Source organism: Helianthus annuus, chromosome 16, assembly GCF_002127325.2.
Source record: "Helianthus annuus cultivar XRQ/B chromosome 16, HanXRQr2.0-SUNRISE, whole genome shotgun sequence".
Classification (NCBI taxonomy): domain Eukaryota; kingdom Viridiplantae; phylum Streptophyta; class Magnoliopsida; order Asterales; family Asteraceae; genus Helianthus; species Helianthus annuus.
This window is the reverse complement of record NC_035448.2, coordinates 148247078-148319166: the sequence shown is the minus strand read 5'-3', so window position 1 is coordinate 148319166 and position 72089 is coordinate 148247078. Positions and strand designations below refer to the sequence as shown.

Sequence of the window (72089 nt, the reverse complement as noted above, 5' to 3'; positions counted from 1 at the left end):
CTCGTCCATGCTTTGTTCCACCTCCACCTGTGACCTGTCAAACATATAACAATCCTCCATTGTGTTTTCCCCATAAACGACTGTGTCGCAAAGAGGTATACACGTGTCAATAATGTCTGCCATAAAGCATTCATCATCAACTGGAAGGCTCATAAGTCCGGAAAAAACATGCAACCTCAACCTCCGGTTTCCAAATGTCATGTCAACCGTTGCCGTTCTGCAATCAATTTGAGCATTTGCAGTTGCTAAGAACGGTCGACCCAAAATCACCGTAGGTTGTTTGGTTGGGTCCTTGGCCACATAATCAAGTACAAGAAAGTCCACCGGATAGTAAAAATCCTCGATTTTCACTATCACATCCGAAACAATTCCACGGGGTAGTTTAGGTGTCAAATCGGCTAACACCACGGTGGTGTTCGACGATTGAAGTGGACAAAACTCGTATTGGTCATATAAACTACCCGGTAGAATGCTTACACTAGCACCAAGATCTAGAAGTGCCCGGTTGATTTTGAAATCACCCACTTGAATTGAAATGATGGGCGCACCCGGATCTTGAAGCTTAGGTGGAAGTGCACCCGAAAGAATCGAACTCACGTTTTCGGTTAAATCTATTTTTTTTGGAAATTTGTGAGTGCGTTTTTGGGTACACAAATCTTTCAAGTACTTAGCATAAGATGGTACTTGTTTAATTGCATCCAAAAGAGGTAAATTGATTTTTACTTGTTTGAAAATTTCCAACAACTCTTCTTGTTGTGGACCTCTTTTGTTTACAACCTTTTTCGTCGGTCCCTTCAATGCTTCGGGATAAGGGGCGGTATTAACCTCCACACCCTTTTCCTTAGCCTTAGGGACGAGGATGGTCCCAACGGGTGGGTTGTTTTTCTTTTTCAAGTCATTTTTATTTTGACCCGTTTGAGCATCCTCACGCTCATCTTCACTCGCATCTTCCACCACCCCTTCAACAAATTGAGGTGGTGGTATTTCGACACCACTATCGACAACACGACCACTACGTAAGGTAATTTTATTAATTGGTACCTCACGTGTGTTCCTCGAGCTCGACCTTTGATGCTTAGGGTTCATGGTGGTGTCACTTGGAAGCTTCCCCATGCCTCCCTTTATTTGGGCCACTTCTTCCGCTAGTTGACCCACTTGTTTCGCCAATGCCTCATGTGCCTTGTCTCGGATCTCATTTGCCTTCTTTATCTCTTTGACATCACTGTGAGTCTCCTTTTGCATGTTTAGCAAAGCATCCATCTTAGCACTCAAGTCATCTCCACCGGTTTGGTTGTTTGACCCACTTCCATTACCGCCTTGGTTGTTGTAATTCTTTTGGTACCCACCTTGGTACCCTTGGTTGTAATTCCGTTGGTAGCCTCCTTGGTTGCCACCTTGGCGGTTTTGGTATGATGACCCACTTCCTCCTTGATTACCCGATTGGAAATTCGGGTTCATTTGATTTGAAGCATTGCCATACCGAAAGTTGGGGTGATTTCTCAAACCCGGATGGTAAGTGTTGGAGTTCATGTCATATTGTTTTCTATCTCCATACACTTGGTTGACTTCTTCGGTGTAACCACTCGAACCCATTGAACATTGCTCGGTCGCATGCCCAATATCCCCACACTCTTCACAAACCGCAAACTGAACCGCGTTCACCTCTTTCTTCTTTTTCAGTTGAGCTATTTCCCGTTCTAGGGTGGAAATCCGGTCCTTGGAATCAAGATCGGGAAGTGACCGGGAAACTGGATGTCTTTTTGCTCTATCGGCCGATTCTTTTTCTTTGGATCGTTTGCTCATCCTTTCCAAAAATTCCCAATCATCATCCTCGTGATTGCTCAAGAGTGTACCGTTACTTGTTGTCTCGAGACGATTCCAAGTTGCATCATCCAAACCCCGTACAAAGCATTTCACCAACTCCCATTTTTCTATTTGGTGATGTGGGCATCTCCTCATTAGCTCTTTGAATCGGGTAAATGCTTCATGTAAGGGCTCACTTGAAAGTTGACGAAATGACCGAATTTCATCTCTCGCATCGTCAGTCTTTGCCATAGAATAGTATTCGTCCAAAAATGCTTGTTGCATTTGTTCCCAAGTTCGAATACTATTGGCCGGAAGTGTAAGGAACCACTGTTTTGCCTTGTCTTTCAACGGAAATTGAAATAACCGAAGCTTCACTTCCTCTAGTGCGAAATTATGCCCTCCAATAGTATCACAAATGGAAGAAAACTCTGTTAAATGTGTGTACGGCTCATCATTGGATCTCCCATTAAAGTGAGGAAGTATGTTGATGTAATGTGGCTTACAATCAAACATCCTCCTTTCGCATACTATCGGAGAATTATTCTCGGTCACTCTCGGGCGGAAACGGTCATTTACTCCCCGTGGAGGTTGTTGACGACGTCGTGGCCCATTAACTTATTGATCGACCGGTCTTCGATTATCCCTTCTCTCACCTCTTTGATCCCCCCTTCGATTATCCCTCGGGTTACCACCTCCCACAAAACGAGGAATCCGGTTAGGGTTTGCATTGTTGTTGTTGTTATTGTTGTTGTAAAACCCATCATTCCGATTCCTTTGGTTATTGTTTTGTGGTTGGCGGTTGTTCCCATAACCATCATTTCTTCCACCTCCGTAACCGTATTCATCTTCCCCAACATAATTGGCGTTTTGATAACCAAATTCCTCATCGTCATACCTTCTAGCATTGTAGACGTTTCCCCTATTCACGTAGCCCCAATCTTCATCATCATTAGCCCGATCATCGTAATACCCCCTATCGTCCGAATTTTCCGTATGAATGCTTACGTGTTCTGGCGATTGATAACCGGGAACACTATACGGTTCATCATCGGGGATTGCATTCCTTAAATCGTCGATGTTGAAAAACGGGTCTTCATTTGCGGGATTGCCGCGATCACGGTTACCTCTACGATCGGAGTTGACATTCCGATCATCAAGGTTGATAGGTAACGATGCTTGTCGGTGAAGGGGTTGTTGTTGAGGTGTTCGTTGGGTGTTGTTGATGTTTTCGTTTCGGAAAGGTGGAGTAGGTGGTCTTGCGTTGGTGTTACCACCGGTTGTTCTTGGGGTATAGGTTGGGTGTTTTGAGCGGGATAAAAGGTTCCTCGGGATTGGAATTGATTTGGATGGAGGTTTTGGTTGGGGTTAAAGTCTTGGTTGGAGTTGTGGTTTGCCATTGAATCGGTTTCAATGGTCGGTGTGAGTGGTGGTGTTTGGTTGGTTTGATTAGAAGCAAGAGTTGCTTCTAACCGGCTTGCTAGGTTCCTTCTTGCAAGTCTTTCAATCTCCGGTTCGTAGACTAAAGGTGAAGTCCTCCCGGAATTTCGTGTACGCATGCACTACCTGTAACCTGCACAAGTAACACACCCCGCGTAACAAGGAAAAAGACAAGTACAAAAAGAAAGCTAAGCAAGTTAAACAGTTAATCACAAAAAAATTCAAACAATATCCAAACACAAAGCGCACGCACTCCCCGGCAACGGCGCCAAAATTTGATCGGAGTGTCGCGCTCCGGTCAAAGATAATATTTATATGCCCAAATTACCCTTAACAATGTGTTAATGGTAGTAAGGGGTCGATCCACGAAGAGTATGTGGTTTGTGTATGGATTTGACTGAATTATAAGAACTTGTCACAATTATGAAGCTTGCTAAGGTGTTTTTGTATTTTTGTTTAATAAAAAGATGTGAATTTGAACTACGGGAAATGAATTACTTAATTAACAACTACTACTTAATGATTGCAAGAAATTTTGATATGAGAACAATAATAATAAAAAGGAATCACACCCGGGTTCGGTAATTGCTAAACTAGGATTTCTACAAGTTTTAGTTTCAACTCAAATGCATTTGATTAACGGATTTAGTGTACCGTGACTTAGGTGCTACTAACTATCAACGCTCCGAAGAACGGACAAAAAGACACTTTGTAATCAACACAAGTAAACCCTAACAATGATAATGCACAATTACATATCACCGTTTCGTGAAGTCATAACTTTTAACATCGCTCGACAATTCACGAATTCGCAACAAATGTAACACTATTATCAAAAGTTTCAAAAATCAAATACAAATTGTCACTAAGTTAAAACAAGAACAATTCGAAACCCTAGAATTAACAACTACCTACACCGGGGTGAAACCGAGATGATTAGCCGCTCATGGTTGAAGAAGCTTGATCACCGGATGTTTGGAACGCGGAAGGATTCATCTTTGAAGCTTGCTTGGATGGAGAATTGATGGATGATTGGGGTTTGTGGGTGAAAATGGTGAGTGTGAATGAAGGATGGAGAACTAGGGTTTTATGGAGGAATTGGGGATTCGATGGTGTAGATGATGGATAGATGGAATGGTTGGTGAATGATAGTGTAAAAGGCTCCAAAAACAAGATTCAAACTCCTCCAAAAGTGTAACTCCCGTATTGATTGGTTAAAAACTTCTTTTAACTCATTCCTCCACCAAAAGAACCGAAATTTCGCGTTTTCAACATTCGAGAGCCGTCGGCGACGACCCTTTGGTCCGTCGGCGACGGTGTGTCTTGTGTCAGAAATGGCCTACGGCCAAACTCGCTGTCTACGGACAATTGATGCTATGGGAACTTTCACCAACCGTCGGCGACGGCCCTTCTGGGCGTCGGCGACGGTGCCCAGAGATTGTGATTTCTGTTTTTTCGCTTCCTTAACTCCCGGTTGACCCGTTTCGCGTTCCGGTGGTCCAGTTTTCACTCCAGTGACCCGTAAAGCTCCCAAAAAGCTCCTTAAACTCCAGTAGACCTGCAAAACACAAATCTAATCAAGAGTAGGCAATTCGAAACTAAAAGTTGTGTAAAAACATCAAATTAAACAATTACAAGCACCGGTTTTCAACCACGTATCAGCTGACCATATCCCGTTCATACTGCACATGGGCGGCTTCCAGATCGGCCTGGGCTTGAAGAGTAGCTTTGTTGAGAGCAACTTGGTGTTCTTGGGTCATAGCTTTGTATTTCTCCTCGTAATGATGAGATTTGGCAGCCACAATCATACCTTGGTCGGAGATTGTGATTTCTGCTTCCTTTAGTTTAGATTCAAGTGTCTTGTTGAGCTTGCAGGATTCTTGATATAAGTTAACCAAGCGCTCAAGACCCTACAAAGGTAAGACGATAGGTATTAATATTGATAAATCTTTGATAATAATGTAAATTGCAGGATATGATATGAGAATACTGACCTGGTTAAGAAAAGAAGTCATAAACCTGCTAGCTTCAATGAACCCGTGCTTCTCGTAAGGAAATGTGTCAGAAATGACAGGGGAATCAGGTTCTTTCCTTTTGCGGGAACTTGAACTCCGGGGTTTGGTAGCCGGTGAAGGTTTAGGAATGATGATGGCTTTGGAGATGCTGGGTTTGGATGTAGCTGTGGTCTTGGGGCTAGGTTCTTTCTTGACCTGGATCTGGTCAGAATAGCTGTCCAATTCGTCAAGATCAAAGACTTCAGGGATCTTAGCTGGTGCTGCATAAAGGGAAAAGTTTTACTCTTTATCTTATCATTATACTGTTGCGACTAATTATTTTGAAAGGAATTCTTACCAGACATCTCGGATGATGAGTATTGGTTGGAACTCGGGACGTGTGTGATGAAAGTCCTGTCTTTTTCAGGTAACTGGTAAACAGTATTGATTCTCTCTTCTGACTCAGCGGTAGGGGGAGCAACTTCCTTGAAGTTCACTGCATAAAGATAAAAAAGAAGAGTATTAATAGAAGATAACAATCAAATGGTCTATGAGGATATTTATGATCCTACCGGTGGTTAACCACTCCACCGGAAGGCTGGCACCCTCAGCAATGGAGTCTCGTTTGACAAAGAAAAATTTGCGCTGCCATCCGTCTTCGTTTTTAGTGGCCTTGAGAATCAAGGGTTTGCTGGATGTCGAGAAGAGCAAGAATCGGCTAGAGCCGTGGGATCGGAGGCGATAAGCAATAGGCAAATCCTCGATGCGAAGGTTGGAACAATGGAGATTTTTGATTTGGTTAAGTACAATTAGTACTCTCCAAACCATGGGCATGGTTTGGGCAAAAGAGATGCCGGTGGTTCGAAAGAATTGCATCATGAATTCAGGAAAAGGGTATCGAAGACCTAGTGAAAAGGGATATGCTGGAAAACAAACCCATTCAGTGGAAGAAACATCCGATCGGATTGACTGATCGAATGGTCTGAAGACCGTGTTATCAGGGAAAGCGCCGGAAGCTCTTAAAGCTGCAATGTCTGCGTTGTCAAAAGCACAGATCTCCTTTTTGGGATTTTTAAGGAGATTCTGCTGGGTGAAGGTCTCGGCATCCATTGCAAGTAAGGTGAAGTAAATTGACAGGAAGAAAATCAGAAATGGAGAAATTACCTGAGGGTTCTGTTGAAGATATCTGCTTTTCAAACAAGAAAAGAGAAGATATAGGGGCATTGTGGATCTCCATTGAGTAAAAAACGCGTTGGAAGTTACGATGTGATCTTGACCGTCGCTTCGTTTTAAATGCCTTGAGTTATGGGATAAGATTTTTGAAATATATCCGTTGGATTGGTATACCAACCGATATATTTGGGGACAATTGTTATGGCTCATTTTCTAAGCATACATATCCTGACCAATATCCTGCCTTTGTTTGTTTATTTGTGACCAGGATGCTGGAAGAGGATATTGCTAACATCTTGGGCGATATCCTGAGGTTTATTAATTAACCACGTGCAGGTTAAAGGCTGAGACTTGCTAACGGTCAAGAGGACTTCTTCTCCTCAGGACTCGGACGAGTTTGTTGAAGGAGAGACGTTGAGCCCGAAAGACCAGGTCTACAACGTTCGATGAAAGAATATTCGGTGGATCCCGGAAGTTTAGGATAGTTTGTTATTTTATCTTTACTATAAATAGATGGGGGCGGATCAGTTTAAGGCACACAATCTCCACTAACACTCTCTCATACTTTCACTTTCTAGCTCATTGCAAATAACACACTTGTATTCAAATTTCGTTGTAACACTTAGTCGATCCGCACCACATCCTGCACTGTATCCTGATATTTGAAGCAATAGAAGAACAAGGCAGCTGCGATTGTCAGCTCCCGAGGTTTTATGCCGGCGATCTAGATTGATCAAGGGCTTTCCTCGTACATCTCATGTCATTTACTTTACTTTTTTGCTCATTGTTTGATCACAGATACGACTCTATATCCTGAGCCGTATCCTGAAACTGTTTTTGCAAATAACTCAATTAACATATTTTTGAACACATTCCCTTAGCACACTACCTCACTTAACTAATTTGATCACTTAATTGCTTCGGTAATTTTTGACCAAAACAGGTAGCATCATGAAAATCCTCATTGTCGAGAGCATTATTGTTCACTGAAGATGATTCTTGATTGACAATAATTGGACGAATCAACGGTGAATCTGTTGCGATGTCACTCTCGAAAAACATCCTTGCCGCAACATTTTCTTCAACTGCTTCAACATTGATCGAATTGAAAAAATCATCGTACTCAAACATCCAAGGCTGACCAGGACATTTGACTGGCAATGTGTGCCTTTGTACTCTGACCTCAGACCATTCTTCGACCCTTTTAGTCTCTAGATTCCAGACTCTTAAGTTCGGGGTGGCATACCCAAGAAAGTATCCTTCAATTGCTTTTGCCCCAAACTTTCCATTAGGATCGATTATTGTGCACGGAGCTCCAAACGGTTCAAGATGTGACAAATCTGGTTTCCGTTTGTTAAGAAGCTCGAAGCAGGTCTTGTTGTGCCTTTTGACTGTAAGGACTCGGTTCAACGTGTAACATGCAGAGGCCACAACTTCAGTCCAGAAGGGAATCGAAAACTGTGACTCTACCAACATCGTCCTAGCAGTCTCGATCAATGTACGGTTCTTACGTTCAGCGACGCCATTCTGTTGAGGAGTGTAAGCCGCACTAAATTCGTGAAGAATACCTTTTGAAGTGCAAAACTTTGCCATGGCATGATTTTTAAATTCAGTACCATTGTCGCTACGTATCCGTCTAATCTTCAACTTATACAAATTCTCAATCTGAATGATCAAGTTTTTGATAATACCGAAAGTTTTGCTCTTGTGTGCCCTGAACACCACCCAAGAAAATCTTGAATAATCATTAGTTATCACGAGGAAATATTGATCATTCGGAATGCTTTTATGCTTGACAGGACCGAACAAATCCATGTGCAAACGTTCAAGCGGAACGACCACCGTGTTGATCTTCTTAGTCGGGTGTCGCTTCTTCGTTTGTTTTCCTTTCTGGCATGAAACACAGACGTCTTGAAGTTGGAAGTTTTTAAGAGGAACACCATTCACCAATTCATTTGACACCAAATGATTCATTTTACATAAGTGAATGTGACCCATTCGTCTGTGCCAAGAGATTGAGTCTTTTTCTGTGGCTTTGGAAACGAAACAAGTTGCTTGTGCAGACGTTGTAATAGCTTGGCTCATATCAAGGACATACAAATCATTTATCCTTGGAGTTGATAAGAGAATCCATTCTTTTGGAATCTTGAAGCCGGGTTTCAGCACATAACATCCATTTGCATCAAAGTGTACTGAAAACTTCTTATCACAGATTTGTGAAACGCTGAGAAGATTGTGATCAAGTTGTTGTACAAAGTTGATCTTATCAAAGCTTACAACCCCGTTGGATATCATTCCTTCACCAGTAATATATCCGCCTTTATCTCCAGCAAAAGCAACATAACCTCCTCTAATAGATTTAACATCGTAGAGAAGCTTCATGTCGCCTGTCATGTGCCTGGATGCCCCATTATCAACAATCCAATGACTACTGATAGTTCCTCCTGGAACATCCTGCACATGAACTCACATGATTAGTTAGAGATGGGGACCCAAGCCATTGTGGTCTTGGGTCTTCCATTTTCATCGACAACAATTACTTCCACTTTTTGATGGTTATGAAATTGTGATGGTCCCCCTGAATTTGTGGTCATTTTAGGTTTCCATGTCTGTTGAGTTTTACCAGTTTGATTGTTTGAAAATATAACTTCATGATTGTTTGAAGTTTTTGAAAACTTTGAACTTTCTGGTTTAACTGGAACAGATTGTTTTTGAACCACATCAGTTTTAAGTGCTTTCTCAATTACCTTGACTTGTTGGCGTTTCTGTTTCTTTTCCCTTTCTCGTACAAGGCGGGGATCTTGTTTTAAGGAATCAGATCGCTTTTGGTAATTTCGTTCATGGGGATCATCAACTTTGGCTTTTAACTTATGAAGATACGGACAATTTCGAATGATATGCCCAATTTCACCACATTCAAAACATGATCTTCGTTCAACAAACCCCGTAGTAACATGTGATTGTCTTGTCGATGATGAACTTTGTGATCCCAAGGTACTTGGTTTTGAACTGTTTGGTTCATTTCTTTTCAACACTTTTGCTTGCTTAACAAAATCTAAGTTAGATTTGTTTTCAAATGTTTCAATTTTGTCCGTTCCCTTTGATTTCACAAAGTTCACCTTCTTGTCCCTTTTCTGAGTTTGTTTCCTTTGACCTTAAGTCGGTAATTTACCTTTTGGTTTGGTATGATTTTGCTGCTTTTTCACTGTCGGTAATTTTTTTATTTCTATCTTATTTTCGATTGTACGATGTTGGATCTCGAGTCTTCGTTACCTGAAACCTGATTGAAAACCAAATTGACTAAATCTTCATAAACGGTCAAAATTTGCAAGTTTTGAAAGTTAAAAACTAAAATTGATAAATTTGTTAAACTTTCAAACTGTCGGACGGAAGTTGATTGAATAATGGTCACATGTGTGTCATTTGTTTATGTTAACTATATTCCAAGCAGTTGTTCTCATTACGCGTTTAGATTTCTTGCATGTGCAAATGCTAAAGGCAAGGAGAACATGTTCGATGATAAGCTTCGGAATGAAGACACTACGTGAAGGCACTCAAATGATAAAGATGAACGAGTTGCTGCTAACCAATCATCAACACCACAAGGATCTCAAGTATTGAAGATCAAAAGATTCACGAGCATAACTCAAGGTAGAGCTTATGATAAGGGGGAGTTTGTTAACACACTTCCTAAATAAAATGGGGAGTTTGTTGATACACTTTCTGCTTACAAGACGTGAAGACTTTGAAGATCCTCCGACATAGAAGACATGAAAGATGAACCTCATGAGTAGCGTCCAAGGGGGAGTTTGTTGGTACACGATATGTGGACGCGACTCAGTTCGGTTCGACTTAGATTCGGCTCAAGTTCAACGCCATGACATTCCTCCGTCGTGCGTTCCAAAGTTCGATACACGAAGCTCAAGAGCCGCGAACTTTGAGCACTAGGCCGGATTACCAGACTTGGGCTGAAACCAAGTAGACGAAACACAGCATGGGCCTCAACTGTTTTGGGCCAAAGCCCAAAGTCGGCGAAACACAGATGCTGTCGACGAAACAAGTCTGTTTCGTCGACCTTGATCTTGTTTCGTCGCATAAATCTATTTGTAGGTCCGGCTAGGGGAGGATCTAGTCGCCTAATCCTTAGTACAAACCAACCCGATTGTGCGGAATCCAACCGAGATAGCAAACCGAGATAGAGATCAGGAAACTAGAGATACAAGACACATATACCGATAATCGTTATAGGATGCTTATCTTAATGTGAACTAATTGAACAGCAAGAGCGTTTTGACATGACCGTACACTGATATGATTCTCTTACCCTCGAAACTCGCAAAAAGAATGTCTGTAAATATTTATTTAATGCTTTCAGTTTCTGCATCTTTGTATATATTTATTTACTGCTTTCTGTCTTTACATTTGAAATATTCAAAAATTCCAAAAAGATTTTAGGTGTGTTTTAATATAAACTTTATAAAAGCCAAAAAGATTTTATTTCTATCTTGTTTTCGATTGTACGATGTTGGATCTCGAGTCTTCGTTACCTGAAACCTGATTGAAAACCAAATTGACTAAATCTTCATAAACGGTCAAAATTTGCAAGTTTTGAAAGTTAAAAACTAAAATTGATAAATTTGTTAACTTTCAAACTGTCAGACGGAAGTTGATTGAATAATGGTTACATGTGTGTCATTTGTTTATGTTAACTATATTCCAAGCAGTTGTTCACATTACGCGTTTAGATTTCTTGCATGTGCAGATGCTAAAGGCAAGGAGAACATGTTCAATGATAAGCTTCGGAATGAAGACACTACGTGAAGGCACTCAAATGATAAAGATGATCGAGTTGCTGCTGACCAATCATCAACACCACAAGGATCTCAAGTATTGAAGATCAAAAGATTCACGAGCATAACTCAAGGGAGAGCTTATGATAAGGGGGAGTTTGTTAACACACTTCCTAAATAAAATGGGGAGTTTGTTGATACACTTTCTGCTTACAAGACGTGAAGACTTTCAAGATCCTCCGACATAGAAGACATGAAAGATGAACCTCATGAGTAGCATCCAAGGGGGAGTTTGTTGGTACACGATATGTGGACGCGACTCAGTTTGGTTCGGCTTAGGTTCGGCTCAAGTCCAACGTCACGACATTCCTCCGTCGTACGTTCCAAAGTTCGATACACGAAGTTGAGAGCCGAATCACAAGTCATCGAGCACTAGGCCGGATTACAAGATCTGGGCTGAAACCAAGTAGACGAAACAAATAGCTTGGGCCTCAACTGTTTTGGGCCAAAGCCCAAAGTCGGCGAAACACAGATGCTGTCGATGAAACAAGTCTGTTTCGTCGACCTTGATCTTGTTTCGTCGACTGCCCTTCTGTTTCGTCGATGATCATCTCATTTCGTCGAGCTCTACTTCTCTTTCATCAATGCTGGTGCTATAAATAGACCATATCAGACAGAAGAGAAAAAGAGAGAGGACACAAGTGTGAGAACCAGAGGGAACCGAGAGTTTAGTTGTATTTCTTATGATATATTTCTGTAACAAAACTCTATCGGTTTGAATATACAATCGTTAAACGGTAAAAAAAAATTTAAAAACACAAAAACAATAGAAAAACAAAAATGAGTTTCCTAGCGAGAAAAAGAGAAAATGATAGTACATCAGTGGTCTGTCTAAACCTCTTTAAACCTTAAATGAAAAATATGTTAAGCAGCTCTATATAAGATGTATCGGTAGGCTCACAATCATTTTAAAGTGTGCAGGGTGATATAAACTTAAATCGACTGAAGACCAGGTGGGAACCATTCATTGGCATATGGTCTTAGTACCGAAATTTCGTTTGAGAGGTTGCCGAGGTTCTGAGATATTCGGTCTTTATGTTGCTTATCATCTGGGTATCATGGTTGTATCTTTTACCGAAAAATAACGGGGACGCAAGTCTAGATCTTCCATGATACTATACATACGTGTACATACTGCATACGACCTCAATAAGTGATAAACAATCACATGTCCAAACAAATAAGTCTAAAAATATCACATTTATCCGGGAGTCAAGTTCGTCTCTCTGCTGTACGAAAGTACTGACCTGTTCACGGACTTGCTCCTGTGTCCTCATGCATATGAAAATCAAGTTCCTCATCAATAAGTGATTCTATCACATAGGGCTTGTTTTCAAATCTCAATAAGTGAGTTTCTCACATCATATACGGTCAAACAGATGATAATCGGTATACTCACCGGTAAGATGAACCCTCGTGCATACCTTGATACGGGAATGTGTCGTGATGTGGATGAACACCGGTCGGTAAGAATAAATCATACCTTAACGTATCCCCTCGCCATGATTACATCTGATAAGTTGAGTTTATGTGGACAGCAATACCGATAATCGTTTTAGGATGCTTATCTTAATGTGAACTAATTGAACAACAAGAGCGTTTTGACATGACCTTACACTGATATGATTCTCTTACCCTCGAAACTCGCAAAAAGAATGTCTGTAAATATTTATTTAATGCTTTCAGTTTCTGCATCTTTGTATATATTTATTTACTGCTTTCTGTCTTTACATTTGAAATATTCAAAAATTCCAAAAAGATTTTAGGTGTGTTTTAATATAAACTTTATAAAAGCCAAAAAGATTTTATTTCTATCTTGTTTTTGATTGTACGATGTTGGATCTCGAGTCTTCGTTACCTGAAACCTGATTGAAAACCAAATTGAATAAATCTTCATAAACGGTCAAAATTTGCAAGTTTTGAAAGTTAAAAACTAAAATTGATAAATTTGTTAAACTTTCAAACTGTCGGACGGAAGTTGATTGAATAATGGTCACATGTGTGTCATTTGTTTATGTTAACTATATTCCAAGCAGTTGTTCTCATTACGCGTTTAGATTTCTTGCATGTGCAGATGCTAAAGGCAAGGAGAACATGTTCGATGATAAGCTTCGGAATGAAGACACTACGTGAAGGCACTCAAATGATAAAGATGATCGAGTTGCTGCTGACCAATCATCAACACCATAAGGATCTCAAGTATTGAAGATCAAAAGATTCACGAGCATAACTCAAGGGAGAGCTTATGATAAGGGGGAGTTTGTTAACACACTTCCTAAATAAAATGGGGAGTTTGTTGATACACTTTCTTCTTACAAGACGTGAAGACTTTGAAGATCCTCCGACATAGAAGACATGAAAGATGAACCTCATGAGTAGCGTCCAAGGGGGAGTTTGTTGGTACACGATATGTGGGCGCGACTCAGTTCGGTTCGACTTAGGTTCGGCTCAAGTTCAACGCCATGACATTCCTCTGTCGTGCGTTCCAAAGTTCGATACACGAAGCTCAAGAGCCGCGAACTTTGAGCACTGGGCCGGATTACCAGACTTGGGCTGAAACCAAGTAGACGAAACACATCATGGGCCTCAACTGTTTTGGGCCAAAGCCCAAAGTCGGCGAAACACAGATGCTGTCGACGAAACAAGTCTGTTTCGTCGACCTTGATCTTGTTTCGTCGACTGCCCTTCTATTTCGTCGTCTGCTCATACATTTCGTCGAAGACCTGCTTCTGTTTCGCCGTACCTGATCCTATATAAACAAGACTCAAGACAGAAACAAGTCAGGAGACACAAGTGTGAGATCCAGAGAGAACCGAGAGTTTAGTTGTATTTCTTATGATATATTTCTGTAACAAAACTCTATCGGTTTCAATATACGATTGTTAAACGGTATATGTGTCTTGTATCTCGTGTTTCCTGATCTCTATCTCGGTTTGCTATCTCGGTTGGATTCCGCCCAATCGGGTTGGTTTGTACACAAGGATTAGGCGACTAGATCCTCCCCTAGCCGGACCTACACGGACTACTGGTATCTTGCTACGTTTGAGGGTTTTGATTTCTTGAGCCACGATCTCAACCGGTTCCTCAATGAAGCGTAGTTGATCGTCGATTGTGAGTTCCAAGGTGAGACTTTTAGTAGAGCCCGGTCCCTGACCTGGAATTCTAAAGGTTTCCTACGCCTATCAGCGTAGCTTTTCTGACGGTCACGAGCTGCCGCCATTCGTTGTCTAATCTAGGCAATCTTATCTGTGTTATCATGTTCGAGTTCTGGGCCGGTAATTTGGCTTTCGTCCACTTCCGCTCAACACAAAGGTGAACGACATTTACATTCGTACAATGCCCCAAGTGGTGCTGCCTAAATGCTAGTGTGGTAGCTGGCATTATAAGAAAACTTCTACCCAAGGTAAGTGTCGTTCTCAGCCGGTGTCAAACCGGTAACACATGCTCGCAGCATGTCTTCTATACTTTGGACAGTACGATCAGATTGACCACTCGTTTGTGGGTGCTAAGTGGTGCTCGTGAGCCGAAGGATTTGTGCTTGGCTTGCCACTAATCAGTTACGAAATGTAAGTCAAAACCAGAGACAATGGGAATCGGCGCCCCGTGCCTAGTAACTACTTCCTTCCGGTAGATGTTTGAAGGATTTGAAAACTTGTCGGTTTCTTTGACCGCGTACTGTTGCAAGCAAAAAATTCACCAATGCCTCGGACAGGATAAGATAGGATAGGAGCACCTCATAGCTTATCTTCCAATTGCTGGAATTGCGAATTCCTGAACATCTTTCTAATGCTAGGTGATACTCTTTCGAGTTTAAGTCGTGAGGGATTGCGTAAGTGATCGAGAAAAGCGGGCTTTGCGACGTCAAAAGTCACACGTTGAAAACTTAGCGTGAGGCAGTTTGTGTCGTAGAAGTTCCAGGGTAAGGCATAGGAGTCGTTCGGATTCCTACTGGTTCTCAGAGTAGGTTCAGACGTCGTCGAAGGAAACAAGCGTCGAATTTTGACAGGGTGGGATAATTTCGAATGTCGTGACTAGGTATTGGTCGTATCGAGTTTGAAGGACAGTGCTTGCGATACCTTGACCTCCGGGGTATCCTTGGCTCGTTGCTCCAACAAGTAACGTTCGTAGAGAGTAATTCGTCCAAACGGAGATTTGCGCAGAACAAAGTAGGGTAAGAATCATAGAATTCGTGAAGCATAACATGAGCAGTGAAAATATGCAAGAAGGGTAGTCGCAATCGATGCGTTCAACTTGAGGCAAAACATAAAGGATTTGGGGATCGACAGTAAGGGTTCATTTGCTGCCGATGAGATAGTTGGTCATACACAAGTTGTTTGCGGTTAGAATAAAGAACGTCGTTTGCCGATAAGAAGTGTTACGTCAATATGGGTGGCGCAACAAGAACTAACGATAGAGAAAGATGGTTGTCGTATGGGTCTGTGGGGTTAAGGTTTACTGAAACGTCTAACAAGATGTTCTGAACTGAGCCGTGTGCGAAAATGAGTTTATGATTTCCCAAACCGGTAAGTAACCAAATTTGTGTTAGAAGAATAATTATAAGCTAGATCATTATTATTATTTTTATTTATTTTACTAACATAAGTTATATGTGACGGTTACTGTCACTAATGTCCGTATATATACATATGTAATACACATTTGATGTTCATTAATTCATTCAATATATGAACATAATTTTCTGCGTTCTTCAAACCCTAATATCAGATTTCCAACATAGTGGTATCAGAGCCACATCGATCAAATCTGTTTAAATCAAATCAAAACACCGTATGAAGCATGGAATGGTAGAAAGCCAAATGTAGAACATCTTAAGGTGTTTGGAAGCCTAGCTTACGCTCATGTTCCTAAACAATATCGAGGTAAGTTAGATGAAAAGACCGAAAGAACAATATTCGTTGGTTATAGTGAACAAAGTAAAGGATATAAATTATACAACCCACTAACTAAGAAGATGATTATAAGTCGAGATGTGGTGTTTGATGAAAGCAAGCAATGGGTCATAAATACAGAAAATGCAGGGACTCCTTTCATAATATCTGATACATACGAACCTCAGATTCATGGAAATGAAATACCAGATATCATACAAGTCGAGCAATCATCGGATGGCTCTCCCGTAAACAATGAGCAATCACTGCAAGAAACAGAAACTCCATCTCAAGATATCAGTGATGAACAGCAAGTTGAAACTGGACATGAACCAGAATTTACCAGTCAACAGCAGAATAACACAGCTTCATCGACATCTAATCATCAACAGGAGAACCACTCATCTTCATCAGATTCTGAAAATGAAGTTATCCGAACTAAAACCTTACGTAATGTATATCGAGGGACGAGGAAACTCACTGAGGCAGAAGTTCAGCAAAAGTATAAAGAGAACCAAGTGGTCAACTTCGTTTTATATGCTAGTTCTGATCCCACAACATTTGAAGAAGCTAGTAAGGATTCGAAATGGCAAGAAGCAATGGACAGAGAGATAGAATCTATACAAAAGAATCAAACATGGGAACTTGTGGATCCACCAGGAAAACAAAAACCGATAGGTGTTAAGTGGATTTACAAGACAAAATATGACGAGAAGGGGAATGTAGACAAATACAAGGCCAGGTTGGTTGTAAAAGGGTATAAACAAAAATACGGGATAGATTATCAAGAAGTTTTTGCCCCCGTAATTAGATTTGAGACTGTTCGACTGGTATTGGCTCTAGCAGCTCAGCATGAGTGGCATCTACATCAAATGGACGTGAAAACGGCTTTCCTAAATGGCAATCTGGATGAACAGGTCTATATAGAACAACCTCAAGGCTACATCAAAAAAGGAGAAGAGAAAAAGGTATGTTTTCTCAAGCGAGCACTATATGGTTTAAAACAAGCTCCTAGGGCTTGGTACAGTCGAATAGATACATACTTCATCAAGAACATGTTTAAAAAATGTATCTATGAACACACTCTCTACATCAAGAACACAAAAGAAGGAAAGATTGTGATATGCTTGTATGTAGACGATTTGATAATAGCAAGTAACTCGATGAACTTGATCTCTGAGTTCAAAGATTCAATGAAAAGGGAATTTGAAATGACGGATATGGGCCGTTTGCACTATTTCCTTGGAATGGAAGTTACGTATGAGAATGGAAATATTACTTTATCACAAAAGAAGTACATGAAAAATCTGCTGGAGAAATATAACATGACACACTGCAACACAGTGTCAACTCCCATGGAGTATGGATTAAGATTGTCAAAAGAAGATCCAGCTGAATTTATAGATGAGAAAATATATCGTAGTTTGGTTGGAAGTTTGATGTATTTAACGAATACCAGACCAGACATTATGTTTGCTGTAAGCAAAGTAAGTAGATTTATGGAATGCCCTAAGAGAAGTCACTGGGAAGCAGCGAAGCGTATACTAAAATACATAAAAGGGACTCAAGAATTAGGAATCACATACTCGAAAGGAGGAAAGAAACACTTGATGGGGTATAGTGATAGTGACTATGCAGGAAATATAGATGATAGCAAAAGCACGTCAGGTTACATTTTTCATTTAGGATCAGGTCCCATATCCTGGCAGTCAAAGAAGCAAAAGGTAGTGGCATTATCATCAACTGAAGCCGAATACATGGCCCTATGCTTAACTGGATGTCAAGCCTTATGGATTAAAGGGGTTTTAGATGATCTACAAGGAAAAGAAGATTATACAATACCAATCTACTGTGATAACAAGTCAACTATATGTTTGGCCAAAGATCCAGTATATCACGGTAAAAGCAAACACATAAGAGTCAAGTATCATTTTATAAGAGATCTAATAAAGAAGAGGGAAGTAAGCGTACTATTCTGTGCTACAAAAGATCAGCTAGCAGACATTATGACGAAAGCTCTACAGCCAAAGGACTACACGAGATTAAGAGGACTATTACAAATGAATCTGAAATGATCAAGCTTACGGGAGGGTGTTAGAAGAATAATTATAAGCTAGATCATTATTATTATTTTTATTTATTTTACTAACATAAGTTATATGTGACGGTTACTGTCACTAATGTCCGTATATATACATATGTAATACACATTTGATGTTCATTAATTCATTCAATATATGAACATAATTTTCTGCGTTCTTCAAACCCTAATATCAGATTTCCAACAATTTGAATGGTCTGTCTAAGTCTTTGCGTTGTTGTATTTTGCCAAATCAAGTAGGATGCCTTTTTTATGAATCTTTTTGGTGTCTTCACCATTGCCAAGCTTTGAACAATTGTTGCCCCTAGCTAAGACTCTTGAATAACACAGAAACATAACCAAATTACACTGTTTGAAACAGCCACATTCGCTATTTATAGATGTTCTCACAACACTCGCCTTAACCTGGTTACCTCTAAACACGGAAAAAGGTTCAGCTTTATTGATCACACTAATGCCTCAAAAACAGGCGGAACACTACAATGGAAAAAAAATCACAAACAGAAAGCTAATAAACTAACATTTATTTAGGTTACTATTTGAATTATACTTGAATTGAATAGACAACATATAGTTGTGAAATAAATAAAAAAACTTTAAGGACACAAGTTAATAAATTTCTCATTATGTTGTGAAATAAATAAAAAAAACTGACACCTAATCAATTTATTGTTACACTTGGTGAATAAATTGACAGAAAAATCACTATGTAAACGCGTCCTTAACACAACCCATGAACTATACAAACATCTAACTGTGACCGAATGATACAGACATGTCTCTATAACATTAAAGTACTTGAATACAATTTATTTAGTAAAAGTACTGGCGATGATTGTATTTCCATAAAAGTAAATTAACTAATGACACTATAATCAACATGGATTGCTTAATGGTTCAAAAGATATAAGTTTCATAAAACTATGATCTTTTTTCAAATAGTTTTATATACTCGGAAGCAAAACAAGTAAAGGCGATTAGTAATATTATTCTAGAAGGCAACAATTTGCTCTTTCTAAGAATAATGATTTCTTAACTACACTGCAAGTTTGATCTTATAAAAAAATTCTACTGATCATATTAGCAAAGCATTGATTTGATCATATTAGGTTGTCGGGTAAGAGGCTCGCATGGCAATTCCACACAGTCCTTCTGCAACATCCGCATCACGCTGAATCTTTACATATCCATTATCACCCCACTCAGGGCCCCATGAATTCTTCACTAACCAATACTTTATGCCATCATGTGTTCCATACCCGACTACTGTGACATCATGCGTTAAATTTGTTCCACAATGTCCCGTTAAAACACCACTCGAGTAGTACCCGAATTCAAAACAAGTTGGATCTATGGAAACTGATACCGGCTGTTTGGACACGGCCATCAGCAGTGCTGTTTCATTGTTGGCTGGTACCATTTCGTAACCAGTGATAGTGGCTGCCTGGACTGCCTGATTAACAGTGTTGCAAATTTCATCTTTTGCATGGTAAGGGTAACCATTTCCGGTATTTATACCAGTTTTCACAATGTAATCAAAGGCGTTTTCTTTATATCCTCCTTGACAACCTCCACTTCCATTTCTGTTGCAATCTACAAGCTGTTGCTCAGATAGTGACAATAGTTTGCCTGTTGTAAGTTGAGTAATACCTTCTACAGCCGCGATTGCAGAAAAAGCCCAACAACTTCCTGTTAAATAGGAAACCGTTTCACGAATTAAATAGCAACTTCGCATAAGCTCGACCTTGACTCATTTAACTAACGTGAGCTCGAGCTCAAACTAAGATCGTTTTAATTTTCATCTTTTGCAAATTTTATATTATGTATGTATGGATGTATTATATAATTATATAATAATTCAATAAAACAAAATGAAAGTGTAACAAGATAAATATAAACTTTATTTTAAAAATTGATTTGTTGAATAAATATACTTTAATAACGTTAACTAACGAGGTTAAAAGCATTTTTAACTATTAAAATAAAATTACAGTAAAACGTAAAAAAAAAACAAAGAAAAAGTAAAATTTAAATATAAAGAAATAATGTACATATAAGTATATACTTGCTGCTCTAAAAAACCAATAAAAATTTAATCAGAGAAAAACAATTTTCAAGTAAGCCTTGGTCAATTCGCGAATCCGGCATTGGAACATTTAGTAAATTAAAAAAAAGTAATACCATATTTTTGTAAAAAAAAATTCGCTTTCGTAAATTAAACGGTCAGCTTGATCATATTTTAATTCCCATAACATTAATATTTGTTTCAAAAAATGTAGAATTAGGTTATTGAATATTGATTTACCACATGCTCCTTGACCCTTGACTTAGTAACAGCTCCTTTCTCCCTCCAGTCCATGCTATCTCGCGCTTCACTCACACTTTCATACTTAAACGACGTTGCTACATGTGATTTCAAATCAACTGGATCCTTGTGCCCACTAGCATAGGCTTTTAACTCATCCTTCGTTCGGTCTGCAAAATTGTTGATAGCCAGCTTGTAAGACCGATCTCCGAATGAGTTAAACGATTCAATGAACTCCACGTTTTTCTTAAAAATGTTGCTGCGCATTTCCTTCTCAGCATTATTTTTGTACACACGACCATATCGAGCCATCCATAGATCATGTTTTTGTGATATGTGTGCATCACTTGGAGTTCTTGATGTTATTTGACACAAACACATACCAAGAACTACAAGAGAAAGAATTAGTGTTCTTTCACGTGGCAAACCCATGGATTACTCTTGCTTTGAGTGATGGTACAATATATGTTTAGTTATACAAATGATGGGTGTGCATATATTAATCTTTGTGAGGTATTTATACAAATGAGGGGTCTGCATATATTAATCTATGTGAGGTAAGCTTCATATAAGAGGAAATGCGTAAATTTTGCCCCCATAATCTTGGTGATGATTGATAAAAATGAGTTGCCAGTAATCAGCCTAGTCATTTTAAAGAAAGAGTATGTGATATTTATAGCTTTGTTTTCGGCCTAGAATGTATACTTTTTGAATCTTAGTTAATATTTGGTGGACTCTATGATAGAGAATATGTTGATGATAATTAATTGAATTAGTTTCATCATATACGCTTATTACACTATTGTAGACTAGAGAATATGTTGATAGTATTTAAATGAAGTTGTTTCATTATATATACGCTTAATTATTGGAAAGATTTAGTGAAACGTGAAATTTAATTAACCTTGTACACAAATTGATTGTATATAATATGTTAATATTAGGGTTTAGGAGTGCTCCACTTTCCATCACTTACCACACCCAATCATTGTCCGCCATGTCATTGAGTTTGATTCCATCACTAGTGATGGATTTTAGTAGGGGCGCCCATCACTTTCCATCACTCACCACAATGGTCCCCCTCAACGTTAACTTCAAAGATTTTCACGTGTGGTCACTACTATTAGAACACTACTAGAAAACTGTCTCCTTTGTGACAGCCAAATTTGTAGCAAATTTGTAGGAAATTGGTCTTATTCACAGATTTGATACAAAAAAATTCGTGCAAAATAAAATTGTCGAAAATCACGTTAGCTACAAAACTATGACAAAATTTCCCACAAATTTTTGACAAATATATATCGTCACAAATGTTGCCACAAAATACCTACAAACCGTTTTTTAATGTTTTTCCTACAATTCTTCCACAATTATGCCTATTTTTGTATTTTATTTTATGATATTTACTTTTAAAATTAATAACACTAATGACAAATATTATCCATAATTTATTTTATTTTGTGACAAAATTCCTACAAAATTATAAAACTTTCTCTTAACATTTTGCTACAAATTTCCTACAAATAAAAAATATATTTTTTAATGTTACGACAAATTTCCTACAACTTAAAAAATAGTTTTTTTAAGTTTTGTGACAAAATTCCTACAAACTAAAAAAACAAAATTTAAAGGTTACGACAAAATTCCTACAAAAAAAAAACAAAGTTTAAAGCTTACGACAAAATTCCTACAAACCAAGAAAAACAAAATTTAAAGGTTACGACAAAATTCCTACAAACAAAAAAAAAAATTTACAGGTTACGACAAAATTTCTACAAATCAAGAAAAACAAAATTTAAAGGTTATGACAAAATTCCTACAAAAAAAATATATTTTTTGAAGTTTGCCACAAATTTCCTACAAGTCAGAAAAAAAATCCTGCATATGTTTGCTACAAATTTGTGACAAACTGTAACAAATTAAAGAAATTAAAAAAAAAAACCATTTTTTATGAAAAAAATGCAGCAAAAATTACTATTATAATTCCAAAAATAATTGCAGCAATATTCTAAAACATTCCAAAAATATTAAAGCAACATTCCGAGACATTCCAAACATTCCAAAACGCACAAAAATCCTAATGAAAAGCATTCAAAACGAATCCGTTCTTTAACATTACAAGACGAGAGTTTTACTTATTTCCGATGCTTTTTAGCTTTTCTTCCATAAGTTTTTGCCAAGCCGCTTGGTCGGCCCGTTCTTTCTCGCGCTCTTCTTGAAATTTTTCGAACCGGGATTCTATGTTTTTTCGAGCCTCCCGTTCTCTTTCTAATTCCTCTTGAACCTTTTGAAGCTAAAAGTTGTACAAAAAAATATAATTAATACATATTAACAAAAACATATAGTCAAAATTCACATATCATTTAACAATAATACGATATTCGAGTCGTGGTAAACCATCTAGTCATCTAGACCATTAAGTACACACGAATATGAAGTACAAATATGTTAAAATCGGCCAAAACATCTTTTGCCAAGAAACTGACATTTGAGAGTTTAGAGATTGAAAATTAAAAAATATTGACCCGCCAGTTTTATCATAGGTTTATTTCAAACAACTTGCCAAACGCTAGAAGCAAACCTAAAACACGACCCAAAAATAATTCACCATGAAAGAGTTGAGAATTCAAGATAAAATTATCTAGTTACACCTATTCAATTGCATAGCCAAAGTTTAATTAGCTGTTGGTCTTTCATACACACTACTTAAAAAACCCATCTATTTTTTCAAAAAACAAATGCATAGCATTAGACCAACAGAATAGTTTCCGGTTCTTTTCAGTTAGCACAACAGATTCAGATATATCAACACATTCAGAATGCAAAACACCAGGAATCTCAATAGTCCTTCTGAAAGTTTTATTATAGTTACAAAAGCATGCAAGTCATTTGGCATTCGAACACCAGATTACACTATTTTTTAGCTGATAATTTTATATATACCCTTAAAATGAATTTAAAAAGTAATGATCTCTATATCAAGGTTCTCTGCAAACTCATTCTTCCTAATATCTTAATTTTTTTTTACAATATCAAAATAACATGAGTAAATAATGATACCTCCTGCGAGTGTCGGGCATCATCTAACGACCCGCAAATTCTGGATGATTTTTTCCCGGTCACCAAATAATCAGGATCAGAAGATCCTATCCCAAACGTCTTGCGACCCTTGCGCTCAGGATGCAGACTCTTCCACAAAGCTAAATCATCGCATTCTATGTCCCCATACAAGTCTTCAAGTTGTCGGGCGTACGCGATCTAAAATTTTATAAAATGAATGTCTTCAGCTCGTAAAAGTGTCAGAATAATTATAAATAGAGTGAATTGCAAGTTTTGTCCTTTATTGTATATCAAGTTTTAGGCTGGGCCAGTCAATTTTAACTGTTAAGTGGAGGGCAAATTGGTCTTTTTTACTTATTTATTTAAAAACAAAAAAATTTAAAGATATAGGACACCAAATGAAATTTGGTATAAAGATAAAGGACAAAGGTCGTAATCTTATAAATAAATGATAAAAGAGAGCTTACATATGAACGTCTTGCCCGCTCGGTAACAAACTTTAACTGATCATAATCTTTTTCAGTGATCTCCCCATCTTTTAACATCTTTTTGCATTCCTTAGTGGCGTGGGTCTGTAAGAACACTTTCAGGTATCCAACTGATTTACCATTTTCTTTATCCTACATAAAAACGAGTAATGTAAATTGTAAGTGTTAAATGTAAAGGTAGTTAATAAAATTAGAACTATGATTAGCTGACCATGTTGATCAAATCGTATTGACCCGCCTGTATGAATGCATAAATCATTTTTGCGGTTTGATCTCCCAGCTTCCGACTTTTTTTGCCATTTTTCGGTGTTCCAGTGCTGTAATAATAACATTTGGGGTGAGCACGGTCCAATAACACGATTTGACCTGATGATAAACTGAACCGACTCGATACAAGCAATTTGGTAATAAACCATAACCAAGGACCAACTAAAATTTAAAAAAAAAAAAACCTCATAAACACCAACAGTTTCGACCCGCACCAATATCAACCATTTTGACTCGCAACCCAACCCGCTAATTTTGTCATCCAAAAATAAAGGGAAATCGTTAAGGCCATGTGAAGTTTCACGCATTCATAATGTAAAATGTACCAACGAGACGTGTCACTTTGTTACATTTTATTTCCTAATTCACGTAGGTATGTATGTGTGTGTGTATATATATGTGTGTATATATAGAAAATAAAATTTAGATTAAAAATTATTGAATTCCGTACCGCATACATCCTTTGCCATTTTTCAAGGGGAAACCCATCAGGTGGAAATTTTAATAGGGTAGCAATATCGTATCCTACACTTGGTACTTCATGCCATGCATCCTTAGCTTTTTGTTTAGATTTTTCTCTCAAATTTCTCATGATAACTCTAAATCGACTTTTGAGCACGTCGATAAATGTATCATATATGGCCTGCTCAGCTCGTGCATGCCATCTATACTTGGTCTGCAAAAAATTAAGGTAAAATTGCCATAATTAAAACAAATAATCAAATGAATTAATTTTTTTCTGTAGTAAATGGTATTAGTTTGCTACAAATTTTCGACAAGTATGACATTTTATTTTAAAATTATTTATTTTTATAAAAATGAATAATTACAAATGAATTAATTTTTTTTTGTAGGAAATCCGTAGCAACTAATGTCAATTTGCTACATGTTTCCGACTAATTTAAAAATGTTTTCTTTAAATTATTTACTTTTCAAAAATTAACAAATGAAAAATAGATTTAACTTTTTTTTGTCGAAAATATGTAGCAAACGGTATCAATTTGTTACAACTTTCTGACGAATCTAGAAATTTTATTTTTTTTAATTATTTATTTTGTTGTGGTTACAAATTATATAAACTTTTAGTTTAGTTTGTCTGAATTTTGTCGAACAACTAATAAATGTTGTGACGAAATTGCTACAAATGGTTTTTTTTGTGGAAATTTTGTTGGAAAATTGTAGAAAAGTTTTGGGTTTTTTTAGGTTTTCTTTTTTGTTAGTAAACCGTACAAAATTTGTAACAAAATTTGAGTTGTGGGAAATTTGTGGGAAACTTTTGTAGGAAAATATATAGTTTTCTAGTAGTGACATTCGGTCAAAACTGAATCTCCTACCAAAGAAGTTTCAAATTCAAATTAATTCTATTGTTGTAACTTACCAATTAATTGGTCAATATCCTAGCTTTAATTCTATTGTTGTAACTTACCAATTCATTGGTCAAGATTCTAGCTTGTTTAGTTCCTTAATTTTAGCTCATTAGTTCGTGTGTTATGTCAGGGAGTTGACAATTTACCTCAAATGTTTAAAATCTCAACTAACTATAGAACTTAAACATAAACTCAAACAAAATTAACTCAATTTAACTTATTATGTTCATATAACACATTCAAAATTATTTAATATATACTTGTTTTCATGAGAAACATGATAAGTATTTGACTAAGTATTTGACAGTTATTTAACATATACTTGTTTTCATGAGATACATGATAAGTATATATCGTTAAAACTGACATATATAAGATTCAATCTATAGTTATATAAAAAATAAATAAATAAACTAAATCATAGATCGTTGTTGTATATGCTTTTTCAGTTATTAGCAGTCCTATTTGAGATATTAACCTACAATAGAAACTCTATAAAATAATACACTTGGGACCACCAAAATTTATTAATTAAAAGAGTTATTAATTAATCGATAAATTAATAATTATTAATTTATATATTGAAAGCCTTATTGGAATTAATAAAGATGATATCGATGAAGAAGATGATCAAAGTTCTACAATGGAGCCCCTTCGCGAAACGAAGCTATTAAAGCGGCAATCACATTGAACAATTTCTTGTTGAGCTATGAGAAAACAACACCAGAAGTTCTTACCATGCTAAGGAAATTAGAGACGAGATTCAAGGGGAAATTGATTTCAACAAAAAACAAAATACAATTGAGTCATTTTTCAAGAAACCTTCATAAATCGTTCATGTAATATGCTATATATAAGGAATTATTAATTTATATTTTATATGGGGTCTAAAGAAATTATTAAAAATGTATTATCTTATAATTTTAGCGAATTATTAATTTAGCACCCTATCCCCGAGTCGGGACCGGCAAAAAATATTATCTTAGAGAGTTTATTAAATAATCGAGTATTAATTTATCGAGTTTCTACTGTATATCGAATCTGTTACTAAGCCAAAAAAAAGATGCAAATTGAGATGTTGGAGTTGAAATTTGTTACCACCAACGACGATCCCCCCTCTTCTTTTGCAAGTCAAAGCTTCCTTAGCCGCCAGCGGTTTGTGAGAATCAGCAAACGGTACCACACTTTTTGTTTGGGGACGTTTTATTTGCGAAGTTTCATTCTCCGTGTTAGCTAATCCAAAACCTGTTTTTCTTGTTGTGTTTGGGTCGTGTTTTGTCATGTCAGGAATTGACACCCTTAGTTGTAATAATTAATAAATGGGTCGTGTTTTATTTGAGAGTAAACTGCCATTTTGGTCCCTGTGGTTTGGGCAGTTTTGTCATTTTAGTCTAAATCTCAAACTTTTTAAATCTGGGTCCCTGGGTTTCACTTTTATTGCCATTTTAGTCCAAAATTCAAAAACCCTCATTTTTTACTGTTCCAACATGCCTATTTTGTCTTTTTGTGCAGGGGCATTTTAGTCATTCTGATTTTAATAAAACGTATTAATAATTAATAAACTAAATTAATATTAAGTTTATGTAATCCATTTTTGTTCATATCATCATCATCTTGCCAAAACCAGAGATTTCTCCGATGGAACACCAGCTGCCACATCACTCTCGTACCACCACCCCCACCCCCACCCCCACCACCACCTACGCCAAAACCAGATATTTCTCCGGCTCCATTTCGCCCAACCGATTCAGATCCGAATCACACCAATTCAATCAAACCTGATTCAATCAACAATGAGGTAACTTATGACACAAACCTGATTCAATCAACAATGAGGATTCACACGAATTCAATCAAACCAGCGTCATCATCTTCATCATCAGCACATCCTCATAACCGGCGTCGAAACCCTAACCCTAACCCCCAATTTTGCGTCGAAACCCTAACCCTAACCCTAACCCCCAACTTCCCCGGTGACGGCGGCGGAGGTGTTGGTGTCAAATCTGAGATATATGTTCCTGTCAAGTGCTGAAAGTTGAAACGAATGGCGGATTTGACAGTTTTTGTATCGGATGCGGTTGTCTTGATGCAAAATCATATGTTTCCGGTGTGTTTTCGAGTTTTTTGTGGTAGTTTTCACTCTGTGAGGACTCAAGAAATCACAAAGCATCTCCGATTGTAGCCCACACCGTAGATTTGAAAGGTGCCGTTGGGTGTGACGGGTCATTGCAGGTGGTTAGGTTGTGACGGGTGGTTGCAGGTGCCGCCGGTGGTGGGGATGGTGGTGGTGCGGTGGGGAAGGGGGTGGTGCAGTGGGGGTGCGGTGGGGATGGTGCTGGTGCAGTGGGGGTGGAGAAGATGATGGTCTGGGTGAACTCTGTCTAAAGAAGAAGTTGGTCTGAAAAAGAAGATGATGTATTTAATGTATTATAATAATTGTATAATAATTCCAAATGACCAAAATGCCTCTGCACAAAAAGACAAAAATAGGCATGTTGGAACAGTAAAAAATGAGGGTTTTTGAATTTTGGACTAAAATGGCAATAACAGTGAAACCACAGGGACCCAGATTTAAAAAGTTTGAGATTTGGACGAAAATGACAAAACTGCCCAAACCATAGGGACCAAAATGACAGTTTACTCTTTTAAATAAGTTAAAACTTCTGTGACCAAAGTTCAAAATATAAGTTTTGTGGTACGTTATAAATTATCTATCATTATCTATATATTAAAAAAACAAACCTAATGAATAGTGATAGATCCATTAGGTTGTGGGGAGTGAGGCGCTGGTTGGGGCGGGGGATGTCCTTCAACGTCAGCTGCTCCACTCTGGGTTGGCGTTGCCCCTTTGGCGTGGGGCGGGTGGGCGCGGGGGTGGGGGGTGACTTGGTTGACTTCGGTTGGCTAGTTTAATATAGCTGACTTTGGTTGGCTACTTTAACTAAAAAAATTCATATGGCTGGCCAAGGCAAGCTAAGAGACGCCACACCACACCCCTCATTTTTCACCGTAAGCTTATGGATCCCACTCTCGCCACATGTCGAGCAATCCCCTAACCCAAGCCCCTCCGCTCATCGCAGCCTTAAGAAGTTGCCAAGTGGCGGTTGGCCCACTAAGAAATTTCCACGTGGCATCTTTTTTTTTATAACTTTTATGTATCCTATATAATTAAAAAAACTAAATTCATAACTTTTTTTAATTTTTTCATGCGTTTCGTTGTAAATTTTGTTGAGAGCAAAGTTGCATTCAAAAAAGAGTGTACATTTTGTTTGTTTGTATATGGTATATGAGTGCATGACGGTATATGGTACCCTGACAAACAAACTGAACCGATTCCTATCAAATAATTGTTTTGAATCAATATAGATCACACGTTGATATTCTTTTGGTCATATCACGATTTTGTTTTTTTTTGTTTTTCCTTTTTCAGTTGCTATAACGAGCGTCGGTACTGTAACATAAATAGATGAAGCGACACCAATTAAATTCCTTTCGCGTGGCATGGAAAATCTACCGGCGCAACGCGCCGCTTTTCATACCACTAGTTTGATTAGTTATAGTTGCAAAACTAAACTATCAGACTCATTTTGAGTCGAATTGGCCGTTAGACCGCAAAACTGGGGCGTTGAACCGACTTTTTTATTGGTTGAATCGAATTTTGACTTAAATTTTTCAATTTTACCGTATTTTTTATAATATTTACGACATCACCCGGCCCGACCAGTGGGCTAGTTGGGGTGGGGGGGGCAGGATGACTTGGCTGACTTTGGTTGGCTACTTTAGCTAAAAAAAAATTTCACATGGCTGGCCACGCCAAGCTAAGACACGCCACACCACACCCCTCATTTTTCACCATAAGCTTATGGATCTCACTCTCGCCACATGTTGAGCAATGCCCTCAACCCAAGTCCCTCCACTCCCCACAGTCTTAAGAAGTTGCCACGTGGCGGTTGGCCCACTAAAAAGTTGCCACGTGGCTTTTTATTTATAATTTTTCTGTATGCTATATAACTAAAAAAAACTAAATTTGTAACTTTGATTAATTTTTTCATGCGTTTCGTTGTAAATTTTGTTGAGAGCAAAGTTGCATTCAAAATAGAGTGTACATTTTTTTCTTTATATATGGTATATGAGTGCATGCCAGTATTGTGATTGTGATGGTACACTGACAAACCGAACCGATTCCTGTCAAATAATTGTTTTGAATCAATGTAGATCACACGTTGATATTCTTTTGGTCATATCACGATTTTTTTTTTTGTTTTTCTATTTTCAGTTGCTATAACGAGCGTCAATTACTGTAACATAAGATGAAGCGATATCAACTAAATTCCTATTGCGTAGCATGGGAAATTTACCGGCGCAACGCACCGGTGTTCATACCACTTGTTTGATTAGTTATAGTTGCAAAACTAAACTATCAAACTCATTTTGAGTCGAATTGGCCGGTTAGACCGCAAAACTGGGTGGTTGAACCGATTTTTTTATTGGTTGAATGGAATTTTGATTTAAAATTTTCAATTTTACCGTATTTTTTTATAATACTTACGACATCATCCGGCCCGACCAGTGGGCCAGTGGGGGGGTGGCAGGATGACTTGGCTGACTTTGGTTGGCTGGTTCAATATGACTGACTTTGGTTGGCTACTTTAGCTAAAAAAAAAATTCACATGGCTGGCCACGCCAAGCTAAGAGACGCCACACCACACCTCTCATTTTTCACCATAAGCTTATGGATCTCACCCTCACCACATGTCGAGCAATTACCCCAACCCAGGCCCCTTCACTCCCCGCTGCCTTAAGAAGTTGCCACGTGATGGTTGGCCCACTAAGAAGTTGCCACATGGCATCTTTTTTTTAAATTTTTTTGTATGCTATATAATTAAAAAAAACTAAATTTGTAACTTTGTTTAATTTTTTCATGCGTTTCGTTGTAAATTTTGTTGAGAGCAAAGTTGCATTCAAAATAGAGTGTACATTTTTTTTGTTTATATATGGTATATGAGTGCATGCCAGTATCGTGATGGTACACTGACAAACTGAACCGATTCCTATCAAATAATTGTTTTGAATCAATGTAGGTCACACGTTGATATTCTTTTGGTCATATCACGATTTTATTTTTTGTTTTTCCTTTTTCAGTTGCTAACGAGCGTCGGTACTGTAACATAACGAGATGAAGCGATACCAATTAAATTCCTATCGCGTAGCATGGGAAATCTACTGCGCAACGCACCGGTTTTCATACCACTAGTTTGATTAGTTATAGTTGCAAAACTAAACAATCAGACTCATTTTGAGTCGAACTGCCGGTTAGACCGCAGAACTGGGGGTTGAACCGACTTTTTTATTGGTTGAATCGAATTTTGATTTAAATTTTTCAATTTTACCGTATTTTTTTATAACATCTACGACATCGTCCGGCCCGACTACTGGGGGAGGGGGGGGGGAGGCAGGGTGACTTGGCTGACTTTGGTTGGCTGGTTCAATATGGCTGACTTTGGTTGGTTACTTTAACTAAAAAAAATTCACGTGGATGGCCATGCAAAGCTAGGACACACCACACCATACCCCTCATTTTTCACCATAAGCTTATGGATCCCACCCTCGTCACATGTCGAGCAATGCTCCCAACCCAAGCCCCTTCACTCCCCGCTGCCTTAAGAAGTTGCCATGTGATGGTTGGCCCACTAAGAAGTTGCCACACGGCATTTTTTATATAACTTTTCTGTATGCTATATAATTAAAAAAACTAAATTGGTAACTTTGTTTAATTTTATCATGCGTTTCGTTGTAAATTTTGTTGAGAGCAAAGTTGCATTCAAAATAGAGTGTACATTTTGTTTGATTATATATGGTATATGAGTGCATGCCAGTATCGTGATGGTACCCTGACAAACCGAACCGATTCCTATCAAATAATTGTTCTAAATCGATGTAGGTCACACGTTGATATTCTTTTGGTCATATCACGATTTTATTTTTTTGTTTTTCTTTTTCAGGTTGCTATAACGAGCGTCGGTACTGTAACATAATGCGTCGGTACTGTAACATAATGAGATTAAGTGATACCAATTAAATTCCTATCGCGTCGCATGGGAAATCTACCGGCACAACACGCCGGTTTTCATACCACTAGTTTGATTAGTTATAGTTGCAAAACTAAACTATCACTCATTTTGAGTCGAACTGGCCGGTTAGACTGCAAAACTGGGGGATTGAATCGACTTTTTTATTGGTTGAATCAAAATTTGATTTAAATTTTTTAATTTTACCCTATTTTTTATAATATTTACGACATCATCCGGCCCGACCAGTGGGCCGGTGAGGTTAACGGTTTAATGTCCACTCTGGTCCTAAAACACTAAGGCTATAGGATATACTTTCACACCTCTTAACTACACGTAGGCGTCACATCACCCACTTGACCTCATACCAAGGAAATGGTTTAACTCACATTAACGTCCCTTAAATTAATATATATGGTTTTTTGGATTTTATTACCTCTAAATATTGGCTATTGACCGTTGCCACCCGCAACTATCATTTTGACGCCCGCCACCGCCAAGTTAACACTTAGTGTGTTCTGTCACCATGTCAGATCACTAACTTTTGATCCTGTTACTATATTTTTGGGGGTGTCCTAAGATCCCTAAAACCTTTCTAAGATCCATATGACACCCCTAAATGTATAGTAATAGGATTAAAAGTTAGTGATCAGTTAACGACGTGGTGACAGAATACACTAAGTGTTAAGTTGCGGGTGACGGGCGGCAAAGTGATGGTTGGGGTGGCAGCGGCCAATAGCTAATAATTAGGGATATATATATATATATATATATATATATATATATATATATATATATATATATATATATATATATATATATATATAGGGTTGAGTTCACTTCAGAACTCTAAATAACTACAAAACTTTCAGAACTCCTAATAAACAAGCATTTTATATATAACTTTTTGTATTTAGTATCTTTTTATCATCTATTATATGTATTTCTTTGATTACATACATGTTAAAAGTAATTTATATATGTTTAATTGCATAAATTATATATATGTGTCATAATTAATTACAAATATGTAAAAAAAACTAGTTTACATATGTGTAATTATAAAATTACATATAAAAATGATAAAATTACTCTTAACATGTATGTAATCGTAAAAAAACACATAATAAATGATAAAATTATCCTAAACATAAAAATATATAAATAAAAAGATTGTTTAAGGGGTTGGAGATAGTGTTTTGAGCGTGATCAATTGGTGAAGAAACTTGGTCTTACATAGAACCATTTGTGTGGTGGTTAGCTGTAGACATCTGGTGGGTTGGGTGCTTTAACCATGATTGATACAGATTTGAGTGCAGGATTGGTCGTTAAAAATTTGTAGTTATCTTAAAATTTCTAGAGAAACGAGTCTTTTGAGTCGGTGGATGTGGTTTAAGACAAGATCGGTTGTTCAAAGCCGAGTTATCTGTACAAGTATGGTTCATGAGTCGTTTAGCCAGGGCCCAGGGCATGTGAAGTTATCTGTTGTAAATTATTAAACTTGGAAGATAATGGTTTCATCAGATGTTTGTTGATAACGATTTTCTTTTAGACCGTGATTGAACACCCATTGTTTTTGAGGATGAAAACCTTTACATTTTCTACATAACATGAATACCTAGCTATGGTGCGCTAGTCCTAGTCGTCTAACAAACATGTTTCTTTTTTTTTTAATTTGGTAGAAATGTTCGATTTCATTGTACATTTAACAATGTAAAACAATGTCCTAGCGAACCCCTCGGTCCCATTGACGAGGACACTAGAAAAGTAACTGATGAAAAGGGACATCAATGATCAATGGGTATGGTAAAAATGGCACTCTTGTGACCATCGCAACTTTCATCATCCAACAACCCCACTGAAATCAACAGTATCTTTGACTTTGCGCTAGAATAGAATTCAAGAACGTGAAAGATTTGCGACACAAGAATAACCACAATACAGTAATCGCAACAAGATCTGCCAAGCTTCGCACTGACTAGCTCAAGCTGACAGAGAAACGTCTATGGTTACCAATGCCTTTTGAACTCTATTGTTGTTAAATACCGCACACGAAGTGATTCCCTCTGTCTTTGCATCCTTGTATTTTGCCAAATCAAGTAGGATGCCTTTGATGAACCTTTTTGGTGTCTTCACCATTGCCAAGCTTTGAACAAAAAGCTAATAAACTAACGTTTATTTTGGTTACTATTTGAAGTATACCTGAATAGACAACATATAGTTTAAGGACACAAGTTAATAAATTTCTCATTTTGTTGGGAAATAAATAGAAAAAAAGGAAAAATTAAAAGTTTTGTACTTTATCTTTATACCACTTTACAGGCGGTGTCATTTTTAACGAATGTTGACAAGCGGTGTCCTTTACTAGGTATTTTGTTGCAAGTTCAGTCCTTTACACCCAACCCAGTTAAAAAACCCTGTTAATTTTTAGCACATGATAAGCACATGAGGGTAATTATGTCTCCCCCCCCACTTCATTTCCCTATTTTATAACCCCCAGAAACCCTAATTTCCAATGTGCAGCACAAAGTCTTCAAATTATAGGGTTTCTCAATGTGATTTTGGGCGATGAATCATGGTGATCTGCCAATGTGGGAAAGAGGCTGTGATCGTAACATCATGGACTAGCAAGAACCCTGGTCGTTGATTTTATGCATGCCCTGAACCCGTAAGTACTCTGAATTTTAACTCATTGTGATGTAGATCGTTAATACATGTTATGGTGTGTAATATAGGGCAGCAATTGTCGATTTATTGGATGGTACGATCAGGAAAGGTGTCAAAGATGCATCGATATCATACCTGGTTTGCTAAAGAGGAAGAACACATTGGAAGAATCTAATTGGTTGCTTCATCAGGCCAACATAGTTGTTGAAGGCAAACTTAAAGAAAGTGAAGCAAAAGCTATAAATTGAAGAAGATTTGGTTCTTAGTTGGGTCTTGTTCATACTTTATGTGTTGTTTGTTTAAGTGCAGTAGTTTTTAATCCTGATGTAAGGACGTGATGTAATGTATGTTGTTTTTTTATGTTAATGAAATAGAAAGGTATTATGTACTTATGTAAGGACATGACGAATGTCGAAAACATTACGACCAATGTCGAAAACATTACGACGAATGTGGAAACATTATGACCAACTTCATTACCTAATAACCAATGACCAAAACTAAACGACCAATGACCAAAACATAACGAGGACCAAAACAAAATGACAACTTCATTACCTAATAATCAATGACCAAAACTAAACGACCAATGACCAAAACATAACGACCACTTGAAAATACCATAAACCACATCAAAAAGCATTACCATTACAGTTATAATCCTAAACATAATGCTACATCAGTTTGCATACATAACCATACCATTACATGTTCAAAATATATAACCATAACTGCTTACATGTTCAAAACACACAAAACGTGTAACCCTGCAAACATAAAGCCAAGTCTATCAAGCCTTTCCACCCTTTGCAGCCTTCACACCCTTGGCAGCCTTCAAACTTGTTCCAGTTCCAGCCTTCACAACTGTTCCAGCCGTCGTACTTTTCCCCTTGCAGGTCCTGGAGTTGTGGCCTATCTGCTTACACTTGCTACATGCTCCTTGAGTGTGCTTTTTTGTCAAATTTCCGGACTGTGTCATGTCTTCAATTTTAGCTGTAGACCTTTTCCTTAACTTCTCTGGTCTTCCCACCTGATTATGATGCTTAGGTGGTGTGATAATTGTCGGAAGTTTAATTTTTGTCCACAAAGCCCTGCCATTCAATGGGTTTATCTTGTGAGAATACACCAACCTCCATCTTTCCATTGTGTGCACTGGATGAGCCCAACTCTCTATAGCCCCAACCCTTCCTCCATTTTCAGCCATACACCAAAGTGCAGCCACAACATGTCTGCAAGGCAACCCTGTAAAAAAGACATATACATTATACCATACACCATACAGTTTGACCCATGAAACTATAGCAAACAGTTTCTTACTCGTTATTTCCCAACCCCTGCAACTACATGTTCTTGTAGCCAAATTCACCACACGAGCATGATTGGGTTTCCCACTAACCTCATAATACTCCCCTCCGTTCCACTGAACATGATAGTGACTTGCATCTTTCTTGATCCCCTCTAATAGTTCTGTGGCTCTTGGTGTTAGCAATCCATCACACTTTTCTATTACTTTCAAAACTGTCACAATCCTTCTCATAAGATATTCCCTGATGTACTCAAGTGTAGATATTATGGGCCTATCTCTGCCTTCAATCACCTTTCCTTGTAACACTCACACATATTGTTTAACAAAACATCAGACACTGCCCTACCTGTTATAATGGAAAAATTTACTTCAATATAGTTGAATATAACATACGAGAATATCTATGAATAAGTAACATACCAGAAAAGTGTGATCTTGTCCAGAGTAAATGTGGGATCTTAGACAACCACAAGTGTGCTTTCTTGTTAAAGGCTTTCAACTCATCCATGGCTGTTTGAAATTCAGGAATAGTAGTAGCAGAAGCACACTTCCAGAGCATGTTTTTGTACAGATCTCCGTTAAAGGTTCCCCTCATATTCTCATATATGTGTCTAAGGCAATATCTGTGCTCAGCACAGGGAAACAACCTTGTAACTGCTTGCAGTATTCCCTATTTCATAACATACAACCAACATAATCAATAAACTTGAAAGTAATATGAACCGTTTAAGTAAAATACTTGAAAGTAATAAAGGGCCTACCTTTTGTCTATCACTTATGAATGTGAAGTTTGAGTTACTACCCAAATCAAGATCACTTGCCAAGAGCTCCAAAAACCATGTCCATGAGCGCTGAGATTTTCAGATTCAACTATTGCATAAGCAACTGGGTATATTCCATTGTTGCTGTCCACACCGACTGCAGTTAGCATCTGGCCTGGGAATGACCCTTTCATAAAAGCCCCATCCAGTCCCAATAAATCCCTGCCAAGTGCCTTAAAACCCTCTTTTAAAGCTGCCAAACATATATAGATTCTTCTAAACTGTCTTTCTTGGTCCCCAGGATTTTTACCCAACTCAAGCTCTATCTTCACAGTGGTACCTGGGTTTTTGTTGATTCATTTATTGGCATAGTCCCTTAGTAAAGAATATTGAGTTGCATGGTCTCCTTCAACATTTTCCTTGGCTATTACCTTAGCTCTATAAGCTTTCATCCTAGAAATCCCCACAGAATACTTTCTTTGAAACTGTTCTTGAACTACCCTCACAGGGATGTCTGGGTTTTCTTCAAGCTGATCTACCATTTCTTGTGATAGAAACTTTGAGGTACAAGCATAATGTTTTCCGGTTGGTACACAAGTATGGTTGGTATTAAGTGTTTTCACCAACCAAGTCTTAGATTCTCTTTCTTTTGAAATAAATAGGACAAAAGGGCATTGATATTGATGTGGGTTTGTCTTTTTCCCTCTACCACCCACATTTACAGAACTTCTTTTTTCTTGGGCCTCTGATTCTTTTGATTTTTCCAAAACAACCCCTTTAACTTTTTTTCCTTTGATTTTGCCCTAGTTTCTCTCTTTGTTCCTAAATCAGCCTCTTTTCTTTTATCTTTGCATGTAGATGTATGTGCTTGGTTGGAAACATGCACACCACTATCATCAACCTCAATGTCTGGCTTTGAACCATGCATGCCAATAAGCCCTTACCCTCCTTTTATCATCCTTGGTTATTCTAATTACTCTTCTGGTCTCTACAACAAGTTTTTTTTTATCAGCTTCTTTGCTTCTTCTTTGGTTCCAAATGCTTGTCCAATATAGAAGTTTGTCAAGTTTTCATTTGATCTCCTAAGTTGGTGCAAAAGGTGATTCCTTTTACCAGCCTTATCACCATCAGAATCAGACCCACTGTCAAATCTATCATTATCTAGCACATCCCCATCTTCAGTTAGTTGGTGTGGCTCATCTAAGACATCCTCTACTTCATTATCAATATGCATCCTATAATCACTCATGTCTACTTCATGATCAGACATGGTATTCTCCTAATCTAAAATATAATCACTGTCACTATCATTATTTGCATCCATGTACTCTCTTTCATCCTTAGTTTCATCTAAACCATCACCCTCAGTTTCATCTAAACCATCACCCTCAGCTTCATCTAAACCATCACCCTCAGTTTCATGTAAAACATCACCCTCTGTTTCATCTAAACCATCACCCCCCCTCAGTTTCATCTAAACCATCACTCCCCTCAGTTTCATCTAAACCATCACCCTCAGTCCCACCATAACCTAGTGCTTCAACCCACTTTGCATTTTCTACAACACCACTAGATGACCCAACATCTATATTCTGATTAACTTGAATACTTATGTTCTGCCCAACATCAAAATTCAGTTTACTAAGGATAATAGCATATGGCCCAGCTTCATCTATTTCTTCAATAGTAATAGTAGCTTTAGCTTTACTTGGTGAGGAAAACAATTCTTTCATATTTTTTAATCCATGTGTAGTATAAACATTGATGATCTTATGTTCTCCCACATATTTAGCCAAGTTAAGACAATCCTGATCACTGCTTAGGTGTTCAAGACTATTGTCTAAGTCTTTTTCAGGGTTTAAAAACATATAATACACGGGATTAGTGTTGTTATATCCTAACTGGTCCAACATAAGATCAAGCTCAATCACAGAAAACTTATCTATGTCGATCAAGTCTACATCATCTACCCTGCCTCCTACATACTCACGTCCTGGAGGTACCGTCAGCCTACTACCATGATGAATCCGGAAACTGAAGATATGGGGAAAACCATCTGCAAATAATCAATATTCAAAGCATTTACCAACTAATACACTACTACATTGCAAAATGCATAATTTTTAGCTCAAAAAATAAAACTAGGGTTTCAAATTTAAGATGCAGCACTTACCATACAGATCAACAACCTGATCGTTGTCAAGATGGTCTCGAATGTACCATCCTTCATCGTCCTGCGACATCGTCTTCTTTGATAAGCAATTTTGTGTGGTAGAAACCCTAAGAGTGAAACCTGAGGGACGATTGGGGGTGAAAGATGTTATGACAAGGGTTTCCGGGGGTTAAAAAAATGGGTAGGTGTAAAGGGATGGGGGAAAAGACATAATTACCCTCATGTGCTTATCATGTGCCAAAAATTAACAGGGTTTTTTAACTGGGTTGGGTGTAAAGGACTAAACTTGAAACAAAATACCTAGTAAAGGACACCGCCTGCCAACATTAGTTAAAAAGGACACCGCCTGTAAAGTGGGATAAAGATAAAGGACAAAACTTGTAATTTTTCCTAAAAAAACTATCACCTAATCAATTAACTGTTACACTTGGTGAATAAACTGACTGAAAAATCACTAAATAAATGTGTCCTTAACACAAACATCCAACTGACTGAATGAAACAAACATGTCTATATAACATTTAAGTACTTGAATACAATTTATTTGTACAAAGTTTTGGCGATGATTGTATTTCCATAAAAGAAAATTAACTAATGACACTAGTTCTAAATGCTTTAAAACATATAACATTCATAAAACTATGATCTTATTTCAAGTAGTTTTACTTTCATTACATACTCATAAGCAAAACAAGTAAAGGCAATTAGTAATATTATTCTAGAAGGCAACAATCTGCTCTTTCTTAGAATAATAAGTTCTTAAACTACACTGCAAGTTTAATCTTCTAAAAACATTCTACTAATCATATTATCAAAGCACTGTTTTGATCATATTAGGCTGTCGGGAAAGAGGCTCGCATGGCAATTCCACATAGTCCTTCTGCAACATCCGCATCGCGCTGAATCTTTACATATCCATTATGACCCCACTCAGGGCCCCATGAATTTTTCACTAACCAATACTTTATGCCATCATGTGTTCCATACCCGACTACTGTGACATCATGCGTTAAATTTGTTCCACAGTGTCCTGTTAAAACACCACTCGAGTAGTACCCGAATTCAAAACAAGTTGGATCTATGGAAACTGATACCTGCTGCTTGGACACGGCCATCAGCAGTGCTGTTTCATTGTTGGCTGGTACCATTTCGTAACCAGTGATAGTGGCTGCCTGGACTGCCTGGTTATATATGTAACATAATATATATATATATATATATATATATATATATATATATATATATATATATATATATATTCTATAGCAATTTTTATCCTAATTTAATTTGTATATAATCATGTTATTATGCACATACAATATATGAAATACAAGTTATAAAAATAATGGGCTTGTTCGGGCTAGCTAGCTCGAACGCTTTTACTCAGACTAGTTTATTTATTTATTTTTTTGAATGGCGAATTTTGGATCACTGACGTATCACTTGAGTATCATCGTGCCACCAGTGGAACCACTCGATCATATCCATCTCCACTAGGCATAATGCCTATACACCAATTCAGGAGGAAACCTAATACATATGGGAAAAACCCCTCTTGTGGGAATCGAACCCATGACCTATTGGTCTCAAAGTCTTATCCCACCACAAAGATGTCACTTGCCTATAAAGCCATGGGCAGGCTTGTTTATTAAACAAACTTATTTTTAAGCTCGAACTCGTTTAAACTCGACTCGATTCAATCTTTTAACGAGCATATCTCAAGTCACGAGCGACCCATCTCATTCACACTGGTGATAAAAAAATAATTTGTTTTGAAGTTTTGGTGAAAAGTATGCTATTGACTCAGACTTACCACACCCAGATTGCGTTTTGACTTCTGTAACACCTCCTTTCTTCCTCCAGTCCAATTTAAGTGGCACTTCACTCACATTTTCATATTTAAAAGATGTTAATAGAGGCATTCTCAAACCCAATGGATCCTTGTGCCCATGACCATAGGCCTTGAATTCGTCCTTCGTTAGGTCCGCAAATTGGTTGACAGCCAGCGTGTAAGATCAATTTCAAAACGAGTTAAATGATTCTATGAATTCGACGTTTTTCTTGAATACGTCGAGGCGCATTTCCCTCTCTGCATTAGTTTTGTATACGCGACCATATTGAGTCATCCATAGATCATGCTTTTCTGATATGTATGCATCACTTAGAGTTCGTGATGTTATTTGGCACAAACACACATCAAGAACTAGAACAAAAATAATTAGTATTCTCTCACGTGACAAACCCATGGATTACTCTTGTTTTTGTTTTGACTACAACTGAGAGGTGAATATAAATCTATGTGAGATAATCTTTATCACATACAACTATTGGTTTTTATAACCCTTAATGTAACTGGCACAACTGGTAGTCCAAGATATTTTAAAGTCATGTTTGTTATCTTAGTAATTTCAAATCTTTTTTGTTGGGTATGATGTTAATGTTTTCTTTTCTTTTGAGTAAAATATATTATAATCTATTTAAAAGTTGTTTTCATTGGTCATAATTTTTCTAAAAGTTTCAACGACTGCTTGGCATTGGTCAAAGTTTTGTTATGTTGGTAGATTGTTGAATGATGGATTGAGTTAAATGTGGTCCAGGTGTATGAGAGCTTGTTGGACTGCTTCGAGTGGTTTAAATGGTTATGGTGATTGCTGATTGGTTGCTGCTATCTGTCTGAGTTGTTTTCTTTCTTTCTTTCTGCTAGTATTATGCTTTAGATATTATTATTGTACCTTTTCTTGATGAAAGGTGTATAAGACTTGTGTTAGTATGTGCTTCTTCTTAGCAATATATGTGCATTTTTTTACCAGAAGTTGTGATGTTTCATCAGCTCTGCAGACTCTTTGGGTTTTTCTTTTACATCAGATGTTCGCCTTTATTATTCAGATTTGCTGCTTTCTCTTCTATATGCTTTCTTAAACTGGCTAAACTTGAAAGATGTGTATTTTTGCTTGTGTACAAACTATTTTTTCATCTGGGCTAAGTTGTTTGTCTGAAAACCGAATCATTATATGGCCTTTTGTTCTTGTAAATGTCCCTTCATATTCTATATTATATTGTTCCCGTTGTTAGTAACCGTCATTTGGGCTAATTACAGTCGTTCAAAGTCATCAACTTTTAATCTCAGCCGTATAAAGTCTCTAAATTCCTTCTAGAGGCGGCAGTTCACGGCAGTTCAGCACTCTCTCACCCATGTTCTTGTGGTTTCCTGTAGTTTATCAAGATGCACCAATCAGAAATGCAGGTTGCAATGCGGTTTAAATTGTGTTCCTTATTTTCAGGGACTTAGTGGGGTAGTGGTCACTTAACTGCATATTTTGCTGGCTATATAATACAAGTTCAGGTAGTGTAAACTTCTGTCTTTTTTTTTTCGCTTTTCCTGTATTCATACAGCAACACATCTGCAGCAATGGATATCTCGGATGACTTCGTGGACATTTATGAAGCCGATGAGTCTGCAATGAAAGTAAGTTGGAATGTAAATTATTAGTTAGCAAAGCATACAGGAAGAATAAAATGTTAATAATTCTAAGCTTTTTTTGCAGTTGAGTTCCAATGCAACAGCCAAAAAGATTGATATTGAAATGTTTAGCCCAGAGAAAGATTCTTCTATGGTACCTTTTTTTATCGTGCATATTTATAAACTGCTATCTAAATGTGGATGGTTTCTAATTGTTTGTGAATTGCACCAAATATTTAGTATTCTAATATATGGTAGCAATTGGTAATTTTTTCAGCTGGGTTTTAATGCAATGACACCAAAGAATAATCAAATATGTAGCCCAATGAAAGATTCTCCGAAGGTATCGTTTTAAGTCACAGCTAATGTATAAAAATTGTTTTGATATTTAGTCTGATTTGTTAAATTCTATCAATTTGTTGTTTCAGACGGACAGTGGAAGTGTAGAGATCATTTCATATGGACAGTATTTTAGTCCATTCAAATCTGAAATGCATAGGGAGGTTATTGAACAGGTGATGTTTTTTTAAAATAAAGTTATAATTGCAGAAGTGTATCATGATTGTTTCACACCTATATGTTTTTTTTTAAAATGTATTATACTAATGTTTTTAGTTCTTTTAGTTTCAGAACATAGAAAAACAAGCTAAAACAAAGCATGCGCTCCTAACTTGGAAATGGGATGAGGTCATTGATATTACCCAAAGTGATGATTCGAATGGTCAGAAAGATGATTTTAAGGCAAAACAACAAGATGATTTGGAGTCTGAGCTAAGTGATACAGCAGACTCTTTGGATGGTCCATTGAAAAGATCAAAGATTCCACGTATAACTAAAAATTGCAACGATCATGTTGGATGGGTTGCAGTTTAAGTTTACTCAGTTTAAGTCCTGTTTTGTCATAGTCATCTTTTATGTTTTGCCTTTCAAGTCAGTGTTTGTTAAGGTTTGTTTCTTCAACTATTTTTAGTTTAAATGTAGTTTCCTCTTTTCAATTGATTAAGTTTTCCTAACACATAGTTGGTATACAGTTTTAGTAACACACAAAACAATTTAACACGTAACAACTTATTGTTTTTTTGACTATTATAATAAGTTATAGCATATATGTTGATGATTAATTGTTTATTTAATAATAAACATTACTGTTATGAATAAAAAAGAAGGTGTATGTAGCGGTTTTCACCAATTTGTATGTATGTTTATAAAGGTTAAATGTTCTTTTACTTTCAAAATAAATAAAAAAAAGTCCAGATATGCATAACTTCAACAGTTATATAAGTAGTTACCTACATAGAAAAACAAACTAGAAAATTAAGTACCCAATTATATTCTGTTTCATGTTAACAAATTCGGTGTTCTCAAACAAGAGGCCTTTTTAGGTATTTAAAAAATATTTAGTCCTTTATAGATTTTTTTAAGATAATAAGTTTTCTATTATTTAGAGCAAAAATATAAAATAGCATTCAGTTATATAAATAACAACGGGAAAAGAATAAGATATTTTGAAACAAAAAAAACCTATAAAAAGACGGTTATACGGAATTAATGTCGAAGTCAGCCTTCTTAGTCACGTTACCATGATCATCGGGCCACTAGGCCATAATCAAGTAACTACCTTAGGTTTTTAGAAATTAATATAATCGTTCGGTTATGTTAAGTTTATTTCTAAGTCAGTCCACTTACCCACTTGTCATGATCCTTGCTCACTAACCCATGATTGAATAACTACCTAAGTTTTACTCAATAAATGAACTGTTTTCATTAAAAGTCGGACATGTAGCTCTATATAAGATATCACTAATATCACTAAAATTCGTGTATTATTGTATTTCTAGATTCTAATATCAGAAACTAACGAGTTATGAAAAAGTTGAAGGGGTGCCTCTACTCAACCTCTGAGTCGAACACTAAGTTGCCTGACCTTGGTCCTGACTTAATAATGTCAGAGATACTGCCAAGACTTCCTGCAAAATGTGTAGGTCGTGCAAAGAAGGTATGTAAAGAATGGTCGTCATGTATATCGTCGAAGGAGTTTGTCATGATGCATTGTAGACATATGTGTAAGGGGTCTAGACAAAAAATTCTTAGTATTGGACAGGAATCATGCTTTATTCGTAGCACGGGTGTTGATTTAGTTGATGAGAAAACCATGATTACCCTACCGTTTCATGTTCGTCCTTCTGATGTGTGGATTTTATCAAGCTTGAATGGGCTCTTATGTGTTTGTTTACGCAATACGTTTGAAATGTTTATTTGGAATCCGTTGATCCGTAGCTGCATCAATATATCTGATTCTAAGTCTTATGGTTTTTTCAAAATCTATTCTGATGCTGTTGGCCTATACATCGATTCTTCTAATGATTACAGAGTTTTACATATAAAACGTGATCGTTTTACAGTTGATGTTATGGCTTATTCAAGGAGGACCAGTCATTGGAAGAGAATACCGTTTTTACAAAAAAGGCATTACCATACTAATGGTTATGTGTGGTCGGGGGGTACTTTTTGTGAGGATGGTTTATATTTTACTGTATTCCAGTTTTGGCTTGCTGGTGATATTGTCATAATTCGATTTGATGTGAATACAGAGACGTTTTCAGAAATAGGGTTTCCATATGTTGGCAATGGTGAAACATGCCAGGGGAACTTGGTTAAGATGAATAACAAACTTCACGTGTTTGTTAGTCATGGGTTTATAGATATGGCTGTGGATCTATGGCATTATGAAGGTGAGTATTGGACGAAGGTCATGTTGTTTCCGAAGATCAGTTATATTCCAACGCCAGTTTGGTGCTCAATTACACATGTTAGTTCAGAAGAAAAGTGTTTTGTGATGACTGATTGAGGTGAGGTTTATGAAATAGATTTGATCAAGAAGACATGTGACCTTCTCATACCAAGCGATTGGAATCATGCTATACGGACAGCAATGTATGTGGAAACTATTGTGCCGGCAAGTCTTCAGTAATACATGTTGTTTGCTAATCCTTTTTTTTCTTTTTGCTTTGAAATGTTTGTTGAATTTTGAAAAATTCCTTCATCGGATGTAATGTACTTTTTTTAGTTAATGTTTGCTTTTTATTCTACTATTTGTTTGTGTATTATTTGTTTATAAAGAATTGCTTATATATTATGTTTAGATAAATATAAAATTATATTTTTAATTGTTATTGTACTCCAATGTCAGTTCACATAAAAGTTTTTAATAAATATGTCTTCATTAGTGGAAAAAAAAGTTATATCAAATAGTTTAATATTTTTGTTGATACGTTTACAGAAGTTCAGCTTTGTTTATAAAAAATTCAAATGAAAACTTAGCTGGTATATAAAACTTATAAGTTTAGTAACTGATTATGCAGTTATTTTAAAAATATTTTCAGTTTAGCCCACTTTCCCACTATCCCATGATTTATTAACTGTCTGAATTAATATTAACTTCCATGAGAAAAATTCGGATATTAGCTCTATATAATGTAGTTCTATGACCTTACAGTGTCGCTTTCTTTCTTCGAATTTTGTTTACCATAAAAATCATCATATTGAGTAGCTTTGGAAAGCCAGTTGGAGAATTAAGGTATGTTTTCCTAATCTCTTTAGTTCATCTTTTTACTACAAATCGGTTTGAATGTGTGTTTGCTTTTTTAGTTTAAACCATGGAATCAAAACCATTTAGGTGTTTGATATGTGTTCTAATACAGGTAGACCGATTTCTTATCAAATGTGAACATTCTACCAGTGTCAGATCAAAACTAAGTACACTTAAGTGTTATATCTAAAACACAGTCTATAACTTATATGAAAAACAAGAATTGTGCAAATTATACCTTTAAATTCAAACAATTTTTTATAAAAGGAAACACATAGGCATAATAAGAAGTATGAATCAGTGGTTAGAAAGACTTACAGTGCCATAATTTTTTATTAAGAGCATGGGTTGCAAGATGCACAATATGTCCGTAAGCTGATTCAAACTCTCAATGATAAGCCTAGCTTCTGTCTTTCATATGATCCCTCCTGTTAGCACATTAAAACAGACAAAACCTTACTACTTGATTCAATGATGTAGTCATAAACATAAAAAATAAAACTTACAAACTGTCTGGCAAGTTTTGGATCCAGCTCAGCCCCCATTTGTTTATGTTCTAGAGCTTATCTACGCCATGTCTTTAACTCGGTGGTAACATATTGAGGACAACGAAAAATCCTAAGCCCATCAATCTACCGAAACACAGATCTCGCATGTTTGCATAACTGAAGGCCTAAATTCCGAATAACTCTAATCGAATATGAATAAGCATAATAACATCAATCCACAACCGTTAACCCTAAAATTTCCTTAATACAGTTCTGACATGTTTGAATAACTTAAACCCTAAAATCCGGAGGTTATTTATCAAATATGAAGATCCACATCCATTAACCCTAATCGATCATCAAAGAAGGTGTTAATCGAATATGAAGAACCCTAATCGAACAAAATAGTATGATGTATAATACGCTAGGGTTTAGAGAGGTAAATACCTTGAAATTTTGAATTGATTGAACTGATGATACGTATGACGGAGAAGAATGGAGTGTACACAAGTATAACCATGGTGAATGGCCATGGAAACTATTGATGTCGATGAATACGGGATGCAGAGAGGAGCGACTTGGACAAGAAAGAGGGATGAATTCATCGCATATGTGGTTAGGGTTGAGTTAACTGCCGTTATATAGTATCCGTTTCTTAATTTGGATTATCCGTATTATGTATCCAAACCGGCCCGTCTCATGAATACCTGATCCGGTTTGATAACCTGGCCCAAAATGCAAATGTGATATATCTGGCCCATATTGATACAAATTCATACTTTAGTTTGTAAAAATTGTTTTATTGTTATTAGTTAACATATTTTTGTTGATTTATTTTTTATTTTTAATATTTTTATTAGCCTATATTGTGATAATACATGTTTTCTTTGTTAGTTATAATATTATATAAATATTCAAGACCTATTATTAGTATTTATCTTATGCTTGAAACTTACGATGATTTAATTTATTTTTCTTTGTAAATTGTGTTTTTAGATAAAAGCGGTATGTCGTGCCTTCCATTTTTATTAGTAATGTTGGATATAATTGCAAGACTTCCACCAAAAAATGTTGCTCAATGTAAGCTTGTGTGCAAGGAGTGGTTAGATTTCATTTTAGAACGTAAGTTTGTAAGGGCTCATTGTCATTACATGCGTGCATCGGCTGATCAAAAATTGTTGATGGTTGGTTGGAAGACTATCGAAGTACATTCCTTGAATTATAAGTCCCCGGGATTTATTTTACCAAGAGGTGTTACCCGCCCGTTCTATGCTCATCCGTCTAGAATGTTTTTTTTGGCAAGTTTGGATGGTATGTTGTGTGTTTGTCTCCAAAACACCTATTATTAGTATTTATCTTATGCTTGAAACTTACGATGATTTAATTTATTTTTCTTTGTAAATTGTGTTTTTAGATAAAAGCGATATGTCGTGCCTTCCATTTTTATTAGTAATGTTGGATATAATTGCAAGACTTCCACCAAAAAATGTTGCTCAATGTAAGCTTGTGTGCAAGGAGTGGTTAGATTTCATTTTAGAACGTAAGTTTGTAAGGGCTCATTGTCATTACATGCGTGCATCGGCTGATCAAAAATTGTTGATGGTTGGTTGGAAGACTATCGAAGTACATTCCTTGAATTATAAGTCCCCGGGATTTATTTTACCAAGAGGTGTTACCCGCCCGTTCTATGCTCATCCGTCTAGAATGTTTTTTTTTTTTGGCAAGTTTGGATGGTATGTTGTGTGTTTGTCTCCAAAACACCTATTATTAGTATTTATCTTATGCTTGAAACTTACGATGATTTAATTTATTTTTCTTTGTAAATTGTGTTTTTAGATAAAAGCGGTATGTCGTGCCTTCCATTTTTATTAGTAATGTTGGATATAATTGCAAGACTTCCACCAAAAAATGTTGCTCAATGTAAGCTTGTGTGCAAGGAGTGGTTAGATTTCATTTTAGAACGTAAGTTTGTAAGGGCTCATTCTCATTACATGCGTGCATCGGCTGATCAAAAATTGTTGATGGTTGGTTGGAAGACTATCGAAGTACATTCCTTGAATTATAAGTCCCCGGGATTTATTTTACCAAGAGGTGTTACCCGCCCGTTCTATGCTCATCCGTCTAGAATGTTTTTTTTTTGGCAAGTTTGGATGGTATGTTGTGTGTTTGTCTCCAAAACACTTGTGAGTTGGTTGTTTGGAATCCATTGACGACTAAGTTCAAGAAGTTGGCAAATTCTAATTCGCAAGGTTTCTACAAAGTTGATAGTGATGCTCTAGGATTTTTTGTTGACTCTTCTGATGATTACAACATTTTACATATTAAACGTAGACGAGGTACAATGACCGTTTATATTTATTCGATGGGGCTGAATTCATGGAGTACTGCACACTTCCTAAAACACCGCCCATACCACCATTATACCTACCTTTGGTCGCCAACAACTTTGTGTGGTGGTGGTTTATATTTTGTCGTTACCCAATGCCATGGTCGTTTAGATGGATTGACGGTTATTCGTTTTGATGTGAATTCAAAGTCGTTTTCTGAATTATGTTTCCCCAATGTATATGACGATGAAGTTAGTGGAAGTTTAGTTAACATAAACGAGGAGCTTCATATGTATGTTTGTATCGGAAACTATGACTATAGACGAGAAATTGTATTGTGGAGGCTTAAAAATAAAAGTTGGATGAAGGTTTTTGCATATCCTTATAAGTTGTGGATGTCATTATCAACTATGTGTTCTTTCACATACTACAATTTGCCAGGGACATGTCTTGTGATAACAAAATTTGGAAAAGTGATTAAAATTGAATTGCAACGGGATCATCTAGGTTATTTCTGTCGTATGTTTTTCTATAGGCAAATGCATGGTGCGGTTTACACAGAGACCATAGCTTCCCTGGATTATTAGTTTAAGAAAGTTTTATCTTGTAATTTTCGTAACTTTGAGTTTAAGTGGTACCTTGTAGTTGTCATAATGTTTCTTATGTTGTTGCTTCTATTTTGGTAATTTGATGTTGCAATTTTTAAAGTTTTAGTTGTGCTTGAGATATTATATATGTTACTGGCATTTTATGTTTTGTGTGACATTATAGTTGACTCTTGTCATGCTTTTCTAAAGATATATGTATCTGAAGGTGTTGATATGAGTGCACCTATTCGCATGAAACGTCAGCATCTACACGTGTTGAATGTCGTAGGGGCAGTGGTCGTATGGGCCGTCCTCGATTGCGGGAGCGACTTCCTGTTGTGACGCCTGATGTTGCATCCTCACAACGGTGTTCTTACGGTGTGGTTATCTATGTTCTTGTATTTCTTATGATTTTTTTCATATGCTAACACCCCTTATTGTTCGTTTGTTATGGGGTTTACATATTTATATTTACCATGTAAACCCTTTAAACCTGTTAGTGCTACTGTTGCTGTGTATGCAGTTGGTAGTTCTCGCAGAAATGTGGTACGCTATATGCGTATGCCAAATGAAAATGTGCAACCTTCTCCGATCACTTCAATTTCGGATTCATTTGCGGTTATACGTACCACTCAGGAAAATATATCTTCTAATGCAACGCCTGAAGTTGGGCGTAGACGGACGGGCTAAATGGGTCGTCCTCGATTACGTGATCGCCCTTCTGATTTAACATGTGAGGCTACAAGCACTCAAAGACGTTGCAATGGTACGCTTGATTGAGTTCTTGTGTTTGTTATGTGTTTTCACCCAATAGCACCCATGATTTTATTTTATGTGGGTTAAGCCTTTTAAATTGAATAGTTTGATTATTATCTTTGCTTTTTTTAGTTGATCGTATCAACAGAGGCGTTGGGCATTATACCAGTAGAACAAATGGAGCTGTGCAATCTTCATTAGGTTCAACGGTTTCACAAACATCTAGATGTCTACATTCGAATCAGGTGGAAGTACCTTCCCATGCAAACGTCTTTCAAGACGAAAACAGACATCGTAAACATAATATTTTTTCTTGTGATACTTTGTATATATGAACACCTTATATGACATTGATAGTGTTTGCTTACACTTTACTTACCTTTTTTAGGGTGATGTCCGTCGTATTGGGATTTCGGTGATGCAAACCATAGTTGTGTTCATTGTGGAGCTATGCTTTGGTATGAGGAACGAACTATTAAAAGTTTAACTCCTCGTGTTCCAAGTTTTTCGTTATGTTGTAGTGAAGGAAAGGTTTGCTTGCCATTTCTTCGACATCCTCCTCAAACATTGGGTCGTCTTCTTGATTACAATGGGGAATCACGATCTCGAGTGTTTAGAGAAAACATAAAGCTTTTAAATGCGATGTTTGCATTTACCTCAACCGGTGGGAGAATATCTACGGATTTAAATGATGGTCGTGGGCCTTATACATTCCGTTTGAATGGCCACAACCATCATAATATTGGATCATTGTTGCCTATGCATCCTCATGGACGCCCTAGATTTGCTCAATTGTACGTTTATGACACGGAAAATGAGATTGATAATCGCTTTTATGCTTTGCGAAATTGTGTATCACCAACGTCTGATCAAGTCATCCAACGCACATTGGTGAATGACTTGTTGTTGATGCTTGATGCGAACAATGCATTGGTGCAGGCTTTTAGGATGGCACGTGAAAGGTTTAATGACAACTCAATGCAACGTCTTACGCTTCGCTTGCTTGGTACGCGAAATAGAAGAGAAGGACAATATTCTTTGCCTACTGTTCCTGAAGTGGCTACATTGATTCCAGGTGACGGAAATCCTGCGGACTCACGTGATATTATTATTAAAGAACGTGGTAGTCGTAGTGCAAAGCGTATATCTGAATTGCACCCAAGTTTTGTGGCGTTGCAGTATCCTTTGTTGTTTCTGTATGGAGAAGATGGATTCCATCTTAATATTCCTCTATGTAATATATCTGCATCAAGTAGGCGGCAAACGGTTTCATTAAGAGAATATTATTCTTACCGTTTACAACTTAGGAGGAATGAAGGTAAGACATTACACAAATCTGGCCATTTATTTCAGACTTATGTTGTGGACTGTTATTCAGCTATCCTTGAACATGAGATGAATTGGTTTAAACAAAACCAAAACACTATTCGTTCGGATTTGTATAATGGTTTATATGATCGTATCGCTAATGGTGAAACAAGTTGTGAAGCAGTTGGTCGACGTGTTATTGTCACGGCCCCCGACCCGGTTTGACCCGTTTCAGGAGCCGCGGAACAGAAATCCCGTGGTATTTAATTTAGGCGACAGCGGAAGTCTTTTTAAAACAGGATCTTTAGTATTAAAACTGCTCATTACATAATTTAGGGATAAAATCCAGTAATTTACAACAATGTGATTTCAATGGAAATCTTTATTTTTCCAAAACATGTTTCTTTATTTATTTACACTGAGCCACTTTTCTAAGCTGGTAGTGCTTCCTGACACTTTCCTTTGCTCACAACAGATTACCTGAAACATGTTTGAAAAAGGTTTTGTCAGCGGGGAAATACTGAGTGAGTTCATTCAGTTTTTAGGAAATGACCCATAGTTATAATTTACAGCATAAGAGCGATTACAATGGTTCATATCTTATTTTTATCTGGCTTTCTGTCACAATGGTGACAAGTCACAATGGTGACGATGGTCATACCACTATTAGGTCAATGAACTCTAATAGTGACGTTTCTCCCTAGTAGGTCAATGAACCTAACTGAGAGAAATAGTAATGTGCACAATACCCCACTAACCAATAAATCAAGATATCCACGACTTAGTCCCTGTAATTATAACACTTTGAAAATAATTTGGAGTATTATAAAACAGTTGATAAAAAGAAGAATGACTCACATTGCAGATTTAACGAGCAGTGTATAAGCCTACTGATTAGCCTTGATTATTTCTAATTTAACAATAATGCACACAAAACAGGATTAGTGATCAATACAGCAGTTACGATAATTTCCCGAGATCAAATACTCGCAATGAATGACCAAGTGCAATACTTCAACTCATTTATCAAAATGACAAACGACAAAGTATAGTACTTCAACTCATTATCGAACTATCGACAACGACAAAGTACAATGCTTCAACTCATTTATCGGATTACCGACAAACGACAAAGCATAGCCCAATGTGGACGGCACTTAGACATTCTTTGAATGTATTGATTCCGGAAACTGAATCGTAATAGCGATCGAGTAATTACCCTGTTATCGCGGCAGAATTTCGAGATTATGTGGGTTTTTGTAGTATTTTGATGATATCTGAATGTACAAATTGAATTTTACCGTCGAACCAACGCAGGAAATCAAGTGCCAAACTCCTCTATTTATACTGGAATTTTGACACCGTCGCGTAGCGCGAGGGGGTACCCCTATAGGCGTCGCGCTACGCGAGTGACCACCCTACTTTCATAGAGTAGCCCTTCGTGCATGTAGGCTTGCTGTGTTGTCAGTTTCCTAAAATTCGATTTTTACAGATAGTTATGAAGATGATCGTTGGCTAGGGTTTATCCCCCTCTGAGTTTTAGGGGCCCTGATCCTGATTCTGATTGTTCTGGAAATTTTAGGGTTTGCGTAGAATCACTTGGGTGTCTCAATTAGGGTTTCCTTAATAGCTAATTACTATCCTAATTAGGGATTTTAGTGACAGTTGTTACATCCTCCCCACCTTAAGAAAAATCTCGTCCTCGAGATTCACTGAAATAGATGAGGGTATTTTTACTTCATTTTTGATTCCAGTTCCCAAGTATACTCTTGTTCTCTTCTGGATTCCCATTGGACTTTCACTAACACTAGTCGTTTGTGTTTGAGAAACTTAATCTTCCGATCTTCTATTTGTAGGGGTTTCTCTATCATTTATCTCTATATCTTGAAGAGGTATTACCAAGGATTCGCCTGATAGATGTTTCTTGAGATTGGATACATGAAACACATCATGTACTTCAGCTAATTCTTCTGGTAGTTGTAAATGATAAGCTACTGGTCCTATGTGTTGGATTACTGGTAATGGTCCTACGTATAAGAGACTTAGCTTCTTCTCTTACCGAATTTATAAATTCCTTTCCACGGAAATACTTTCAATAGCATTTTGTCTCCAACTCGGACTTCGACGGCTTTTGTTTATTATTTGTATAATTCTTCTACCCGTCTTCAGCCTTTCCTTCGTGATACAAATATCACAGTCGTAATCACCGAGGATTTCCTTTTTCTCATGTTTAATTCTTGTTGCTCAAATATGTCTCTTAAATTCTTATGACCTATATGGATAGTAAGCTTGCTTAGATAATGTTTCATAATCTTAAGGATAACTTGTGGTTTCTAATTTTTTTAGGCTTACAAGTGGTAAGGCTTTCTTCGTGTTTTTGCAATTGCCTTGATGCATACACAATTACCTTTTTGTGTCGCATTACCATATATCCAAATTTTAACTTTGAAGCATTACCGTATACTTTAAAATCTTCTGTTCCTTCTGGTAAGGCTAGGAGTGAAATATTTATTAATTTATGCTAGAGGATTCTTTTTGTTTAGGTTCTTATTTAGAATTAACTGTGTTAACTTAGTTAAGGATGTATCTATCTAAAAGAATCCTTAATAAATTGCCTATAGTATCCGGCTAAATTTACAAAATACCTACTTTCCATTTAAAGATTGCGAACTCTTCCATTGCTATCTTAGCAGGATCTAAGTGAATATCTTCATGATTCATCATGTGACCTTACGTGGTTTATTTCCTATAATCATAAATACTTCTCCGGCGGTTACCTGGATTTTCTATAAAGTTTTTATCACAGAGAATTCGAGTAGGGTTGGCTACTAACCAATCTATTTCTAATACAACATCAAACTCGGCTAATTTCATAGGAATTAGGTTAGCGAAGAATTATGTGACCTGAGAGTTATATTTTCCTTTTTGCATGTTTTGACTGTAAAGATTTGTCTAAGTTAAGAGTTTGACAGAATGAAGTATTTATAAAACTTTGGTGTGCATCAGAGTCAGTTAATACTTTTTGTGTAAACGTTGTAACCTAGGACGTACCGGCTATTACATCTGGAATGAGCTCTGTTTCCTGAGCAGTCAATTGAAAGGCTCTTGCATTCCTTTTTGCTTCTTCTGCAGGTTTGGCTTTAGTGTCAGATGGTTTGTTTAGTTTTGGACAATTTGGCCTAAGATGTCCAGTTTCTCCACAGTTGTAACAAACTGAAAATTTCTTCCTTCTGCAGTCTTCTTCCTGATGCCCCGGAATTTTGCAAAAATTGCAGTATCCTTTGCATCTTCCAAAATGCTTTCTTTTGCAAAAATTGCAAAATGAACTAGTAGAAGATTGCCCATTCCCTCCTTTCTTAAAATCGTTATGGTTATCCGAACGGATTACCTGGGTAATCTTTTGGGCTACTTCCTTCCTTCTATTTTCTTCTCTTGTCCGTACTAGTTCGTCAGTCAGAGTATTGGCTAAATCTACCGCATCATCAATCGTGCGAGGTTTCGCAGCCTTGACGATGTTACGGATTTCAGAAATCAATCCCCAAATATATCGAGAAATAAGTACTGGCTCTGGCGAAGCCAGGGTTGGTACTACTCGAGCATATTCGAAGAATGTCGTAGTATATTTTCGACAATCTACATCAACCATTCGGTGGGTTAAAAACTTGTTTGTCATTTGTTCTTTTTCATATTCGGGACAGAATTTTCTTTCTACCAAGCTCTTAAATTCTTCCCAGTTCATAGCATACGCCATCCTTCTTCCTTTTGATTGTAACACCGTATTCCACCATTCTAGCGCTCCTTCTTTGAAAAGGTTTGACGCGTACATGACCTGATCATCCTGAGCACATTTACTTATGGCAATTACTGCCTCAGTTTTCTCTAGCCAACGTAGTGCCGCAGTCGCTCCTTCGTTGCCTGCAAACTCAGATGGCTTACAAGCAAGAAATTCCTTGTAAGTGCAACCAGGTGTTGCAACTTTCATTTTCTTAGGGAGCGGCGCTGGTTGTGGTTCATTGTCATGATTAACATGATCATTGCCTCCGTTTACACTATTACTGAAGTCATCTTCCGAAATACGTTTGCTAGGAACGGGTTGTTGTGGTTCTATTGGATTTTTAACAGCAGCAACGATGGCTGGAATAGCGTTGGCTATCCCTTGAGCTATCATTGTTGGAATAGTGTTGGCTATTCCTTGAGCAACGATATTTTCTATATCCTGCCTAGTCATATATTGATCTCCCGGTTGTTGCTCAGAATCATTAACCTCATTAACTGGTTCATTATTAGCGTTTTCCATTTGACAACTAAGTTATAGATAAATAATTAGTATATAAGAAATAATCCAATATCATACTTAATTGCACATAATCACGTATACGAACAAAATTTGTAAATTTTCTAAAATTTCATGCTTCTATATACAACCGTTTTATTATTTATCTTACACATACTGATTTTACTATTATTATTACATAATAACAGTTTCATAAATCCCCTATTCTTTTTGTCAACGATTTTCTAGTAACTGTGTTCCCTCTTATCATATTTCCAGGAGATCTGTCCCCCAATCTCTTGGATCCTATTCCCAGTATCCATTAGTTCTTTACTAAAGCGAAGTTCAGCCTTATTTTTGTTACTCATTGGTGGATTTGGTAAAGGTTCTAGATGGAACTTGAGGAAAAAGCTTATAGGGATGGTTTTGTAATTGTATTTCATTAATTAACCATTCGTCTATTTGCGAGTGGATTGAAGGGTTTGGAATAGCTGGTTCTAAGTTCATTGGTAGTTGTGTTTCAAAAGAGCGATTAAAAATAGTTTCATTAACAGGCTTAATAGTATTATGGCTTGCCATTATAGAATCTAATTCTTCCTGAGATGGTAACTTTTCAATTTGCCTGGAACTTTCTCCAATTTCTATTTCCTTGGGCTTGGGTTTCTTGGGAGGTAAAGCATCGAATTCTATAGGTTCTTCTATATCTAGTATATACCTATTGAAATCTCTGGAAACTTCTACTCTTACTGGATAGAGATTTAAATTCTGAAGGGCCTCAGACAAGTTACTCATGCTGTTTAACAAAAATAGACATAGTCAGAATTCATAAAATTTATAGAAAACTTTTTAAATATTAGTTCCTACTGGGTACTATTGAATTTACATCATACGAGGTTTTATTTGAAAATTTTATGATTTTCTTGATAAGATTTCTAGATTGTAGATAATAAAGGTACTAATACTTGAGTCAAATTATTTAAGAATTTGCATGACTTACTACATTGACTAGCATATAAAGATCTGCTCATACTGTACACAATTAGTCAGATAAATAAACAAATAATCACAAAATAGTAATTAATGGAAATTAAGTATTTTCTAAATACTTAATTGGCTTAAATCAGTGGCTTGAGAAGTGGCTCTGATACCACCTTATTTCTGTCACGGCCCCCGACCCGGTTTGACCCGTTTCAGGAGCCGCGGAACAGAAATCCCGTGGTATTTAATTTAGGCGACAGCGGAAGTCTTTTTAAAACAGGATCTTTAGTATTAAAACTGCTCATTACATAATTTAGGGATAAAATCCAGTAATTTACAACAATGTGATTTCAATGGAAATCTTTATTTTTCCAAAACATGTTTCTTTATTTATTTACACTGAGCCACTTTTCTAAGCTGGTAGTGCTTCCTGGCACTTTCCTTTGCTCACAACAGATTACCTGAAACATGTTTGAAAAAGGTTTTGTCAGCGGGGAAATACTGAGTGAGTTCATTCAGTTTTTAGGAAATGACCCATAGTTATAATTTACAGCATAAGAGCGATTACAATGGTTCATATCTTATTTTTATCTGGCTTTCTGTCACAATGGTGACAAGTCACAATGGTGACGATGGTCATACCACTATTAGGTCAATGAACTCTAATAGTGACGTTTCTCCCTAGTAGGTTAATGAACCTAACTGAGAGAAATAGTAATGTGCACAATACCCCACTAACCAATAAATCAAGATATCCACGACTTAGTCCCTGTAATTATAACACTTTGAAAATAATTTGGAGTATTGTAAAACAGTTGATAAAAAGAAGAATGACTCACATTGCAGATTTAACGAGCAGTGTATAAGCCTACTGATTATCCTTGATTATTTCTAATTTAACAATAATGCACACAAAACAGGATTAGTGATCAATACAGCAGTTACGATAATTTCCCGAGATCAAATACTCGCAATGAATGACCAAGTGCAATACTTCAACTCATTTATCAAAATGACAAACGACAAAGTATAGTACTTCAACTCATTATCGAACTATCGACAACGACAAAGTACAATGCTTCAACTCATTTATCGGATTACCGACAAACGACAAAGCATAGCCCAATGTGGACGGCACTTAGACATTCTTTGAATGTATTGATTCCGGAAACTGAATCGTAATAGCGATCGAGTAATTACCCTGTTATCGCGGCAGAATTTCGAGATTATGTGGGTTTTTGTAGTATTTTGACGATATCTGAATGTACAAATTGAATTTTACCGTCGAACCAACGCAGGAAATCAAGTGCCAAACTCCTCTATTTATACTGGAATTTTGACACCGTCGCGTAGCGCGAGGGGGTACCCCTATAGGCGTCGCGCTACGCGAGTGACCACCCTACTTTCATAGAGTAGCCCTTCGTGCATGTAGGCTTGCTGTGTTGTCAGTTTCCTAAAATTCGATTTTTACAGATAGTTATGAAGATGATCGTTGGCTAGGGTTTATCCCCCTCTGAGTTTTAGGGGCCCTGATCCTGATTCTGATTGTTCTGGAAATTTTAGGGTTTGCGTAGAATCACTTGGGTGTCTCAATTAGGGTTTCCTTAATAGCTAATTACTATCCTAATTAGGGATTTTAGTGACAGTTGTTACAGTTATCCTGCCAGCAACATTTGCCGGTGGGCCAAGATATATGATTCAACAGTATCAGGATGCAATGGCTATTTCTCGTTGGGCCGGGGCTCCGGACCTTTTTATTACTATGACATGCAATTCAAAATGGCCGGAAATTACCCGACACATTCAAGCAACAACCCCTGGTATGAGTGCATCCGACCGCCCGAACATTGTTGCCCGTGTTTTCAAAATTAAACTTGATGAACTTATCAAAGACATAAGGAAAAGGAATATTTTTGGACACACGAAAGCAGGTTTGTTACTAGCATTTCCATTGTTTAAATATTGTACGATTTTTTTTATTCTTTAGCCAGGTGTAATATTTGTTTTGGTCTTTTTTTTAGTTATCTATACAATCGAGTTTCAGAAACGAGGACTTCCACACTCTCATATTCTGCTTTTTTTACAACCTGAAGATAAGATTAATATGGTTGACAATATCGATAAATATATATCTGCTGAGCTTCCTTCGGAGGTGGAAGACCCTATAGCTTTCGGTATTGTTCGTACGCAAATGATGCATGGTCCATGTGGTTTGCTCAACCCTTCAAGTCCTTGTATGCATAACGGTGTATGTAGTAAAGGGTACCCAAAGAATTATTGTGAGGAGACATTCATCCGAAATTATGGTTGGCCGTGTTATAAGAGGCCCAATAATTCAAGAGTTGTTAAAGTTGGTTCTCAAGATATTAATCTTGATAATCGGTATGTTGTTCCTTATAACCGTGAATTGTTGGTGAAATATGGTTGTCACATTAATGTTGAGTGGTGCAACCAAGGGATGTTAGTCAAGTATCTTTTTACTTATATAAACAAAGGTCCAGATCGTGCAACTGTGGTTTTGGAAGGTGCTCAAAATAGGACAACGTTTGCGTCCTTATTACATAATGAAAATGAAATTGAGGAATATTTAAATTGTCGGTATATATCTTCTATTGAGGCATGTTGGAAGATTTTTGAATTTGAAATGAAGTACCGTGATGTTGCTGTTAAGCGATTACCTTTTCATGAGGAAGGGTGTAATAGAGTGTATTTTCATGATAATGATGAGGTTGAGGAAGTTGCCCAACGTGCTACGGCTAGCATGTCAAAATTTACTGAATGGATGCGTGCAAATGAAAGGTTTCCGCATAGTCGTTCTTTGACATATGTAGAGTTTCCATCAAAGTTCACTTGGCATGAAAAGGAGAAGGAGTGGTTGCCACGACATAGGACGGTTTGTCTTGCTCGCATTTATTATGTGAGCCCATCGTTGGGTGAAAAGTATTACCTCCGTATGTTATTAAATGTTCAACGTGGGCCATTAAGCTTTAAAGACATTCGTACGGTTGATGGTGTTGAGCATCCAACCTATATGTCTGCTTGCAATGCGTTGGGTTTGTTAGGAGATGATGTTGATTGGGTAGATTCAATACGTGAAGCTTCTCAATGGCAGTTGGGGAATCAACTTCGTGATTTATTTGTCTGCATTCTATTGTTTTGTACGGTTAGTGATCAACGGAGGTTATTTTTTGATTGTCTACCTTACTTATCAGATGATATTGCTTACAATCGATGCACAATACTGCAGAATGATGATGTGGTATTCACAGATGAAGAGATTCTCAATTATACATTGATTGAGATTGAAAGAGTTTTAATTGGTCATGGTAAAAGTTTATTAGATTATCCTAATTTGCCTCAAATTGATCGTCAATTGGTTGATACTATGGAAAATCGGTTGATTATGGCTGAGCGCACCTTCAATATTGAAGAATAAATGACGCTTTTTCTTGATCTATTTCGTGGATTGAATGCTGAACAAAGGGAGGTGTTTGATTATGTATGTGATTGTGTTGATAGACGGACGGGTGGTGTTGTTTTTGTTTTTGGTAGTGGAGGGACGGGAAAAACGTATTTATGGAAGACTCTCATTTCCTATTTTCGTTCACGTGGCCAAATCGTCTTGTCTGTTGCTTCTTCTGGGATTGCCTCTCTTCTACTACCTGGTGGTCGTACAGCGCATTCGCGTTTTAAGATTCCCTTTGAACTTGATAAGGATTCTTGCTGCTCGATTGATGTTGGGACGGATCTTGCTGGGCTGATTAATGATGTTGCGCTTATAATATGGGATGAGGCACCGCTACAACATCGTTATGCATTTGAAGCGGTTGACCGTACTTTTAGAGATATTTGTTGAAATAATATACCTGGTGCAGACCGTCGAGTATTTGGAGGGAAATGTGTCGCTCTTGGAGGAGATTTTCGACAAATTCTTCCTGTTATTCCGCTTGCTCTGCGTAATGAGATTGTTGCTTCGGTTGTGAATAAGTCATCGACTATATGGGGTGCATGTAAGGTGTTTTCTTTAACGATTAATATGCGGTTGAATAGTTCAAGTGTTAATGATGATGTTGTAATACAACATCGAGATTTCAATAAGTGGATTTAGATATGGGGTTTGATCATCTTCCTGCAATTTTGCTAGACGGGGAAGATGAGAGAACTTGGATTAATATACCTCGCGATCTATTGATTCCTGTTTCAGATAATCCTATTGAATCAGTTGTTTCAGATACATTTCCTAATATAGAAGAACGATTCACTGATGTTTCTTACCTACAGGAGCGCTGTATTTTATCATCGACTAACAATGAGGTTGATACGATTAATCTACATGTTCTTGATAAGTTGCCAGGTGACAATCATGAGTTATTAAGTATCGATTCCAGTTGTGCAAGTACAAATAATATTGAAGAAATGCAGGTTATGTATCCTATGGAGTTTCTTAATACTTTACAGTTTTCTGGCTTACCGAATCACATATTAAAGTTAAAGGTTGGGGCACCAATCATATTGCTACGTAACTTGAATCTCAAGAAAGGACTGTGTAATGGGACCCGTTTAGTGGTTACTCAAATAAGTCGTCGTGTTATTGAGGGCGTTATTATTACGGGTACGCATGTTGGAGAAAGAGCTTTTATTTCTAGAATCGATATGACTCCAACTTCTACATGTTGGCCTTTCCACTTTAAGAGAAGACAGTTTCCCGTGAAACTATGTTTTGCTATGACAATTAATAAAAGTCATGGCCAAACATTTAAACATGTTTGTGGTTACTTGGTAAAGCCTGTTTTTTCACATGGTCAACTTTATGTGATTGCCTCCCGTGTTACATCTCGAGCTGGTCTATGATTTTATGTTGATAATGATGGCAAGTGTTCTAACCAATTAACAAGAAATGTTGTTTATAAGGAAGTTTTTTATAACTTACCTTTAATGTCAAGTGATGCATTGGTCTGAGTGTTTTGTATGTTGTTATTGAGAAGTGGAATTTCTACCATGTACGCTTCTATAAAGGTAGCATATTATGTCTCTCTTATTTGAACACTTGTATTTAATGTTTACTTACTTTATATACTGGTTTGGTTGACTAAATATGCCATTTGTAATTACGTTGTTTTGCATGTGGTTTTTATGTGTTTGGTTGTTATATATAGATATATATTTCCTTTATGTATATTTTGTTATTAATATAAGTTTTCCATAACATTTTTTGTTTCCATGTTTTAGGTTCACATAATATAGAATGGGACATCGGTATATTTCAGACTTGATGCCTGGTATTACTGACCAATGGCAAGTCACTGTAATGGTCACACGTTCTTGGACAACATACATTCCTAGCTCAAATCGTATATTGTCATTTGATGTCATCCTTTCAAATGAACGCGTAAGGCATTTTTTTAATTAATAAAAAAAACTATAATATATATGTTTTGTTATGTTGCATGTTTTCCTTGTAGGATTGTTCAATTCATGCAAAAATTCCTTTTCATTTGATGCATCTTTTTACTAATCGTTTGGAGGATGGTTGCGTGTATAGGCTATATGGTTTTGAGGTTCTTATATACGACTCATGGTATCGTCCGTTGAAACGTGATTGCTATGTTAAGTTTATACGATCTACGTCAATTAGTCCATCAAGAGTTCAACCGAGCTTATTTAGACGTCATGTTTTTGAGCCGGTGCCTTTTAACATGCTTGGATCACGCTTGAAGAATGACATATATCTAACAGGTTTAGTTGTTGTTTTTCTCTTTGCGTCTTCATGTCTATATATAATTATATTTTTTATGTAGATGTTGTGGGTGTTCTTCATGTGTGGGGTTATCTTGATACTGATTTGCGGTCTTCACAATCAAATAATCGGGAAGTACGACGAATTGTTTTATCCGATGAAGTGTAAGTTTTTTAGATTGTTTTTGTGGCGTATTCTATGTTTTTTTTTTTTTGCTTATTTTGGAATGGTTGTGTTTTTATTAAATATAATGGTAATGATCTCAATGCTTCTATATGGGGCCAACTTGCACTTAAGTATACTGATGAGGACATGAGGCGTCATGCCACTAATACAGTTGTTGTTGTATTAACATCTTGCAAGGTTCGATTGTTTGAAGGTATGTGTAATGTAATAGATGAAATATTTGTATGTATATTTTTAATATATATACTTGATCCATTGGTGGTTTTTTTTTTTTGGTTAGGTGCTCCTTGTGTGATGTCAACAGTTGCATCTCAATTATATATTAACTTGTCATCACCAGTTTGTGATGTCTTCAAGACAATGTATATTATTCCTTGTATTAAAGCTTATTTATGTTTCAAAGCATTGTATGTTTTAATGCAACTTATTTTACGTCCTTTGAAGGTTACCGGTGCCTGTTTTATTTAAAGCTAACACACCACAAAATGAAGACTTGCACGTTGTTAGTATTGCTGATGTTTATCGATATATTCAGGCAGGAGTTTATAGGTATTGGCTTTTAACCTATCTTATATCTTTTGTTTTTGGTGTAGATCAATTATTTTTAATAACGTTTAACTTGCTTTTGCAATGTTTTTAATTGATACCATATATTTTTTGCTTTGCAGGGGACATTTTATAACATCTTTGGTACTATAATTGATGTTGATTTGTTTAATGATTGGAAGTATGTTAAATGTTCTAAATGTCGAAAGAAGGTGAGGTTCATGGATGCTACCTATTATTGTGTATCATGTCAAGAAAATGTTCTCAATCCCCAGATAGCGTAAGTCTTTATATATTGTTGTGTTTTTATATTGTTTTCTTAATTATATGATTTTGACAGTTTCAAGTTGGTTGTCCGCGTGGTTGATAATGATGTTGAGATGACGTGCGTTCTTTTTGATGATGTTGTGATTGCACTTATTGGGATTACTGCGGAGGAGTTGCTTTCTAAAAGTTTGTCTGAGGTTTAAACCAAATATTTCGTTAATATCTTATTTTATATGGATGAATGATTTGATTTATTTGCTAATGTTTGTCTATGTCAATAATAATGTTATTCTGTTTCTGCAGGGTGTTAATGATCCTTTATGGGCTCACACATATTTGGTTGATTCTTTATGTGCTAGGAGTGTTACATTTCGGATTAAGGTTGATGAATATAACTTGGCACCTCACTATTCTTATTGCTTTACTGTGTCAAAGTTCATTAAGGATTATATCAAATCGCACGCGAATAACATTTGTTTATCTACGATTAGCACTTGCATGGATGATATAGATCATGTTTTTGAAGACAATGAAGATGAATGTGCAGAGGTTTTTTCAAGAGTCTCAACTGAAGAAATGGATATGGTTGATGAATTGTTATGGGGTTCAATCATTTCATCAGTCTCGTCTAATGAAACACCATTGGTATGTTATTGTTTTTTTTTTTTAATTTTCACCTATTGCATTGATTGTAATTTGCTTGATTGCATTGAATATTTTTCTTAGCAGGTACAGTCGTTTGATTATGAAGCGGATAATGGTTCTATCATTAATACAAGAAAGTCGAATACTAGGGATGTTACAACTGCTACCACATCTGTTGTTGAGTGTTCCAATGAGCGTGATCAACAAGTGAGGCCTAAACGAGCAAGACGAAAGCCAAAGAAATATACTGATTAGATACTATGTGTTTTTTTGAATCATTATGCTTGTTTTTTTGTTACTTTTTGTGATAAGACTTTTGTTGCTTTCTATGTTACTTATGTGAACCAGTTGCAAACTAATAAACTTGATGTAGTGTTGTTTATGCACTTATTTTCATAATGTTTGAAGACAACATAAAATATTGATCTTATAAGCATATATGTATTTTAACTATTAGAATTAGTGAATTTATTGATTTGTTATTGATATTGTTAATTTTAAGTTGTAAGTTTGGTTAAGGAATTGAGTTATTAGATAGAGAAGATGTTTGAAATTGATACGTTATTTGCGTATGTCATACTTTGTTTGTGAATTTATCACTTATAATGATTTAACTATAGAAAATAAGGTAACCTAAACTCCCCCTAAATATACATGTCCTATGTTGCATACATGGGTCATAAGCCTGCCTTTTTGATAAACAATAAATACATTTTGCAGCCCAATATTGATTCATTTTAACGTTATTTGGCAGGGCAGGCCCAAATCATATATCAATTTATACAACCTTTTATTAAAATCTGGTGCCCTATTAATTTGGTGGCCAAAGCCCAAGCCTTAAAAAGCTTGGGCTTGGGCTGGCCCTGTTTGTATCATAGCCCAAGACAATTGACATAGATATTTCAGTTATATATTTTAGACATCCCGAACCAAAATTACGATAACATCGTAATGGGATGTGACTGTTAAAGTTCTACATGCAGTTAGAAAAGGAAAGTTGTCCATCAAACATAACAAAAACATAAACCATTGAATCCGAAAAAGTTCTCCGAATTGATATCTAACAAACTTCGAAGTAGACCTTATCACCTGCGACACTTTTTTCTCCCACCAGCTCAAACCTCATCACTTTGTCCTTCGTCATCCCAGCTTCGTCCAGGATATGCTGCCAGTCCGCATACATTATGACATGGTTTTCATCATCCACTTTTCTTGGATCTGTCCTTACACGTAGCGGTACCAGAAACTTAACATGGCCAAATGACAGCATAGCATTACAGTAGCTATTGATTTGGTGATCCCGAACAAAGTTCTTCGGTATCGTCTGTAAAAATAAATTGTTGGTTTTATTATTCAATCTCCAACATTATAATGAAAATAAAGTATATTAATAGTTAGTTTTTAATTACCAGCATGTGTGTTTCTATGGCATGGTGTTCAAATTGTTTCTGGTAGTTGGGGCGGCTGTTGTGGTGGCGGTGCTTGGTGCGGTTGCATTAATGTGTAGTGGCTGCGTGAAGTCCGATACCATCTTTGTTGAACATCAGGACATTGAAGTTAAAGTGCTCTTGTGGAGTGCGCCCATCCATTGTAAAAGTAGTTGGTAGTCCTCTTCAATGTCATTTTCAACACAAAAGGTGGTCCAACCTGACCCCATGAAACCGACAGCTAATCCTTTTTCATTTCCGGGAGGGAAAGCATAACTGTAACGCCCTGCTTTTTCATACCTTCCATAATTAGAAAGCTCGCCTTGTAATGCTATTTTTGGAAATCTTGTATTATTGTAGTCTTCGTTTGGTTGTAAAATCCGAGACTTGGATCATAAATAAAATTCGTATTTCTTTAAATTCACCATCTACATATTCATACATGTTCATACGTTCGAATTCATTGTACATCGAATCCTTATTTGTAATTCATACTTATACGATACTTATTCACGATGCATGTCCATGCTCGTCCTTAAATTGTTGATACCTAAAAACCCCTAATAATATGCTTATTTATACAACGGTTAATCATCTAATATGTGACATATACTTGTCACTTACAAACATGTTATATACTTGTACATTACACTTTTTACCTAGTTAAATCATGTTTTATTTCATATTTCACCTTGTTACAAGTTAGGGGAAACATTGTTGCATATTATTACACAACTTAATTAACAAAATTTCTCATTATAATGTTTTAAAAAAATAAAAAAATAAACAAATATGGCAGCCCCAATTCAGCAAAATTCAGCCCCATATAGTTGGGTTTTGTGGGCTAGTTTCATGGTGTAACCTCTTCTAAACACTTACAAAGCCCAACCCATTGAAACCCTAATCCTTCCCCCTATAAATACCACTTATAACCAGCCTCCCTACCACTTTTGCAACACCAAAAACTCTCAAAACATCCTCCAAACCGTAGCTGAAAGCAAGGGTTCGAGCAGATTGACACCCCTTCACGAAAATGAGCATAACTCACTCATTTCTTAACGAAATCACTTGATTCTTTTTCCTACTTACTTGGATAATCATGGGGTTCGATTCCTAGACTTCTCCTTGGAGAAATCAGACCTGGAAATGCCCCGAAATCATCCATAAACTTTCTGTTTGTTTTTATGTTCATCAAAAACTTGTTTATACCTATGTAACTTGTGTTCAACACATCTCATACCTATGTCCTAATGCTTACAACTTATCCCATGGTTGGTTAAGCTTAAAAACAAGGTTGAAACACTTAAAAATCAGAGGATTAAACCTCATAAACTTGGTGTTTTGTTTAGGGTTTTTAACCCACAAGTCATGTCAAACTTTGTCTTTGATACATGAGTGATTATGGAACAACTTGGGTTGTCCAAACATACAATCCTCACATGATTTTATGATTTCTCTTAGTTAGTGTGTATATTTCTTATTCTTTATTGTATGTTCATGACCATCCTTGATTGTTTTTTTTTTACATGAAGCTGTTCGCAAGGGCCAACTTGATCCTCTTCCCCAGGGATCCCCGATAAGGGAACCCTAGGAGTGTAGTGGTGAACCATAAGAGGTACCTAAATGGAAGCTTGTTCTTCCTACCTCCTACATGAATTCTATGACACAATAGAGGTACCTAAATGAAGATTTATCTTCTACCTCATGCTTGATTATTGGACTAAATAATACATATAATACTTATACATATGTTTACTATTCGAACCCTTGATGGTGGACTTGTGTTCATTTATCGAAATAGTAGAATACATCATCCATGACATAAGACTTGTTACGATTCTAATGAGTATACTACTCATGAAAACATTAACCCTTGAGGTTTCATAGTGTCAAGAACAAGTACTTGGTGTTAAAGGACGATTACTTTTGAATACATATATTCTTGTGTTTTAACTTCCTAAATCCCTAAACGGACATATTCAACCTTCTAACCTCGTCAACTTCGTCACATTGGATAATCGGAAAGCTTATACAAATTTTGTGAGTATACTCGCAACCCCCTTTTTATGTTTACCAACTTTTGGGGTGTAACATGTTTTATTATTAAACTACACTTAAACTTATTCTTTATGCAATGCATAAAACAATCCTTATACATGAATACTATGTTATGATACTTGGTGCTTACGTGGACCATACTTATGTGATATGTTTTAGTCATTAGCTCTCACGAGCCTCCCTTCGACATGTATAGCGCTATAGGAGTAACGCACCGCCCCCCTTAAACTTGGGTCATGTTGAATTAATTAAACTTTCTTGCGTAAACAGAGGTTGGCTAGAAATATTGCATGCCACGCTAGGTTGATCTCGTATAGACTAAGTTGCCATGTGGATTCGTTTTAAACTTTTATACTTATACTTATACTTATGCTTAAACTTGTATACTCGCCTTTGCTTTTGCATTGAACTTTATTTTAAACATGTTACAGGCTGAGGATGATGATGCTATGAAATGAAGTAGCGTTGATGCCTAGATACACATATAGACGTTTAGGTTTAATCGTTCTATCAATTTTGCTTATGTTGTTATATACTTCTTTGAACTTGTTGTATTTGAATTTTTTTTGTAATGTTGACAATCTACTTTATGAAATGAAATCGATTTATTAAATACTGTCACAAATAGCGTTATGTGTGATGAGCAATCTTTCTTCGTCTCACTCCGATGTTTCCGCCATCGGTTAGGGTGTGACAGATTGGTATCAGAGCCATAACTATAGGGAATTAGGAAAAGTAGGAATGCTTTAGCCTAGTCTATAGTTTTAGAGCCTTATTCTTATGTTTTACTTGAAACTACTTGCATGCTACCTTATTTGCTCTTATTTATTCTCTTTTGATCTTTTAAGCATATATGTCGCTTATGTGTTAACACTTGACATGCTATACTTGCTTTATTATGTGCTAATACATGTTTTATTGTCCTACTCATTATGTGCTATTCTTAATATGCTTCATTGTGAGTTTATATTTGTTGTTTATTCCTTTAACATACTCTTTCCCTCATGCATTTTACTCGACTATTCTAAATCCGTAAACACTCGAGACGAATTCACCAAAATAGGCGTGAAACCCACAATTTGGTGAACGACTCTCAATCTACATATTCTTTTTTACACGAGATATCGCCATTAAGCTAGGAGTGAAATCCACATCTTAATGGTAAAACTCAAATTTCAAATTCTAGTGGACCCTCGTCAACATGTCGAAATTAAATTTTGACCCGACGAGTACCAACCACACTTAGGATACGAAATCGTCAAGTTAGGGGTGAAACCCGCACCTTGTCGACTAGTTCCACTCCTTGGTATTTTTTTTTATAAATCCCGCCAAGTCTCGAAATTTCGATTGATTTGGGACATGTAGTAACCGGAAGGGTAAATACCGTTAACCGACTTGTCGGCGAGAGTATTTTACCTATTAGGCCAAAGCATGCTCCTCAAATTCAAAAGACTTTTTGACCACTTTGGTTAGTCAAAGTTCCGTTTTGGAACCATCCAAATTTTGATCAACATGTGTTCCTAATATTTATTTTATACGATGCAATCTTTCAAACTCGAGTATACTTTCGATATTCTCTTTTCATGCACACAACATATTGAACCTTTTCCATACATTTATATATATGCATGATTTCATATAATATAATTTCATATTCCTTGTAACGACGAGTGGAGACATATCATTAAGATTGGAGTGATTTCCTTACCTTGACGACTAACTCCACTCCCCTTTTTCTTAAAAAAAACGACATCACCAACGAGTTAGGGGTGATTCCCTTACCTAGGTGATCGTTACCAAAACGTCTCTTCAAAATATCTTATTATGCAAACTCGATCATATTTTATACCCAAATTGTTTATCATTATTCAAAATATCCACTCATACCGATTTCAAAATGCATTGTTTTATCAAACGTACTTCTTATTCTACAATCTATTTTCACTCAACTCATATACGCGAAATTCATAATCATGTCTTAAAACGTTTTATTGCTCGAACTTCAAAACCTTACGGAATGCTACCTATCAATTTAATCGGCTCAATGAAACTCTTGCCCATGAACTTCATATTCGACTTAATCACTAAAACATGCTCACCTTCTACTTTTAATCAAAATCCAACCAACCTTTCTCAAATACTTATAAGATCTTATAGAAGTTATATGATTGTTTTACCAAATACCCTTTTCAACATCAACAAATCATTTGTTAATTTTTTTAATCACTAAGTCCTTTTGCTAAATTTCTCTTCTAAGGATCCTAGTTTTCACAAGAACCTCCTAAATTCATAATTTCTTCTTTGATGAAACGAACTTACTTTTTAACGAAAACCCTTTTCCTACACCAATTTACAAAACACGTGGGCAAGAAGACTTCATAGGGACCGACCATTTTTCAGATTACGTAAACCCTTTTAAACAAAATTAGCATTTCTATTTGTTACAAAATACGTTATGCATAACCAACGAGTACTTTATGTTCCTTTACATATACAAACTATATTCTACCTTTCAAACCAGGCTCAATCTAATTTTGATTCGATAAACTCAACGTTTTGTTGGAACAACTATACATGCACATCGCCATACACGTTTTAGTCGATATCTCGCGATAACACCATTTATATCGTTCGTATCTACATACTTAGCCTTTCTAATCCGCGATGCCTCAACGTACACCATATACGCAATATTTATTTTTCATACCTACACCTATGTTCATACGTTTTATGCTTGTACTCATACACATACTACTTATACGTTTTACGCTTCTGCTTATACACATACTACTTACACGTTTTATGTTTATGCTCATGCATACATGCGTATTCATACTTAAACTTATGCTCATACTTTCATCCTTACTCATGATTCATACATTCGTACCTATACGCGAGCGTAACCTAAGGGATTCGCTTGCGTGGGTCCCACACATACTTAAGCATGGACTTGCTTATATACTATATTCTTGTACGTACACATTCTAAACTTTTTATGTATACCCCGATTCATACACAACTAGTACAAGCTATGCGGATCATGCGACGATCAAAATAATCACGGGTGCACACGGGATTATAGTGATAGGCGTATGAGAACCATAGAGTGTGCTACTGCGTATGGTAATACATGGAACGTAACATGACACCGAAGACGAAACGGACGTAACATGGTCAAAACATGGTGGATACGCCGCTGGTACTTCCTATATATAAGTGTTTTCACCATGTTACCAAAATTTCGTAAAACGTGCCATGGGAAATTCAGTGTTTTACAGACCTCTTGGACCTAATACAAGCTTTAAGCAACTCACAAACACATTATGTCCGATTATCCATGACGAGACTTCATCCTTAACATGCTACTTTCATCTATCTAATGCCCATATCATTCGTATACTTGCGTTCATTTAGTGTCAATCGTTCGCCCCATGCTCCTATTTCCTTCCTTTCATACGAACCTCGTTCACAATCAAGCTCGTTTAAGCATTCAAATCCTAACTTATCTTATTACCCTTAGAACTTTCTAATTTTTAGCCATTTCAAATCGTTTTACCTATACCTGTTTACCCCTGCTTATGCCTCAAACCCATTTCGGCTCGACAAATCATTTTACAAACTTAACTTTATCTTCCCAAAATCTCGTACTTTTCAAAACGTTTCAAAATCTCGAGTCTCGAACTGTTACCAAAACTCTTTAAATCTACCTCTTAAATAAATTTCGGGACGAAATTTCCTAAAGGAGGGGAGACTGTAACGCCCTGCTTTTTCATACATTCCATAATTAGAAAGCTCGCCTTGTAATGCTATTTTTGGAAATCTTGTATTATTGTAGTCTTCTTTTGGTTGTAAAATCCGAGACTTGGATCATAAATAAAATTCGTATTTCTTTAAATTCACCATCTACATATTCATACATGTTCATACGTTCGAATTCATTGTACATCGAATCCTTATTTGTAATTCATACTTATACGATACTTATTCACGATGCATGTCCATGCTCGTCCTTAAATTGTTGATACCTAAAAACCCCTAATAATATGCTTATTTATACAACGGTTAATCATCTAATATGTGACATATACTTGTCACTTACAAACATGTTACATACTTGTACATTACACTTTTTACCTAGTTAAATCATGTTTTATTTCATATTTCACCTTGTTACAAGTTAGGGGAAACATTGTTGCATATTATTACACAACTTAATTAACAAAATTTCTCATTATAATGTTTTAAAAAAATAAAAAAATAAAAAAATATGGCAGCCCCAATTCAGCAAAATTCAGCCCCATATAGTTGGGTTTTGTGGGCTAGTTTCATGGTGTAACCTCTTCTAAACACTTACAAAGCCCAACCTATTGAAACCCTAATCCTTCCCCCTATAAATACCACTTACAACCAGTCTCCCTACCACTTTTGCAACACCAAAAACTCTCAAAACATCCTCCAAACCGTAGCTGAAAGCAAGGGTTCGAGCAGATTGACACCCCTTCACGAAAATGAGCATAACTCACTCATTTCTTAACGAAATCACTTGATTCTTTTTCCTACTTACTTGGATAATCATGGGGTTCGATTCCTAGACTTCTCCTTGGAGAAATCAGACCTGGAAATGCCCCGAAATCATCCATAAATTTCTGTTTGTTTTTATGTTCATCAAAAACTTGTTTATACCTATGTAACTTGTGTTCAACACATCTCACACCTATGTCCTAATGCTTACAACTTATCCCATG

At 36.6% G+C, this 72089-nt stretch overlaps 4 protein-coding genes, 1 long non-coding RNA gene and 1 pseudogene across 5 annotated transcripts; 3 read left to right on the top strand and 3 right to left on the bottom strand.

Annotated features, from left to right (window-relative positions):
- Positions 1 to 19355: 19355 nt before the first annotated feature.
- On the bottom strand, positions 19356 to 20987 carry LOC110919767 (annotated as a pseudogene).
- A 14275-nt stretch (positions 20988 to 35262) lies between these two features.
- Positions 35263 to 37081, bottom strand: LOC110919766. The gene is made up of 5 exons (XM_035985532.1): positions 36971 to 37081; positions 36596 to 36865; positions 36199 to 36448; positions 35817 to 36074; positions 35263 to 35714 (listed from the first exon to the last, which is right to left on the bottom strand). Exons 1-5 carry the CDS (start codon positions 37079 to 37081, stop codon positions 35263 to 35265), a joined length of 1341 nt encoding a protein of 446 aa, XP_035841425.1.
- Positions 37082 to 39545: 2464 nt separating this feature from the next.
- Positions 39546 to 39860, bottom strand: LOC110919765 (thiol protease SEN102). Its single transcript, XM_022164024.1, has one exon. It carries the CDS (start codon positions 39858 to 39860, stop codon positions 39546 to 39548), a length of 315 nt encoding a protein of 104 aa, XP_022019716.1.
- Positions 39861 to 42491: 2631 nt separating this feature from the next.
- Positions 42492 to 42813, top strand: LOC110918782. Its single transcript, XR_002581541.2, has 3 exons — positions 42492 to 42515; positions 42601 to 42687; positions 42797 to 42813. It is a non-coding gene; the product is annotated as an uncharacterized LOC110918782 (long non-coding RNA).
- Positions 42814 to 49853: 7040 nt separating this feature from the next.
- Positions 49854 to 59914, top strand: LOC110919764. The gene is made up of 5 exons (XM_035985531.1): positions 49854 to 49929; positions 50052 to 50170; positions 50308 to 50377; positions 50446 to 51237; positions 58500 to 59914. The coding sequence occupies exons 1-5, from the start codon at positions 49854 to 49856 to the stop codon at positions 59912 to 59914; spliced, it is 2472 nt and encodes an 823-aa protein (XP_035841424.1).
- LOC110919763 (ATP-dependent DNA helicase PIF4-like) lies at positions 59915 to 60586 on the top strand. The gene is made up of 2 exons (XM_022164022.1): positions 59915 to 60311; positions 60354 to 60586. Exons 1-2 carry the CDS (start codon positions 59915 to 59917, stop codon positions 60584 to 60586), a joined length of 630 nt encoding a protein of 209 aa, XP_022019714.1.
- Positions 60587 to 72089: the final 11503 nt, after the last annotated feature.

Excerpts from the sequence above, each read along its gene's own strand:
- LOC110919766 (XM_035985532.1), bottom strand. The coding sequence starts at position 37,081 with ATGGTAGATCAGCTTGAAGAAAACCCAGACATCCCTGTGAGGGTAGTT. Across the intron at positions 36,449-36,595 it reads GTTTTTGGAGCTCTTGGCAA|GGAATACTGCAAGCAGTTAC; the intron begins GTGATCTTGATT and ends GTTATGAAATAG. Across the intron at positions 36,075-36,198 it reads GACAAGATCACACTTTTCTG|GAAAGGTGATTGAAGGCAGA; the intron begins GTATGTTACTTA and ends GAGTGTTACAAG.
- LOC110919765 (XM_022164024.1), bottom strand. The coding sequence starts at position 39,860 with ATGGTACCAGCCAACAATGAAACAGCACTGCTGATGGCCGTGTCCAAG.
- LOC110919764 (XM_035985531.1), top strand. The coding sequence starts at position 49,854 with ATGGGTCGTCCTCGATTACGTGATCGCCCTTCTGATTTAACATGTGAG. Across the intron at positions 50,378-50,445 it reads CATTGTGGAGCTATGCTTTG|GAAAGGTTTGCTTGCCATTT; the intron begins GTATGAGGAACG and ends GTTGTAGTGAAG. Across the intron at positions 51,238-58,499 it reads ACAACTTAGGAGGAATGAAG|TTATCTATACAATCGAGTTT; the intron begins GTAAGACATTAC and ends TCTTTTTTTTAG.
- LOC110919763 (XM_022164022.1), top strand. The coding sequence starts at position 59,915 with ATGACGCTTTTTCTTGATCTATTTCGTGGATTGAATGCTGAACAAAGG. Across the intron at positions 60,312-60,353 it reads TGCATTTGAAGCGGTTGACC|ACCGTCGAGTATTTGGAGGG; the intron begins GTACTTTTAGAG and ends TACCTGGTGCAG.